We start from the raw sequence: 72089 nt of genomic DNA, 5'->3' as shown, positions 1-72089 counted from the left end.
AATGTTGGCATTTGTTAAGTGCTCACTATGTGCAGAGCACTGTTCTAAGCGCTGGGGTAGATGCAGGGTCATCAGGTTGTCCCACGTGAGGCTCACAGTCTTAATCCCCATTTTACAGATGAGGGAACCGAGGCACAGAGAAGTGAGGTGACTTGCCCAAGGTCACACAGCTGCCAAGTGACAGAGCCGGGATTCGCACTCATGACCGCTGACTCCCAAGCCTGCGCTCTTTCCACTGAGCCACGCTGCTTCCCATAGCCATGCCGCTTCCCATACAATGTGATAGAGTTAGCAGACATGTTCCCTGCCCACGGTGAGCTAACAGTCTAGAGGGGAAAACAGACAATGATTTAAATAAATAATTTACAGCGGATAAAGTGGCCTGATAATATGACATCCGAGATAAATATAATAATGTTGGTATTTGGTATTTGTTAAGCGCTTACTATGTGCAGAGCACTGTTCTAAGCGCTGGGGTAGACACAGGGGAATCAGGTTGTCTCATGTGGGGCTCACAGTCTTCATCCCCATTTTACAGATGAGGTCACTGAGGCACAGAGAAGTGAAGTGACTTGCCCACAGTCACACGGCTGACAAGTGGCAGAGCCGGGATTAGAACCCATAACCTCTGACTCCAAAGCCTGTGCTCGTTCCACTGAGCCACACTATGGCTAATCAAATGAGGGGCATCATTGATTTCTATCTTTGTGGAGAAGCAGCTTGGCTTAGTGGATAAAGCCAGGGCCAGGGAGTCAGAAAGACGTGGGTTCTAATCCCAGCCCCGCCACATGACTGCTGTGTAACCTCGAGCAAATCACTTCTCTGTGCCTCAGTCACTTCATCTGCAAAATGGGGACTGAGACTGTGTGAGCCCCAGGTGGGGCAGGGACTGTGTCCAATAGGATTAACTTGCATCTACCCCAGTGCTTAGAACAGTGCTCGGGACATAGTAAGTGCTTATCAGGTATTATTATTATTATTATTATTATTATATTTTAAGGCAGTGAAAACTGGCTGTTCCTGAGCTGATCTACAAAATCAATAAACGAAGCTCAAACAACCCTGGCTTTGGCAAGAGAGGCAGGGTGGTCTAGCGGAGAGAACCCAGGCCTGGGAGTCAGAAGATCGTGGGTTCTAATTCTGCCTCCACCACTCGTCTGCTGTGTCACCTTGGGCGAGTCACTTCACTTCTCTGGGTCTCAGTTTCCCGCTCTCTAAAATGGGGATTAAGACCGTGAGCCCCACGTAGGAGATGGACTATGTCCAACCTGATTACCCTGTACCTACCCCAGCGCTTAGAACGGCGCCTGGCACAGAGTAAGTGGTTAACGGATACTATAACCAAAAAAAGGAAGAAAGTGTTCGGTGATGGTTCTTTTGAACGGCAATTGGTTCAGGACAAATCTCGACTTCTTACGTCTCATTAAAGAGATGACACCCTAATGGCATGTCGATATACAGTCAAGGTGGGGCTGTTCAGTGAGAACTCCTCCTCTCTCCCTGGAAGGTCGCGACCCCCATTTCATTTATGAAAATCAGTAAGGTCGGAGCCTCCGTCCATTAGTTCTGAATTACATTTACAAACCATTTGGCTGTCACTGTTGGAATCTTTCAGAATCAAATTCTAAATGCTAAAAACCTCCTCTTTTTTTTTTTTTTTTTTTGAGAAATCACTACTGAACTCCCATCTCTATTCTTATCTCTATGGCAAAAATACACCAAAAGTCTATTAAAGTCACCATAAATGTTCACGCCAAGTTTTAAAGCAACTTTTGCTTGCAAATTGAAATGCAAAATAGTTGGACTTAGATGGTAGTAAAAGGAAAATTCTTATTACAGCATCTGTAAATTACAAATGAAAGTCACTTATAACTTATCCTGCAGTGCTTTTGAGAAACTTAGCTTGTTTTCTTCAAAGGAGGAAAATGCTTCATGAAAGGCCTAATAACACATCTAAATTACTGAGGATAATTTGAAAATTTAAGTTTTATGGAATTTAGATGATTACTAGGATCCCAGCAAGTGGCATAATGGACATAATTTTGGTAACAATTGAGAATTACTCTGTGCATGATATTCTTGCATTCATTTGAACTTAGCATTTAAAAACTATACTTACCCCAAACTAGCCAGCCAGAAACCATTTGGGGGGTAAAATAGAATTAGCTTGTTGGGAACTTTAAGTTCTGTACCTTAAAATAGAAAATGCCAATGTTATTTAAATAGTTTAATAGGCTCATTTAACCCAACAGTTAATATACTAATCATTTGCACACTTTTTTTCTTCATGAAAAATACAATCATCCTAATGCAAAAAAACTCATACAGTCATCGATTTAGAAAGAAAATATGCATTAGAACTACAGATCAAGTAATCAATCGACGGTATTTATCGAGCGTTTAATGTGTGCAGAATGCTGTACTAAGCGCTTGGGAGACTACAATATAAAAATCCAATAATTGCCTACTCATCCAGACCGTTTCCATTCATCAACTCAAGGAGATTACCTTCTCTCTGTCCATCATAACTTAGCCCTTATCCCATTGTTAAGGGTGGTAATTCATTCGATTCATTCATTCAATAGTATTTATTGAGCGCTTACTATGTGCAGAGCACTGGACTAAGCGCTTGGAATGGACAAATCGGCAACAGATAGAGACGATCCCTGCCCTTTGACGGGCTTACGGTCTAATCGGGGGAGACGGACGGACGAGAACGATGGCAGGAAACAGAGTCGAGGGGAAGAACGTCTCATTAAAACAATAGCAAACAAATAGAATCGGGGTGATGTACATCTCGTTACACAAAATAAATAGGGTGATGAAGATCTATACAGTCGAGCGGACGAGTACGGTGCCGAGGGGGTGGGACGGGAGAGGGGGAGGAGCAGAGGGAAAGGGGGGGGAAGAGGCTTTAGCTGCGGAGAGACTTGGCTAATATCAAATAATATGTGCCGGTGTAAAGAGTGTGGACCTGGAAGTCAGGAGATCTGGGTTCTAATCCCAGCTCTTCCTCTTGCCTCTTAGTGACCTTGGACATGTCACCTAAATTCTCTCTGCTGCAGTTTCTTCATCTGTAAAATGGGGATAGAATCTGCATTCTCCCTCCCCCTGGAACTGAGCTCCATGTGGGACATAGATTTATCTCATCTGAGAGTAGTCTACTACCCCGATTTTTGGGAAAGGGCCTGGGGCAGAGTAAACATGGTAAGTGAGCAATAACACCCTAACTGTGAGAAGCAGCGTGATGTAGTGGAAAGAGCACAGGCCCGGGGGTCAGAAGGACTTGGTTTCTGATCCTAGCTCCGTCACTTGACTGCTGTGCAACCCTGGGCAAGTCACTTCACTTCTCCGTGCCTCAGTTCTCTCTTCTGTAAAATGGGGATTAAGAACGTGAGCCCCATGTGGGACAGGGACTGTGTTCACTAAATGAATGAATGTCCAACCCAATTTGCTCGTAGCCACCCCGGTGCTTAGTACAGTGTCTGGCATATAATAATAACAATGTTGATATTTGTTAAGCGCTTACTATGTGCAGAGCACTGTTCTAAGCGCTGGGGGAGATACAGGGTCATCAGGTTGTCCCACGTGAGGCTCACAGTCTTCACCCCCCATTTTACAGATGAGGCAGCTGAGGCCCAGAGAAGTGAAGTGACTTGCCCACAGTCACACAGCTGACGAGCGGCATATAGTAAGCACTTAACAAATACTACAATTATTATTATTATTATTAAACCATGATTATAGCCACCCCACATAGGCAATCAATCTGTATTCTTACACCCCTATAATCATTCATTTGTTCATTCATTCATATTTATTAAGCGCTTACTGTGTGCAGAGCACTCTGCTAAGCGCTTGGAAAGTACAATTCAGCAATAGAGAGACAATCCCTACCCTCACCATGCTTACAGTGTAGAAGAGGGGAGAGAGACATCAAAACAAGTAAAGAAGCATCAATATAAATAATAAGAATTCCAGTCAGACCTTCCAAGGAAGCAAATACCTCTTCTCCATCCTTCCACCCAAGTTGAGATTGAGCAGTCAATAACGAATGGGCCCTGGTGGAAGATCTGCCCAGTTTGGGGAAGATTTTTTCAAGACGAGGAATTGACCCTGAGCAGATAACCCCTCCAGATCGTCAAGGAATCCCAACCCAGTGGAATCATGACCTAAGCCTGCAATGGATTTCCTGGTCTAAATTCTTTGAATTATGAAGAGATCATTCCGTCATAATCGTGCTTTACCTTCACTGGGTTTCCAAATGGTGTTTATGTAACTGCTGAGAAGGAGGAATTCTGTCACTCAGTGTAGCCTGCTGGAAAGAGTAGAGGTCTGGGAGTCAGAGGACCTAGGTTCTAATCCCCCTCTACTAATAATAATAATGTTGGTATTTGTTAAGCGCTTACTATGTGCAGAGCACTGTTCTAAACGCCGGGGGATACAAGGTGATCCACGTGGGGCTCACGGTTTTAATCCCCATTTTACAGATGAGGTAACTGAGGCACAGAGAAGTTAAGTGATTTGCCCACGGTCACACAGCTGACCAGTGGAAGAGCCGGGATTTGAACCCACGACCTCTGACTCCCAAGCCCGGGCTCTTTCCACTGAGCCACGCTGCTTACTTCCCGTGTAACCCCGGGCAAGTCACTTCAGTTCTCTGTGCCTCAGTTCCCTCCTCTGCAAAATGGAGATTCTATCAATCAATCAGTGGTATTTATTTAGTGCTTTCTATGTGCTAGACCACTGTACTAAGCCCTTGGGAGAACAGTGCCTGGAACATAGTAAGAACTTACTTAACAAATACCATAATTATTAATATAGGAGAATCAGCAGAAGGTTCCCTGCCTATAACGAGTTTATAGTCTAGAGGGAAAAATAATTTTCCCTGACCGGGAATCGAACTTGGGTGAAAGTACAAAACCTTAATCACTGATTCCCTTGCCTCCTTCCTGCTTAGACCGTGAGCCCCAGGTGAAACCTGATTAGCTTGTATCTACCCCAGTGCTTGGTACAGTGCTCGGCATTGAATCATTCACTCATTCAAGCATATTTATTGAGCGCTTACTGTGTGCAAAGTACTGTACTAAGCGCTTGGGAGAGTACCATATAACAACAGACACATTCTTGCCCACACAAGCTCACAGTCTAGAGGGGGAGACAGATATTAATATGAATAAGTAAGTACAGAACAGATATGCACGAATATATACATATGTGCTGCGGGGATGGGAGGGAGGATGAATGAAGGAGCAAGAACGGCGCAGAAGGGCGTGGGAGAAGAGGAGCGGAGGGCTTAGTCAGGGAAGGCTTCTTAGAGGAGACGTGCCTTCAATAATAATATTCGTATTTGTTAAGCGCTTACTGTGTGCAGAGCACCGTCCTAAGCGCTGGGGGAGATGCAGGGTAATCAGGTCATCCCACGTGAGGCTCCCGGTTAATCCCCATTTGACAGATGAGGTCACTGAGGCCCAGAGAAGTGAAGTGACTCGCCCACAGTCACACAGCCGACGAGTGGCAGAGCCGGCAGTCGAACCCGTGACCTCTGACTCCCAAGCCCAGGCTCTTTCCACTGAGCCACGCTGCTTCAATAAGGTTTTGAAGTGGGGGAGAGCAATTATCTGTCTGATATGAGGAGGGAGGGCGTTCCAGGCCAGAGGCAGGATGTGGGGGAGAGGTCGGCGGCAGACAGGCGAGATCAAGGTACAGTGAGAAGGGTGGCATTAGAGGAATGAAGTGTATGGGCTGGATTGTAGTAGGAGAATAGCGAGGTGAGGTAGGAGGGGGCAAAAGGGCCAGGCGTAAAGTAAGTGCTTCACAAATACCATAACTATCAGTATTAATTGTGTTACACGCTACCCGCCTTTTGTTTCACTCATTTTTTTCCAATTAAATATGATCGTAGTACAATCAAAACAATAAATCTCGGATAGAGGGGGAAAAACGGCCTAGACTTTCTGGATCGCAAGGGGGAGGGCAATCATCTCGGAGTTATATTTGTGAGATTAAAATTCAATCACCACAAAGACTCTCAATTGCACCGTGACATAAGGCATCAAACATATGGCATTTCTCAAATGCTAAAAAGCACTGTCTTAGTGTTAGTCGAGAGCAGCAGATTTATAGTTTTTCCCGCATGAATTTTGTGCGCCTGAAGCAGCAGAGCTCGGATTTCTCCAGTAGGTGACAGTTGAGCTGCCCTGAAAATGTCAATGAGTTTGGTAAGTAATGTTTACGGTCAACGATGGTTTTACAGATCGCCATGGAGACGGCGTAATCCTTTTAATCCTCTTTCACAATACACTTTCTGTGGAGAAATGTAATCATTAAATAATGCAAGTTATACATGCCACAGGATAGAACTCCCCCCGATGATCTGCATGCATACTTTTTTTTACAAGAAGCCATCTCAACTGTCCATCCCAGACCACTGGCCTCAGAGGATTCAGAGTGAACCCAAAAGTGTAGACAGACACCTCAGAATGGATCCTGGAACAGGCAAGAAACTCCTCCAACGATAATAATAACTGAGGTACGGGTAGATGCCAAGTAAGCAAGTCTGACCCTCTCCTTGTCCCACATGGGGCTTACATTATAAGTAGGAAGGAGAACAGGTATTAAATCCCCTTTTTACAGATAAAGAAGCAGGCACAGAGAGGTTAAGCGACTTGCCCAAGGTCCTGCAGCATAAACATGGCAAAAAACCAAACAAAAACTGACTCGTAGGACTGTGCTCTTTCCCCTAAGCCTTGATGCATCGCAATTATTATTATTATTATTATTAATAATGATAGCAGTAAAATTCCGTATCCATAGCGGCTTCTATGGGGACTGAGCAAGATGTCAAACACACACTGATTGTTACAACTTAAAAAGGCACAAACGCAGCACTCCTCCTGACTCTGAAATTCAACAGAGAACCCGCGTAGCCTGATGGGTAGAGTATGGATCTGGGAGTCGGAAGGACCTGAGTTCTAATCCCCTCTCCACCACTTATCTGTCGTGTGACCTTAGGCGAGTCACCACACTTCTCTGTGTCTCAGTTACCTCATCTGTAAAATGGGGATTAAGTCTGAGAGTTCCATGCCGGGCAGAGGCGGAGGTCCAACCCGATTTGCTCGTATCCACCTCAGCGTTCAGTAGATGGACACGTAGTAAGCGCTTAACAAATGCATTTTTAAAAAAACAGATGTCGATCCAACTCCCCCCGAGGGGCTCAGCGATCCTCGATTAGAGCTTGGACGGTTTTAGAGGCCGCTCTCAACAAGCAGAGCTCAACCAGACCTAAAAATCTAACTAACACTAACACCTCTGGATCCAACCATCATTTGCCCTAACACCTCCCAGCCCCGGAGGCCACCCTCAGGAGCAGTGTTTAGTTCCGTGACCACCACACACACACACGAAGTACTACTAGTTGTTGTTTGTCTTACGCTGTCGAGTCGTGTCCGACCTATAGCGACGCCAGGGATGCATCTCTCCCGGAAGGCCCCGCCTCCATCTGCAATTGTTCTGGTAGTGGATCCGAGAGTTTTTGTGGTAAAAATAAGGAAATAGTTGACGACTGCCTCCTTCCACGCAGTAAACCTAAGTCTCCGCCCTCGACTCTCTCCGTGCCGTTATTGTCCAGCACGGATGAGTTTTGACTTGTGGCAGGTGGCCTTCCACGCGCTAGCCAAGCTAGAAATGGACGGGTAGGCCTCTGCTTGGCTCTCCCTCCCACAGTCGAAACGGGTACAGGACTGGAAACTCCAAGTGCAACCCTGAGAGGCCAGTACTAGTAGTCATAGCATTGATTAAGCATTTCCCGTGGTCAGAACACTGTAGTGAGCGCTCCTTCATTAGCTTGCATCTATCCCAGCGATTAGTGCAGAGCCTAGCACATAGTAAGTGCTTAATAAATACCATTAAATAAAATTAGACTGCCCACTCCCCTAACCCAGGCTCCCTGCACAGAAATGGAAGTCAGACCTGTGGGGAACTGACTCATTTTCTCCTCCACCTGAGCATGAGTTTGAATGGAGGGGAGAACCCCAGCAGTTCAGTATAGGTTCTTTTTCCCTCCATAATAATAACAGTAATTACAGTATTTGCTAAGCGCTTACTATGTGCCAGGCACTGTCCTAAGCACTGGAATGAATACAAGCAAATTGGGTTGGACATAGTCCCTGTCCCACAGAGGGCTCTCAGTCTTAATCCCCATTTTCCAGGTGAGGTAACTAAGGCACAGAGAAGTGAAGTAACTTGCCAAAGGCCACACGGCAGACAAGTGGCGGAGCGGGGATTAGAACTCATGATCTATCATTCAATAGTATTTATTGAGCGCTTACTATCTGCAGAGCACTGTACAAAGCGCTTGGAATGTACAAATCGGTAATAGACGGAGACAGTCCCTGCCCTTTGATGGGCTTACGGTCTAATCGGGGGAGTCTAATCAGTCTAATCTTCTGACCCCCAGGCTCGTGCTCTATCCACTAAACCATGCTGCTTCTCTTACACACCAAGGATCCTCTCCATGATTATCCTGCATCTATCCCAGCGATCGGTACACAGGGCCTGGCATATAGAAAGTCTTAACAAATACCATTAAAAAAACCCAACAAACCGCACATCCAAAATAATCACATCTCCTCCAAGAGGCCTGCCCTGACTAAGCCCTTATTACCCTTACTCCCTTAGTCTCACAATTCTTATGTGCCTATCCAAAATTTATTTTAATGTCTGCCTGATCTCCTTTCCTCCTGTCTCTCCCCGCTCCAGTCTATTCTTCATTCCGCTGCCCGGCTCATCTTCCTGCAGAAAGGCTCCGGGCCCGTCACTCTCCTTCTTAAAAACCTCCAGTGGTTGCCTAACGACCTCCGCACGAAACAAAAACTTCTCACTCTGGGCTTCGAGGCTGTCCGTCACCTCTCCCCCTCCTACCTCTCCTCCCTCCTCTCTTTCCACCGGCCACCCGGCACGCTCCGCTCCTCCGCCGCCCACCTCCTCGCCGTCCCCCGTTCTCGCCCATCCCGCCGTCGACCCCCGGGCCACGTCCTCCCCGATCCCGGAACGCCCACCCTCCTCACCTCCGCCAAACTGATTCTCTTCCCCTCTTCAAAACCCTACTTAAAGCTCACCTCCTCCGAGAGGCCTTCCCACACTGATCTTCCCCTTTTTCCTCTGCTCCCTCTGCTGTCCCTCTACCCCCCCCACCTCCCCTCAGCTAAGCCCCCTTTCCCCCCACCTTCCCTCTGCTCCTTCCCCTCCCCTCCGCACTGTGCTCGTCTGCTCCATTGTATATGTTTTTTATTACCCTATTTATTTTGTTAATGAGCTGCACATCACCTTGATTCTATTTATTGCTATTGTTTTAATGAGATGTACATCCCCTTGATTCTATTTATTGCTATTGGTTTTGTCCGTCCGTCTCCCCCAATTAGACTGTAAGCCCGTCAAAGGGCAGGGACTGTCTATCTGTTGCCGATTTGTACACTCCAAGAGCTTAGTACAGTGCTCTGCACATAGTAAGCGCTCAATAAATACTATTGAACGAATGAATGAATGAATAGACTGTAAGTTTATTGTGGGCAGGGAATGCACCTACTATACCATAGTATTGTACTCTCCCAAACTCTGTACATAATATGCCATCAATAAAAACCCACTCGGATCTGTATCCTTTAAACACTTGATAGTCTCCCTTCCCCTAGTACCACCACACTTATGTGCCCATCCAGAATTTATTTTAAAGTCTGTCTAGCCCTCTAGTCTGCGAACCCTCGTGGGAAGGAACGTACCTACCGACTCTGTTGTCTTTTACCTTAATGTGGATACAGCACAGGCCCAGGAGCCAGGAGGACCTGGGTTCTAATCCCAGCTCCACCACGTAGGTCTGCTGTGTGACCCTGGGCAAGTCACTTCATTTCTCTGTGCCTCAGTCCCCCCACTTGTAAAATGGGGATGAAGACTGAGAGCCCCGAAATGCTTGAATCCACCCCAGGGCTTAGTAGAGTGTCTGGCACATAGTAAGCGCTTAACAAACACTAGAGTTATTATTATTACTCTCCCAAGAGCTTATTACAGTACTCCGCACAAAGCAAGCACTCAAATACCACCGATTGATCGACCTCCCCGAATCCCAGAAACCCCTCGTTTTCTACTGTCACTAACAGCTCAGGATGATCTGTGCAAGCTGGGAGTTTTAAGTGTTTGTTTCAGCCCCTCGAAATCACCTCATATCCAGCAATGAGGTGGCCCTCCGCTATCAGTTCTCTTTCTACTGTAATATCGGTCTCACGGTTTTGATCCGTTGAATGGTTGGTAAAATTTGAAACGCTCGGCGTTTATCTCAACAGGACAATCCTGGAGAGAGAGTAACCCAGCTTTTCAAAAAAATTATAAATGTCCCCGGTGATTAATCAGAAAGTCAAGGATAATCATAAAAACACATTAAAATGATTTGAAGATGGTGCATTAAAAAGAACACCGACACAGGGGGGCATTTTTAAACAGATTATAGAGGACTAATCACAAATTAAAAGTTTTGCTTAAAACCCTGACAAAAGGGATAAGAATCACGTCCTTCGTATGTGATGTGCGGTTGTGTTGTGATGGCATTTTAGTGAACCGGTTTCAACGGTGGAAACTGGGTCACCAACCGTATCAAGCAATCAATGGCGTTTATTGAGCGTTTACTACGTGCAAAGTACCGTAATAAGTTCTTGGGAGAGTACAATATAACGGAATTAACAGACGTCCTCTGTCTGTAATGAGTTTACAGTCTAGAGGATGAACAAATACCAACATTATCATTATTATTATTAAGTAAGTCACATTTTCCCAGACTGGAAGAATATTAAATACTCTAAACATCTCTCAAGTATTCACGGGCGGTCTGCAATAATAGGGTGGCTTCAGAAAAGGACTTGACTGTTAACATACCTCTACCTCATGAGAGAGGGACGGTGTCTGATCTAATGATAATAACAACAACTGGGGTATTTTTAAGTGCTTACTATGTGCCAGGCACTGTGCTAAATCCTGGGGCGGATAAAAGCAAATCAGGTTGGACACAGTCTCTGTTTCACATGAGGCGCACAGTCTCAATCTCCATTTAACAGGTGAGGTAACTGAGGCAAAAAGAAGTGAAGCGACTTGCCCCAGGTCGCACAGAGGACAGGTGGTGGAGGTGGAATTAGAACCCATGACCTTCTGAGTCCAGGCCGATGCTCTATCCACTAAGCCACGCTGCTTCTCTAGGCGTAGGATCATCAATTATCATCCATCATCCCTAACGCCTGAAATACTATTCCCCTTCCTTCAAACAACTGTATTTATTGAGCACTTGTTCGGTACAGAATGCTGTACTCTCTATGGCATAACACCATTAAAAAGAAACCTGCCTCACTTTAATCTAATAAATAACTAAGGCATTTATAGGTTGTACCCCTTCAATGGGAACATGCGGAAAAATAGGAATAATGCAAATGTTGGCATTTGTTAAGCGCTTACTATGTGCAGAGCACTGTTCTAAGCACTGGGGGAGATACAGGGTCATCAGGTTGTCCCACTTGAGGCTCACAGTCTTAATCCCCATTTTACAGATAAGGCAACTGAAGCACAGAGAAGTGAAGTGACTTGCCCACAGTCACACAGCTTCAGGTGGGCCACAGTCCCTGTCTCCCTTGGGGCGCACAGTCTCAATCCCCGTTGAACAGGCGAGGTAAGAGGCAAAAAGAAGTGAGGTGACTTGCCCCAGGTCACCCAGCAGACAGGTGGTGGAGGCGGAATTAGAACCCATGACCCTCTGAGTCCAGGCCCATGCTCTATCCACTAAGCCATGCTGCTTCTCTAGGCACAGGATCATCAATTACCATCCCTAACACCTGAAAAAATACTATTCCCTTTCTTCAAACAACTGTATTTATTGAGCACTTGCTCGGTACAGAATGCTGTACTCTCTATGGGCATAACACCATTAAAAAGAAACCTGCCTCACTTTAATCTAATAAATAACTAAGGCATTTATAGGTTGTACCCCTTCAATGGGAACATGCGGAAAAATAGGGAAAAAAACTGGCTAACAAGACAGAGTATAGAAAATGGAATACAGTACATCAACCATTAGACTGTAAGCCCGTCAAAGGGCAGGGACTGTTTCTGTTACCGATCTGTACACGCCAAGCACTTAGTACAGTGCTCTGCACGTAGGAAGCGCTCAATAAATCCTATTGAGTGAATGAATTTATCAGTTGCATTTATTGAGCGCTATGTACAGACACTGTACTAAGTGCTTGGGCGAGTACAGTATAATAATATAACAGAGTTGGTAGACAGATTGTCTGTCGACAATAAGCTTACAGTCTAGAGGGGGCACAAGCACTTCTATAGCTTGGTCACATTTTTGATGAACTACTCATTAAGGAAAATTCTGGGCTAGCCTCAGTCCTCCTCAACCTACACTGTAAATTTAGAAACAACCATCTTCCACTGTCCATTATCAGAAGAATGTTTCCGTATTCATTAAGAGCACCCTAGCCCAACCGTGAGATGAAAGCATGAGGTGTGGAAGAACCGAAGCAGTGTGGCCTAGCGAAATGGGCACGGGACAGGGAGGAAGGAAGCTTGAGTTGTAATCCCATCTCCACCCTTGCCTGTTGTGCATGACCTTGGATGAGTCACTTGACTTCTCTGGACTCATTTTTCCTCATCTGTAAAACAGGGATTGGAAACCTGGTCTCCCTCCCTCTTTGACTGCGAGCATCACAGAGAGAGGAACGTGTCCTATCTAATCATTCATTCAATAGCATTTATTCAATAGTATTGATTGAGCACTTACTATGTGCAGAGCACTGTACTAAGCGCTTGGAACGTACAAATGGGCAACAGATAGAGACGGTCCCTGCCCTTTGACGGGCTTACGGTCTAATCGGGGAGACTGGCAGACAAGAACAGTGGCAATAAATAGGGTCAAGGGGAAGAGCATCTCATTAAAACAACAGCAAATAAATAGAATCAGGGTGATGTACATCTCATTAAACAAAATAAATAGGGTGATGAAGATCTATACAGTCGAGCGGACGAGTACGGTGCCGAGGGGAGGGGACGGGAGAGGGGGAGGAGCAGAGGGAAAGGGGGGGAGAAGAGGGTTTAGCTGCGGAGAGGTGAAGGGGGGTAGAGGGATCAGAGGGAAAAGGGGGGAGCTCAGTCTGGGAAGGCCTCTCGGAGGAGGTGAGCTTTAAGTAGGGATTTGAAGAGGGGAAGAGAATGAGTTTGGCGGAGGTGAGGAGGGAGGGCGTTCCGGGACCGCGGGAGGACGCGGCCCGGGGGTCGACGGCGGGACGGGCGAGAACGGGGGACGGCGAGGAGGTGGGCGGCGGAGGAGCGGAGCGTGCGGGGTGGCCGGTGGAAAGTGAGAAGGGAGGAGAGGTAGGAGGGGGCGAGGGGATGGACAGCCTTGAAGCCTAGAGTGAGAATCATCTCACAACTACCCAAGTGTTTAGCAATGCTTGGCTTGTAGAAAGTGCTTAACAAATACCACAATAGATCAAGGGTATTTACTGAGCTGCGAGTGTGTGCAGAGCGTTGTACTAAGGGCGTGGGAGAGTACAACTGAGTTTGTAGGTATATTCTCTGCCCACAAGGCGCTCACAATTATTATTACTCGATCCTATTCTCCCTTGCTTGTGTACCCCACCTCTGTCTCCCTGGCCTAGCCTCCCTCCATGTCGTTGTGGAGTGACATCCTCACATGGCAACCCTAATCAATCTATCGTTCGTATTTACTGAACGTTACGTGGGGAGCACTGTGCTAAGCATTTGGGAGAGCACAATTTATTGCCATTGTTCTTGTCCGTCTCCCCCGATTAGACCGTAAGCCCGTCCAAGGGCAGGGACTGTCTCTATCTGTTACCGATTTGTCCATTCCAAGCGCTTAGTACAGTGCTCTGCACACAATAAATACTATTGAATGAATGAATGAATGAATGAATGAATTAGCAGACATAGTCCCTGTCCATAACGAATTCACCGTCTACAGACTGTCCACAGCCCTTACACGGACACAGCCACCTCCTCAGAGATAGAAACAGAGTTGTATAGGCAGGAAACGTGTCTACCAACTCTGTTATATTGTAATAATAATAATAATAATAATGTTGGTATTTGTTAAGCGCTTACTATGTGCAGAGCGCTGTTCTAAGCACTGGGGTAGATACAGGGTCATCAGGTTGTCCCACGTGAGGCTCACGGTCCTAATCCCCATTTTACAGATGAGGTAACCGAGGCCCAGAGAAGTGAAGTGACTCGCCCACGGTCACACAACTGACAAGTGGCAGAGCCGGGAGTCGAACCCGTGACCTCTGACTCCGAAGCCCAGGCTCTTTCCACTGAGCCACGCTGCTTCCCCAAGCGCTCAGTACAATGCTTTGCACACAGTAAGCGCTCAGTAAATACCACTGATTACACAGCACTGACCTGAGCACTCGGGAGATATAATACAACAGAGTGGGGAGATACAATCCCTGTGCTTCATTCAATAGTATCTATTGAGCGTCTACTACGTGCAGAGCACTGGACTAAGCGCTTGGAATGAACAAGTCGGCAACAGATAGAGACGGTCCCTGCCGTTTGACGGGTTTTACACTGTGATCTCTAAATTGTAAGCTCCTTTAGGGTGGGGAACATGTCTACCAGCTAGGTTAGGTTGAACTAGCCCAAGCGCTTAGTACAGTGCTCTGCACACAGTAAGCACTCAATACCATTGATTGAGAGGGAGCTTACAGTCTAATGGCCGGCTCACAGTGCACGTTGCTGGTTATGGGGGACTGGGACAGTGTCCAACCATAACCACTATTGGAAAAACAACTCACGAACATGTCACCGGGAAGCAGTGTGGCCTAAAGGATCAAGTACGGGCCTGGGAGCCACAGGGACTGGGTTCTAATCCCACTACATTTGCCCACTATGTGACTTCAGTCAAGTCCCTTCACTTCTCCGTGCCTCAGTTTCCTCCACTGCAAAATGGGGATTCATTCATAGCTGTTCTCTCTCCTACCTAGACTGTGAGCCCCAAGTTTGCCTGATTAAACTGTATCTATCCCAGTGTTTAGAAAGTGCTCAACACAAAGTACTTACCAAATGCCAATAAAAAAACTCCACCTATCAGTAGATTTTCCTCTTCCGTGACATCTAAATGAAGTCCTAGACAAGTAGACGGCTCAGAATGTTAGTTATCTGCCGCTCTGAGCAGCTCTATTTAGGAACACAGTGCTCCGCAAGCAATCGGTGCTCAATAAATACCATTGAAGGACCTGGGTTCTAATCCCGGCTCTGTCACTTGTCTGCTGTGTGATCTTGAGCAAGTCACTTCACTCCCCTGGGCCTCAGTTACCTCATCTGCAAAATGGGGATTGAGACTGTGAGCCCCATGTGGGACATGACTGTGTCCAACGCAATTCTTGACTCTATTTATTGCCATTGTTCTCTTCTGCCTGTCTCCCCCGATTAGACCGTAAACCCATCAGAGGGCAGGGACTGGATCTGTTGCCGATTTTTACATTCCAAGTGCTTAGTACAGTGCTCTGCACACAGTAAGTGCTCAATAAATACTACTGAATGAATTTTCTTAGTATCCACCCCAGCACTTAGTACAGTGCCTGGCACATAGTCAGCGTTTAAGAAAAACCACAATTATATTCATCATTATTATCCCTGATGGATTGATTGAACACACTGCTCACCCTGAATGGGGGAAAATATCCGAGATCCTAGATCATCTTCCCTGACTAATCTGCAGCGTGGCTCAGCGGAAAGAGCCCGGGCTTCGGAGTCAGAGGTCAGGGGTTCAAATCCCGACTGAGCCGTTGGTCAGCTCTGTCACTTGGGGCAAGTCACTTAACTTCTCTGTGCCTCAGTGACCTCATCTGTAAAATGGGGATTAAGACCGTGAGCCCTATGTGGGACAACCTGATCGCCTTGTATCTTCTCCAGCGCTTAGAACAGTGCTTTGCACATAGTAAGCGCTTAACAAATGCCATCATCATCATCATCTCACTTCCTCACCCAGTTCCTTCCTTAATCTGTCACCCCAAAACACTAAGTACTTAGCTGCTCATCCAACCCATCTCCCCACTGTACTCTTACACACATCTTCTCTGCTCCCTCTGCTCCCCTTCTACCCCCGCTTCACCTCCCCTCAGCTAAGCCCGCTTTTCCCCCCTTTCCCTCTGCTCCTCCCCCTCTCCCTTCCCCTCCCCTCGGCACTGTGCTCGACCGCTCAACTGTATATATTTTTATTACCCTATTTATTTTGTTGATGAGATGTACATCACCTTGATTCTATTTATTGCTATTGTTTTAATGAGATGTTCATCCCCTCGATTCTATTTATTGCTATTGTTCTTGTCTGTCCCTCTCCTCCGATTAGACTGTGTGCCCGTCAGTGGGCAGGGACCGTCTCTATCTGTTGCCGATTTGTCCATTCCAAGCGCTTAGTACAGTGCCCTGCCCATAGTAAGCGCTCAATAAGTACTATTGAATGAATGAATCTTCACCCTGGATTGCTTCCCCTCGTCTTGTCTTAAGCTGAAGAGTCGTTTCCGACCCACGTTTCCGACCCACAGCGACTCCATGGACTCATGTCTCCCAGAACGGCCCACCTCCACCTGCAATCGTTCCGGTAGTGTTTTCTTGGTAAAAATCCGGCAGTGGCTCACCACTATCTCCTTCCACGCGGTCAACTTGAGACTCCGCCTTTGGCTCTCTCCCCCGCCGCTGCTGTCCATCACGGAGGAGTTTTGACTTGTAGCCGACGGCCTTCCCCTCGCTAGCCACTGCCCAAGCTGGGAATGGACTGGACGGGCCTCTGCTTGACTCTTCCTCCTGTAGCCGAGACTGGTAGAGAACTGGAAACTCTCCGGGTGTCATCCTGAGAGGGTGGCTTCTCCTTACTTAATAATAATGTTGGTATTTTTAAGCACTTACTACGCGCAGAGCACTGTTCTAAGCGCTGGGGGAGATACGGGGGAATGAGGTGGTCCCACGTGAGGCTCACGGTCTTCACCCCCATTTTACAGATGAGGGAACTGAGGCCCAGAGAAGTGAAGTGACCCGCCCACAGTCACACAGCGGACAAGGGGCAGAGTTGGGATACGAACCCATGACCTCTGACTCCCAAGCCCGGGCTCTTTCCATTGAGCCATGCTGCTTCTCAATTGTAACTGATTGTACTCGTAATTGATTCTAGTGCCTGTCTCCCCTACTAGATTCAGCTCCTTGCCAGCGATCATGTCTACCATTGCTGTACTCTCCCAAATCTTCTGACAGAGGAAATGTTCAATAAATACCATTGATTGATATTCCTCTTGATCAGATACTTTCTTTCAAACTTGCGCATTACCGATAATGACCATTTCTAAAACTTCAATCATTTTTCCTAAGACTTCAAGGTTTGAACTCCCTCAACTTCTATTTCCCTCAGATATAGGGTGGTTAGAATAAAGGGACAACTATTGTTGAAAAATCCTCTCTGACAGTTACATACACTATTATAATTACAAAATGATATTAATAATAATAATGACATTAAGTGCTAGCTGTGTGCTCCGCCCACAGTAAACAATAAATACCACCGATTTATTGCCAAGACCCATGAGAAGCAGCGTGGCTTAGTAGCTGGAGAACGGACCCGGGAGTCAGAAGGTCCTTGGGTTCTAATCCCGGCTCTGCCGCATGTCTACTGTGTGACCTTGAGCAAGGCACCTCACTTCTCTGGGCCTCCGTTACCTCATCTGGAAAATGGGAATTAAACATGTGAGCCCCATGTGGGACAGGGACTGTGTCTAACCTGTCTAACACACTGCGAGAAGCAGTTTGACTCAGTGGAAAGAGCCCGGGCTTCGGAGTCAGAGGTCATGGGTTTGACTCCCGGCTCTGCCACTTGTCAGCTGTGCGACTGTGGGCGAGTCACTTAAACTTCTCTGTGCTCAGTCACCTCATCTATAAAATGGGGATTAACTGTGAGCCTCACGTGGGACAACTTGATTCCCCTGTATCTCCCCCAGCGCTCAGAACAGTGCTCTGCACATAGTAAGCGCTTAACAAATACCAACATCATTATCATTATTATTATAGTTAACCTGACTACCTGGTAGCTACCCCAGCACTTAGAACAGTGCTTGGCACATAATGAGCACCTAACAAATACCATAACTGTTAATATAATACTAAATGGTGAGGAAGATACAAGATAATCAGATCCAACACAGCCCCTGTCCCGCACGGGATTCTCGGTGTAAGAGACAGGTAGAACAGGAACTTTATCCCCATTTTACAGATGAGGAAACTGAGGCAGTGGCAGAATTATAATTAGAACCAAGGTCTCCAGGCTCTTTCTATGCTGCTTCTCACATCCGCTTGGTAATCCCCTGGGCCACGTTCTCCCGCGGTCCTGGAACGCCCTCCCTCCTCACCTCCACCAAACTGATTCTCTTCCCCTCTTCAAAACCCTACGTAAAACTCACCTCCTCCGAGAGGCCTTCCCAGACTGAGCTCCCCTTCTCCCTCTACTCCCTCTACCACCCCCCCTTCACCTCTCCGCAGCTTAACCCTCTTTTCCCCCCATTTCCCTCTGCTCCTCCCCCTCTCCCTTCCCATCCCCTCGGCACCGTACTCGTCCGCTCGACTGTATATATTTTCATCACCCTATTTATTTTGTTAACGAAATGTACATCGCCTCGATTCTATTCAGTCGCCATCGGTTTTTACGAGACGTTCTTCCCCTCGACTCTATTTATCGCCATCGTTCTCGTCTGTCCGTCTCCCCCGATCGGACCGTGAGCCCGTCGAACGGCAGGGACCGTCTCTATCTGTTGCCGACTTGTTCGTTCCAAGCGCTTAGTACAGTGCTCTGCACATAGTAAGCGCTCAATAAATACTACTGAATGAATGAATGAATAATCCATTCGCCATATTGCTGTCTAGAAATTAAATCATTCCTGAAACCACTTCCCGAGTTAGATTCATTCAATAGTATTTACTGAGCGCTTACTATGTGCAGAGCACTGTACTAAGTGCTTAGATAGCACGTCTCTGTTGCCGAATTGTACATTCCAAGTGCTTAGTACAGTGCTCTGCACATAGTAAGCGCTCAAGAAATATTATTGAATGAACGAATTTCCTAGTCAACTTCTTCCGTGCCTTCACGGGCCCGGGGCCTCCGGCAGAAATCGCGATAAAAATATACCGAGAGATGAGAGGATAAAGACACAATTTAATTTTAAAATCCTCCATCCTGTCAACTCTCCCGGATCCTAGATTTCAGCCCTCAGAGCTGCCGTCTAACTCAGAAGCTGATTATAAGGATATGATAATTCAGGAAATTAAGGCCCGCCCAGAGGCCACTGGCCCAGCGGGTGTTTCTGCCAACAGAATAACCGGCTCAGCTTGGGTTCCGAGCCCAGGAACTGGCATACCACCAGATCCCACTTAACAATCACCTCTTAACCTACCTATCAGGCGTTTCACACTTCAGACCGGGCGAAACAGAAATCTTTTTTAGAAATCTGCCTTCGGAGAGATGATTTTTATATTTACTTGAGACTATGACACCGCCTCCCGCTGCTGTGCCAGGGGAGGAATCCTGTGGTAAGAAGTTCGGACTGACGCGGGATCAAATTATGAGAAACATCTGGCCTAGTGGATAGAGCCCGAGCCTGGGAGTCAGAAGGACCTGGGTTCTAATCCCGGCTCTGCCACATGTCTGCTGCGTGACTTTGTCAAGTCACTTCACTTCGACTTACCAGGGGCTTAGGAGAGAGCCTGCCACCTAGTAAGAACTTAACAAATACCATTAAAAAAGGGTGATTACAGTTTAATGTCCGTCTCCCCATCTAGACTATAAACTCGTTATGGGCAGGGAACGTGTCCGCCAATTCTGTTGCATGGTACTCTCCCAGTAGCTTACTACAGTGCTCTGCACAAGATAAGCACTCAAAAATACGATCGATCGGTGATTGTTACAACCTAGGCCTTCACGACGGGATTCCACTGTTGCGGTACCAGGTGAGCATTCATTCCTTCATTTAATCATATTTATTGAACACTTCCTGCGTGCAGAGCACTGTACTAAGCGCTTGGAAAGTCCAATTCAGTAACAAATAGAGACAATCCCTACCCAACAACGGGCTCACGGTCTAGAAGGTTTTGAGCAGAACATTTAATGATAATAAAAATAATAAAAATGGTATTTCATTCATTCATTCAATTGTATTTATTGAGCGCTTGCTGTGTGCAGAGCACTGAACTAAGCGCCTGTGACAAGCATTGTTCTAAGCACTGGGTAAATACAGGTCAATCAGGCCGAAAGCAGCCCCAATCCCAGCTGGGTTCCAATCCCAGCTTTGGCACTTGTCTGTGTGACCTTGGCCAAGTCACTTCACTTCTCTGGCCCTCAGTTACCTCATCTGTAAAATGGGGATGAAGACCGTGAGCCCCATGGGGAACAACCTGATTACCTTGTATCTCCCGCAGCGCTTAGAACAGTGCTTGGCACATAGTAAGCGCTTAACAAATACCAACATTATTATTAAAGATACCAACATTATTATTATTGTTATTAAAGACATGTCGAAAGATGCATTAATATCTGAATCATTCAATCAATGTGCAGACAGCCAATCTGGGTGATTCGATCAAAAAATCCTTCTTCCCCTAAACTAGAGTTGGTATTTTCCCCTGAATGCAGTACAGTGCTCTGCACATAGTAAGCGCTCAATAAATACTATTGAATGAATGAGTGAATGAATTTGATAATGGCCTCCAGTTGTACTCCTTTATCTGTAGACACTAGTAAGAGTGTTTGAAATGTATTCATCGCCCCAGACAGCCAGATAGACTCTTTCAAGGAGCAGTGTGGCCTAAGAGCAACGGGCCTGGAAGTCAGAGTCTTTTGTTTCCAAGGCCCTTGCTCTACCCACTACACCATCCTGCTTCCCATCTCACTTAAAAAGAGGGCAGATGGGTATTAAGCGGCGTGGCCCAGTGTCAGTCTGTCAGTCAATCGTATTTACTGAGCGTTTACTGGGTGAACAGCACTGTACTAAGCGCTTGGGAGAGTACCGTGCAAGAGTCGACAGACACATTCCCTGACCAAAACGAGCTCTTAGTCTAGAGTTGGAGAATACGACAATTATTATTATTGCTAGGATCAAATAGGAAAGGATGAATGTTGTCCCTCCTGCTCCTTTTTGTAAATAAATTCTAGCGGCCTGCCCACCAAACTCCCAGAAAAGCAGCATGGCGTAATGGCTAGAGCATGGCCTGGGAGTCGGAAGGTCGTGGGTTTTATTCCCAGTTCCCCCGTTGTCTGCTATGTGACCTTGGGCAAGTCATTTCACTTCTCTGGGGCTCATTCCCTCGTCTGTAAAATGGGGATTGAGACTGAACGCCCCATATGGGACAGGGGCTGTGTCCCACCTGATTAGCTTGTATCCACCCCAGCGTTTAGTATGGTGCCTGGCACATAGTAAGTGCTTAACAAATGCCATAGTTATTATTATTATTATTATTATTGTTGTTATTATTAGTTGAAGCTCCGGAGGACCGGGACCAGGCCGGAGACCGAGATTGTTTCTTAAAATAAAATGAATGTGCTCTCTCAATTATTTAGTACGATGCCCTGCACCCAATTAGGCCCTTAATAAATGTCATAATTATCATTATTTTTTTAAGCATTTACTATGTTCCGAATATGATTCTAAACATTGGGGTAGATATAGGATAAGCAGATCAGACAGTCTCCTAAGTGTTTAATACAGTGCTCTGTAAGCACTCAATAAATATGATTGAATGAATGACAGGCGCTGCCCCAGGGACCAATCCATTAATCTACAATCAGAAGTCGCTCCCCAGAACTCATTCCAGCAAGCAGGCTCTGACAGCCCCTTCCCAAATAAAACACGATTAACTGACCCATATGAATCATGAAAAAAAATCTCATGGAAAACCAAACTATGAAAGTTGATGTGGGCATAAAGACCGAAATTACCTCTGCCTTTACATAAAATATCTTCCACTTTACAGGAAATAGAGTCAAAACATATAACTGTACTAAAAACATCTTAAATAAAATGAAACATTTTCAGAAAACCATATCTTTATCAAAAATTGTTGCTCCTAATAATGCTTTATTTTACCTTTGCCACTATCTGCCATTTTACTAATTTCCAAACCTGTGTTTGCACTGTACTGGCTAAAAAATTAATGCTGGAAGCGAAATGATGGTTATAAAAATGGAATATTTTTTCTTGAAATAGACCGCAGAGTGGTTTTAAAGTCCCCCGGGGCCGCAGGAATCATCTGGGGGCGAAGTCATAATTTATTATGTTTGTGCATTTGAAAAGACACAATGAGCCTAGCATTCAGGGTGCTGTGCCCCTTTAGTTCCACCTACAATACTGTGGTAATTAGTGTGACTTTTTAGCTCACGTTATTGTTTAGGCACTTAAATGCTGAATGGAATGTCTCAGGAGGGGGATTAAAAAAAACACAAAACGTTATCTGGCTACAGCGAAAACCCCAGTACATAAAGCCAAACTGTTTCGACTGCTTCCAGGGGACTCCATCGCATTGAAGTGGGGGGGGGGGGGGGGGGACTGTGATTTTTCTAAATTCTTCTCTCGTGGCGATGGCCACCAGCTTTGCTCGTCCCACGACAGGTCCCTCGGCAAGCCTACCGCTCTCCGATACCTAGGCGTAAGTCAAGACGACCCTCAAGTCAACCGTGTGAGACTCGCGCACGCAACCGACGTGGCCTATTTCCAGTTGGGATTAATCTTTACTCGGTGAAACTTCATACAGTTAGGAACGTGCCGCGGATGCATGTTCTAATTATGCTAATCGCCGCGCCCTGACTTTCACTCAGAAGTCATTTCATATTCATCGGCAGCGAGAATCGTGTCAGAACAGCTTGCCCCTATTAGGCTACTTCTCTAATAGCATTCAGGCTTCTGTCACAGACTGAGTGTCCTGTTCCCATGAAGACTGGCTAATCTCGCCAGTCTTACAATTATTGTGTCATTGTGATGGCTGAAGGGTAGTCTGCAGAGAGCTGATTTTTTCATATCGGTGGTGTTGTCTGGCAGCGTGTACAATACCAGTGGCAGATAGTCTAATTTTTATGTATATCGTGCCGAATTCCAAGAGGAGAATTGCGGATGAAGCGCAGGCAAAACAGAAAATCCCTATAGGAGACATTTAGACGACAGTATGTAGGTATTACTCCTTCAGCTGTCAACCACAGCATCAGAAATAAAAAGAGGAACAAGTGCAACGGATCGCATTCTTCGAAACGCGGGATGGATGGACTGAATTGGTTCACTTATAAGGTTAAATGTATTTCCAGGTTCAATTCGGCAGTATTATAGGGACCTAATAAACTGGGACTTGGAATATAGCGACCGGGGTAGTGCGGGATCCAAAGCACTTTGCAACGGAAAAAAATCACATGAAAGCGTGTCACATTTTGTGGCAAAATAAGGAAAATTTCCTGGATCTTACCAGTACTCAAAGAAATATTTTGATGACCTCTGACTTTGATTCTAAAACCATACGGTGGTTGTTGTTTTTTTGAGATGAAGATTTATGTATGTATCCGTGGACCAAATCTGGAAGCTTTTGCTTTCAATACGGGAAACTCGGTCATCAAGGTAATAAATAATCAAAATGCATCTGGAAATATGTTAATCCCCTACTTATTTTTCTGAACAAGAGATTTCATTGGAAATTTAATATTGATATTGCTAGAAGCTGAACGGGAGCCAAACTAATTCTGCGGAAGTGCTCAATCCTCATATTAACTATTGTAACTGCCCAGGAATGCAATTCTATTTATTTTACCCCCAAACATCTGAGGTTGAGTAGTAACCTTTTCCCAGATTTCTGAATGTGGTCCCGTGTTGGTATTTTTCCGAAAACTGGTGGGTGATATTTCACTGTCAAATTTCCTGAGCCTCACATGAACATTGCACCAAACCTTATAGAAATGGCTTAATGGGCGTTTGGGGATTTTTTTAACACCAAGAGGTCTTAAAATTGTTAACTTCCAGGTCAGGAGAGTCTGACTGATTCTAAGACTGAGAGAAAGAGAGAGAAAAAGAGAGAGAAAGAGGAAGTGAGAGATGGAGGGGGCTAGAGAGAGAGAGACAGAGAGACAGAAAACTGGTTTCCCCTATACTGATAGTTTCATAATGCCGGCATTTGCTCTCCTGCTGTTGACTGTTGACATTCAATGGAGTTCCCCGAAAAGAGAGGCTTCTCTGAGTTCATAAGGGATGTCTTCTTATAGGAAAAACAACAAAATGCTCTGGACTGTATCTTATTGCTCTTTTAATGTTACTAGCATGTGAGATAAATCTTCTTTTCCAAAGACGGCCCTTATTAAAACTGGAAGGCGGCGACGAGATCACCTTCCTGGTATCCGAGAGTTTTATGACCAAAGGTTTCAAATGAAGCCCCAATTTAAAGCGCTGTTCCGCAATTAAAGAATGACATGACATCCGAGCAAATGCAAACCCAATTTTGAGCGGCTGGTAATAAAAGGCTGGAAAGTCTTATTGTGTGCTGGTAATTAAGTATTCTGGTGGGGAACTGCGGCTGCTTGAAAGAAAAATAATGAAAAATGGCCTCTTCCCCTTTACCCCATTCCTCTGCAAAGTGGGGCTGAGCTTTTGCTGGAATTAATCTCCGTTCACACATCTGCCAAGAGTGGGAATTCTCCCCATGTCCTGAACGGTTGCAGGTCAAAGGGATTCTGCCAGAATCTGCCTCTCTAGGAGGCTCAGTATCTATTTTATTTGACCTCTTTCCAGGGAGTCTCACCTCTAGAATGTGAGCTCCACGTAGGCAGGGAATGTGACTGTTTATTGTTATACTGTACTCTCCCAAGCGCTTAGTACAGTGTTTTGCCCACAGTAAGTGCTCAATAAATATGATGTGATGAAGGAATGAACGTATCAATGGATCAATGATATTTATTGAGTGTTCATTGTGTGTGCAGAGCACTGTACTAAGCAGTTGGGAAATAACAGAGTACAACAGAACAGAGTCATTTAGACTGTGAGCTAGTTGTTGTGCAGGGATTGTCTCTATCTGTTGCCTAATTGTACATTCCAAGCACTTGGTACAGTGCTCTGCACATAGTAAGCGCTCAATAAATATGATTGAATGAATGACGATAATAATGATAATGGTATTTGTTAAGTGTTTACTGTGTCCCAGGCACTGTTCTAAGCGCTGGGGTAGATACAAGATAATCAGGTTGTCCCACATAGGGCTCACAGTCTTAATCCTCATTTTACAGATGAGATAACTGAGGCACAGATAAGTTGAATGACTTGCCCAAAATCACACAGCAGACAATTGACAGAGCTGGGATTAGAACCCACGTCCTCTGACTCCCAAGCCCATGCTCTTTCCACTGAGCTACCCTGCTTCTCTAAGACAACACTAGTGGCAGTGGAAGCAGTAGAAAACACCCCCTGCCCACCGGGAGCTTACAGCCTAGAAGGGGAGGCAGGCATCGATATAAATAATTGGTAATGTATAATTTAAATATTATACACTTCTCACTGTCCCTAGATCTCTTCTATCACGCTGCTGGCCTCTCACCCTCGACCTACCTCTGACCTGGAACACCTCCCTCCTCAGATCTGACAGACATTGATTCTCCCCCCAGGTCAAAGACTTACTGAAGGCCCATCTCCTCCAAGAGGCCTTCCCCGACTAAGCCCTCCTTTCCTCTTCTCTCCCTCCCTTCTGCGAGTCTCCTCCACGGCCCCGACAGGAGGAGGAACCGTAGGAGCAGACCACCGGACGCAAGACAGCTCCAACTCCTAAAATCATGCCCCTTATCCATTCATTCGATAGTATTTATCGAGCGCTTAGTGTGTGCAGTGCACTGTACTAAGTGCTTGGGAGAGTACAACAATATACAGACACTTTTCCCATCCACAATGAGCTTCCAGTCTAGAGGGGGAGGCAGACATTGAATACTACTGAATGAACATTAATATCAATCAATGACAGACACGGACACAAGTGCTGTAGAGTTGGGAGAGGGATGAATCAAGGGAGAAAGTCAGAGCGACGTAGAAGAGAAAGGAGGGCCTGGTCAGGGAAGTCCTCTTGGAGGAGACGTGCCTTCAGTAAGGATTTGATGACGGAGGAAGAGTCAATGTCTGTCGGATATGAGGAGGGAGGGAGTTCCAGGCCAGAGGCAGGACGTGGACGAGAGGTCAGCGGTGAGATAGAAGAGATCGGGGTAGAGTGAGAAGATTGGCTTTAAAGGAGTGAAGTGTGTGGATTGGCTTGTATTAAGAGAGTAGTGAGGTGAGGTAGGAAAAGGCAAGGGGATTGAGTGCTATAAAGCCAATGGTGAGGAGTTTTTGTTTGACGCGGAGGTGGATGGACAACCCCTGGAGTTTCTTGAGACGTAGGGAAACATGGGCTGAATGTTTTCCAGCAGGGCTGCCAGGGAAAGCATCCCCCACCTTCCATCGGCAGCCCGCACCTGCCCTTTCCCCCAGGGGACCACGAATGCCTTGCGGATCACCAGTTCTTGTGGTAGTCCCCTTATAATAATAATGTTGGTATTTGTTAAGTGCTTACTATGTGCAGTACACTGTTCTAAGCGCTGGGGTAGATACAGGGTAATCAGGTTGTCCCACATGAGGCTCACAGTTAAGCCCCGTTTTACAGATGAGGTAACTGAGGCACAGAGAAGTGAAGTGACTTGCCCACAGTCACACAGCTGACAAGGGGCAGAGCTGGGATTCGAACTCATGACCTCTGACTCCCGAGCCCGGGCTCTTTCCACTAGGCCACGCTGCTTCCCTTATCCTGCAGGACCCCCCATTATCCACCACTAGTCCATTGCCGGTTCAATTACTAGCATTTACCGAACGCTTACCCTGTGCTAAGTACTGTCCTAAGCATTTGGGAGCATACAACAGAGTTAGTAACTCTGATTTCTGCCCCCAGAGAGTTTACAGTCTAAGAGATGCACCCACATAAAAAGCTTATACTACAATTGCCAGACTGGTATCATGCCTGGAAGTGACTGACAGTAAGATCTCCGTTTTTGCAAATTTATTAGAGAAGTAGTCTTTCTTAGCTCAGGTTTATATAATAAGAATAGTAATAAATGTGGTATTTGTTCATTCATTCAAACCATGATATTTACTGAGCGATTACTGTGTGCAAAACACTGTAATAAGCACTTGGGAAAGTACACTATAACAATTAACAGGCACATTTCCTGCCCACAATGAGTTCACAGTGCAGAGGGAGCTCACAGCCCTTATGTGCCGAGCCCTGTGCTAAGTACTAGGATTAATCAGGCCAGACACCATCCCTGTCCCACATGGGGCTCACAATCTGAGGAGGAAGGCAAAGCAGGAATTTAATCTTTATTTACAGATGAGGAAACTGACTCCCAGAGTAGTTATACCTTGGGCAGACAGACAACTTGCAGCCCAGGATTATTTATTTGTGTGTGTGTGTGTGTGTGTGGTGTTTGTTAAGCACTTTCTATGTGTACTGTATTAAGCGCTGAGGTAGGGTAAGAGTAATCAGGTTGGACACATTTCGTGTCCCACGTAGGACTCATGATATTAATCTCCACTTTATAGATGAGGTAACTAAGACCCAGAAAACTTAAGTGACTTGACCCAAGGACACACAGAGCACACAGGTGGTGGAGCCAGGATTAGAATCCAGGTCCTTCTGAGTCCCAGACCCATGCTCCATGCACTAGGCAATTCAAACCCAGGACTCCAGATTTCAAGATCCTTACTCTTTCCCCTAGCCCAAGTGGCTTTTGATCACCTTATTGAAGGCACATCTCCTCCAAGAGACCTTCCCTGACTAAACCTTCCTTTCTTTCTCCCTTCCCTTCTGCGTTGCTCAGACTTGCTCCCTTTATTCGTCTCCCCTCCTAACCACAGAGCACTTATATCCATATCAGTCGTTTATTTATTTTTATTAATGTCTGTCTTTGCTTCTATACTGTAAGCTCCTTGTGGGCAGGGAATGTGTCTGTTTTACTGTTATATTGTACTCTCCCAAACACTCAGTACAGTGCTTCACAGCCAGTAAGCACACAGTAAATGCAACTGAATTGAATTGAAAAGTGCAAGTGTCCTGAGATTACATTTTCAATTGTAGACTAAATTTGCCAGAAAGCCAAGAAAGATTGAATTATAAGATTTGTCACAATAGTTTTAAGAAATTCCCTTACTGAATCTAACTTCAGTTTGAAACCTATGGAGAGAAATCATGATTCTGACATTTATCAAAAATTGGTAGACTTTATTGAGCATATATTATGCGCATAGAACTCTATTAAGCCTTTAAGAGAATATAATGGAATTAGGAGAGAAGATTTGCCCTCAGAGTTTCGTGACCTACATAAAGTGAAAAAAGCCCTGCAATTTAACCCAAAAATCAAGCTAAAAAGCGAATGCGCGGGAGACTGTAAGGTCATTGTGGGCAGGGAATGTGTCCGTTTATTGTTATATAATATTCTCCCAAATAGTACAGTGCTCTGCACGCAGCGAGTGCTCAATAAATATCACTGAATGAATGGGATGGAGAAGCTGGAGAGATGTGGAGATTTGCTGAACAACACGGATGACTTTCATCCAGCTCTAACAAAGCTCTCTGATGACCACTCCGATGTTCATCCCCTTGATTCTATTTATTGCTATTGTTTTTGTCCGTCTCCTCCGATTAGACCGTAAGCCCGTCAAAGGGCAGGGACCGTCTCTATCTGTTACCCATTTGTACCTTCCAAGCGCTTAGTACAGTGCTCTGCACATAGTAAGCGCTCAATAAATACTACTGAATGAATGAACTGCAGCACCAACCCAAAGGGAAGATGCAAACCCTCTCACCACGGACCAATAGGGAATCTTGCCCAGTTAGAGAACACAACTTCCACCTTCTGAACTTTCCTTCAGCACCCAGGACGGGAGCCTTAAGAACCCAGAAAGCTAGCCAGAAACACTGGAGGCCTTAGTTCAAATTTGGGAGGCAATCGCTACCATAAGATGTGGGAAAGGACCTCTCATTCCTTCATTCAATTGTATTTATTGAGTGCTTACTATGTGCAGAGCACTCTACTAAGCGCTTGGGAGAGTCCAGTATAACAATAAAAGGGCACATTCCCTTCCCACAATGATCTTAGTCTAGAGGGAATAATAATCATGGTACTTGTTAAGTGTTTACTACGTGCCAGGCACCGTTCTTAGCACGGGTAGATCCAATTTAATCAGGTTGGACATGGTCCCTGTCCCACATGGGGCTCACAGTCTTAATCCCCGTTTTAAAGATGAGGTAACTGAGGCCCACAGAAGTGAAGTAACTTGCCCAAAGTCACACAGCAGACATGTGTGGCATGGTCGGAATTAGAAGCCAGGTCCTTCTGACTCTCGGGCCCGAGTTCTACCCACACTTGGTTCTGAAGGCATTCCTGCGAGCAAAGGTGGAAACCTTGGCTTCCTCATCACTGAAGACACCACCACCAACCTTCCTGTCTCATAAACCCATAAATGTGGCATTTCCCTGACTCCTCTCTCTCATTTAATCCACATATTCAATCTCTCCCTAGTAAGTCAGTCAATAATTATTAAGAAGAAGAAGAATGATGGCATTTGTTAAGTACTTACCTTGTGCCAGGTACTGTACTAAGCACTGGTGTGGATAGAAGCCAATTGGGTTGGGCTCAATCCCTGTCCCACACGGGGCCCACAGTCTCAATCCCCATCGTACAGATGAGGCACAGAGAAGTGAAGTGACGCCCAAAATCACCCAGCAGACAAATGGTGGAGCCAGGATTAGAACTCATGACCTTCTGACTCCCAGGCCAGTGCTCTATCCACTACGCCATGGACTGTAAGCTCCTTGTGGGCAGGGAATGTGTCTGTTCACTGTTGCATTGTACCGTCCTCGCGCTTACTAGAGTGTTCTGCACACAGTAGGCACTCAATAAATATGACTGACTGATTTATTGAGTGCTTACTGTATATGAAGCACTGTTCTAAGCCCTTGGGAGACTACAATATAACACTAAATCCTGTCACTTCAACCTTCACATCGGCAAAATCTGCCCTTTCCTCTCTATCCAAACTGCGACCACATTAATCCAAGCACTTATTCTATCCCACCTTGATGTTGTCCCAGCCTCCTTGCTGACCTCCCTGCCTCTCCTTCTAGAATCCATACTTCATTCCACTGCCTGGATCGTTTTTCTACAGAAATGTTCAGTTCATTATTCCCCACTCCACAGGAACCTTCGATGCTTGCCCATCCACCTCCTCATCAGACACAGACTCCTTCCCTTTAAAGCACTCATTTAAAGCCCTCAATCACCTTGCCCCCTCCTACTTCCCTTGGCCATTAAGAAGCAGCGTGGCTCAGTGGAAAGAGCCCGGTCTTGGGAGTCAGAGGTTCGCATCCCAGCTCTGCCACTTGTCAGCTGGGTGACTGTGGGCAAGTCTCTTCACTTCTCTGGGCCTCAGTTACCTCATCTGTAAAATGGGGATTAACTGTGAGCATCACGTGGGACAACCTGATGACCCCGTACCTCCCCCAGCACTTAGAACAGTGCTCGGCACGTAGTAAATGCTTAACAAATACCAACATTATTATTACTCTTCTGCTACAACCCTGCCCAGACAGTTTGCTCCTCTAATTCTAACCTACTCACTGTACCTTGACCTCATCTATCTCACCGCCGACCTCTCTCCCATGTCCTACTTCTGGCCTGGAATGCCCTCCCTCCTCACATCTGACAGACGACGACTCTCCCCGCCTTCGAAGTCTTTGAATCTTCGAAGATCTCCATCAAGAGGCCTTCCCTGGCTCAGCCCTCATTTCCTTTTCCTCCATTCTCTTGTGCGTCGCCCTGACTTGCCCCCTTTACTCATCCCCCCTTCCAACCCCACAGCAATTATGTGCATATCTGTCATTTCTTTTTTATTAATGCCTGTCTCCCCCTCTAGACTATAAAGCTTGTTGTGATCAGGGTATGTACCTGCTATATTGTTGTATTGTACTCTTCCGAGTGCTTACTGTGCTCTTCACACACTAAGCACTCGATAAATACAACTGATTGATTCATTGATTGGCCTAATGCTAAAATACCTGCATAGACTTTTTTCTCAGTATAAGGAACATTCAACAAACAGCACAGAGAAGCAGCATGAGCACAGGCCTGGAAGCCAGAGGACCTGGGTTCTAATCCCCACTCTGCCACTTGTCTGCTGTGTGACCTTGGGCAAGTCACTTCACTTCTTTGGCCCTCAGCTTCCTCACCTGTAAGGTGAGCTTTGAGACTGTGAGCCCCATGTAATACGGGGACTGTGTCCAAACCGATTGGCTTGTATCCACCCCAGTGCTTAGAATAGTGCCTGAAACACCGTAAGTGCTTAAACAAATACCAGAATTATTATTATTATCATCATTATTATTAGTCCCTGTGCCTCAGTTCCCCTGTTCTCCCTCCTACCTAGACAGTTGGCCCCAAACAGGACAGGGACTGTGTCCAACCTAATTGACTTGTATCCACCCCAGCGCTTAGAACCGTGACTGGCACATAGTAAGTGCTTAACAAATACCATAAAACAAACAAACAAAAACAAATGGCGCAGGACTACTAAAAGGCAAGTACAGAACTGGGCAGAGCTCAGTTCCTTGACCTAGTGAGGGTCTGGCATCCATTACTCCACTTTTGAGCAGTTGGTGATTCCCGCTATAGGAGGAGCCAGGGAGATTTAACTGAGTCAGGGTCTGAACTATAGCTCTGAGGCGGCTTATTTATTTGTCTGTAGTAAAAACAAGAGAAAAGGAGTTCTCGGATGAAAGGTTGTGTAAGTGCAACGTAGACGTTGGAAGCGATCAGGTCTAACAACTTTATTGTACCATATTCTTTGCGGTTTTGCTATCTGTCTCCTCCTTTTAGACTGTGAGCCCATTGTTGGGCAGAATTGTCTCTATCTGTCACTGAATTGTATATTCCAAGCACTTAGTACTCTGCACACAGTAAGTGCTCAATAAATATGATCAAATGGATGAATGAATATGCTCACAGCAAAAGTTCACTAAATACCACTGATTGATGGACTCGGTTGCAGGCCAGGTGATCGGGGACTGGAGATAATAATAATGATGATGGTATTTATTAAGCGCTTACTATGTGCCGAGCACTGTTCTAAGGTTCTTGCGGGATCCCCAAAGGGTTAGTGAGGAGGAGTGGGTCTTTAAAACACAGAAAACCACGTAAGGGCTGGGGACGAGGCATGAGTAAGAACTGTTAATTAATTTAAATAATGGTATCTGTTAAGCACTTATATGTGCCAGGCAGTGTACTAAGCGTTGTTCTTCCCAGGTGAGCGGGGCTGAATCGGGAAATTCCATTCAAGTACCACATTTCTGAACTTTGGAACCCAGCATCACCCTTGGCTTCAATCAATCGTACTTACTGGGAGCGTACTCGTGTGCAGAGTACTGTACTAAGCGCTTGGGAGAGTACAAAATAACGGAGTTGGTAGACATGTTCAAACAATCTGTTAGGGGATCGCTACAGGGAGGAATGAGTTGCCTTTTGGGTTGGTTCTTTTAAGCCACACCGCACGTACTTGGATAAGAACTGGCCATCAAGTTTATCATTTTCAAAAACACATTGGTAACTTTCGTTATTTGTGTGAGTATAAAATAAATGTATAACATTTAACTGTCTCAACCACATTTTCCAGCCATCGCTTCATAATTTTCAAAAATAAATGAAAGTTCTCAATTAGGGGCATAAAAAATAATTGTGTGTGCCCAGCCAGTTGCACTTTTTTTTTCCACGGAACTGTCTCACCCACTTTTTCTTAGGGGTGAAAATTAAGTATGTGATTCTAGAAAGTATGTAATTTTGTGCCCATTGTCAATCTCTTATAGTGTGGACAGGGTTTTTTTCTGTTAAACTTTGAAAAGTACCTGGTAAAGATTTTTCAGGCCCCGGAGACACTATTCAGCAGTATAAGTGTGGATTTTTAACTCAGGGAAATAAAAATGAATTATGATCAGGTGGTTTTGTATTTGTACATACAAAAATTACCTCTTGAAAAATATTTGTGCAAATCTATCTTTGCCCCCAAGCCATGAGCCTAAATTGAATGCATAATTTAGTACTTATTTTCAGAACAAATAGCCTGGAAAAATTGCATGCACAATTGATGATAATTTGAGTGTGCAATTCATGGTTGAAGCTTATTAACATATTCATTCTGTCTAAACTCTGTGTGCAAATTTAAATTGTGCTTTCCAAAAATTGCTCAAGTACGAGACACCAAAACATCAACATCAATCATTCTTAGAACCAATGGTGAATTGCACCACTGCAAGCTAAATCTTGAACAGTTCCTTACAAATAGAAAGGATACTAAAAGGAAATTCACATTTCCAGAAATCTGGCCACAACATAAAGCTCAGTTGCTGCACATTTAAGGCACAAAAAAAAAAGAAAAGAAAATCCTAAAACTATCTTGGAAATCTAAGGAATGATTCACAAGATTAAAAAATAAAACAAAGGTAGTTATAATGCAAAAGGTCAGAGTTGGTGGTTTTTACTGAACATGGTCTTGAAAATGTGCACATTAAATGAGCTTCTGAGAAGACATTTCTACCTGGGAGAAATTCCCTTAATTTTCAATTTTATTACAAAAATATGCATGTTTAAATGTAACAGAGGGAGCCGTGCTACTCAAAATATAAAATATAAGTGAAATGGATATGAATGGAGGGCTTTAAGGACAGATTAAGTACAGATAAAAAGAAAAACCCTAGAAACGACATAAAGGTTTAAGGCTTGCACCTTTAAAGCAATACTTATTTGTCTGTAATAAAAAGAAGAGAAAAGGAATTTTCCTAATGAAAGCTCAACTAGTTTGAATATGTGCAGCATAAACATTTTAAAGCTTGATGGCTATCAAACATTTGGGGGTGCTAATTTGGCTTAGGTGCTTAAACCAAACTGGAAAGGCATCCAGCCACCCTCCGGTGAACTCACCTTCTTTATTAATTTGAGACTATTGCCTTTTTTTCAGTGCTTAGATGAAAGAATATAACTCCATGGAAAAAGAAATGCAATAAGTTCAATAGCTAAATAAAAATGTAATGCCCGCACCTATTTTCATACATTGATCATCAAAATGCATAGCTATGAACTCTCCTAAACAAATTACTGCTAAATCCATGAAACTACTAAAATAATGCAATTCTCTACACCAAGGTTATATATTTAATAGCAAAATTTTGCGGAGCGGGTTTTTCAGCCCCGATACATTACGTAAGAGGATTTGACAAGGTTACAATTCATGCTACTAATGGAAATTCTTTTCAGGAATTAACCTTTAGGCTGTAAAGAAGGACGGATATTCAAATATTCTCAAATGAGTATTTGAATCAAAATTTTCTATTCATTCCTGCCCCACCACAGAACTTCTATTCGGGAAGCACCCTGTCATCCACACAATTGAATTCTGAACAGCTGCTATTCAAGAGAGCCGTGGAAGACCATTTGAAAGTAATATTTTGCTCTGTGTGACATCTCATTTTTTCCCCCTCAGAAATCATCTCTCCCCTCCTCCCCTCTCTCTCTCTCTGTCTCTCTCTCTTTTTTTTTTTTAACACACCTCATAGTCTCCTAACAGGAAACCAACTCTGCCCGCCATTCTGATTGGGGAGGAACCTTATTTTCCAGGTCACTGGCTTGAATCTTGGAGACAAGATATTCATAAGGGACCTGTGTGGGGAATTTACATCTCGGTCCAGAGTTTTCCTCTCCATTTGTCAGCATGCCAGGTCAGTGAGCTGCTCCCTTGTCAGAGAGAGGATAATGGTTGCCGCATTTCCTCCTGCTTATTACACACTCAGTGCATCTGACCTTCTTGGAAGGCCCCGGTGAAGTCTCACTGGGGCCTTTCTGGCGCTCTCCAAGGCCCCGTTTTCTCAAATCGGCTTCCAAAGGGGTCATCTCTTCATTTGGGCCTACTTTTGTACGCTCAGTCTCGGAGCCTTAGGAGCCTCGAGCCAGTCCCCAACTCAGTCCTAGAGATAAGTTCGGGTGAGAGAACAGCTCTTAAACTGCAGAACTGGAGACATACAAAGCTCACCTGGGTTTATTCCAGTCTGTTTGCTTTTCTAAGCGAAACTACCTCACGTCCGTCCACCTTGAATATGGCTCCAGGTGACCTACTGCCGGGCATTTTTATTTTTAAAGCCCGGTTTTCCTTCCCAACAGCTCCTTCCACCACATCTACAGAACTGGAGACATACAAAGCTCACCTGGGCTCATTCCAGTCTGTTTGTTTTTCTAAGAGAAACGACCTCACGTCCACCTTGAATATGGCTCCAGATGGCCTACTGCTGGGCATTTTTATTTTTAAAGCCCGGTTTTCCTTCCCAACAGCTCCTTCCACCACATCCCCCACTAGATGGGAAGCTCTTTCTTCTTCTTATTATTATTATTATTATTGACAGTATTTGCTATGTGTTTACTATATAGGTCGATCACTCGTATAAGCACTAAGAAAGATACAAGCAGTGTGGCCTACTGGATAGAGCACGGGCCTGGAGTGAGAAGGACCTGAGTTCTAATCCTGCATCTGCCATTTGTCGGCTTTGTGTCCTCGGGTAAGCCACTTGGCTTCTCTGGACCTCGGTTTCCTCTTCTGTAAAACGGGGATTGAGACGGTGAGCCCCAAGTAGAACAGGGACTGTGTCTAACCTGATTTGCTTGTATCCGCCTCTGTACTTAGTAAGCACTTAAATACTACTGTTAATATTATTGTTATTGTTACTGAAAGATAAGCAGGTTGGACACGGTCCTTATCCCACATGGGGCTCACAGCCTAAGTAATAGGGAGAACAGGCATTGACTCCCCACTTTATGGATGAGGAAAGGTGACTTGCCCAAGGTCACACAGCAGACAAGTGGCAGAGTCTGGATTAGAACCCAGGTCCTTCTGACTCCCAGGCCTGTGCTCTTTCCACTAGGTCATGCTGCTCCTTGTGGGCAAAGACCCTATCTAACGCCCTGCATGCTCCCAAGCCCTTAGTACAATGTTCTGCACACAGTAAGCGCTCAATTAATGCCGTCGATGGATTGCATGGCTTGAAAACAGCCCCATGTTGAGAGGGACCAAGAATGGCAACACAGAGATGGCACTGTAATTGGGTGGGGGCAGAGGTATTTAACCTTCTTTTACAGCTGCTCAGCCAGCAGAAGTGGAGAGAAATTAAGTGACTTACCCAAAGTCACACAGCAGAAAAGGGGAGGAAGTGGAGCTAGAATCTGTGTCTCTTGCTTCCCAGTCCCGCGCTCTTTCCGTTTGGCCAAACAGCCTCCTCTTGGAGAAACTCTAGGTTTGGAAAAATCCAGGTAGAATTGGGCAGACTCCTGTAAAAATGTTGTCCGTATAACGTCAATCAACCATTGCAGCCTCTTGGTTTCCTTTTTTTTTTTAATTGGTCTCTGTTAGACTCCTCTGTTGGTTTCCCACTAACGCCAGAAGCAGCATGGCCTCGTGAAGAAAGCACAGGCCTGGGAGTCAGAAGGACCTGGGCTCTAATCCAGACTCCACTTGTCTGCTGTGTGACCTTGGGCAAATCACTTCACTGCTCTGAGCCTCAGTTACCTCATCTGTCAAATGGGGATTGAGACTGGGAGCCCACATGGGACAGGGACTGTATTCAACCCGATTTGCTTGCATCCAACCCAGCTCTTAGTACAGTGTCTGGCACAGAGTAAGCGCTTACCACATACCACAATTATTTTCAGTATTATAATTATTATTACTCCAGCCCTTCAGCCCCCACCGATGGATGTTTTAAAATGGTTAACAACCTCCCGAGGTCAGGGTCTTCTCTCACTTTACCCATACAGTTTGACTTCTTTTGTATTTGCTCAGAAGCCAGTGCTTCAGTCATTTCTGTTCTTCACCTCTGGCTTCTTTCAGGGTAGTGTCTAGCTTCCTGCGAAAGGAGGCTCAAAACTGAGTAGTTTTTTCACATATGGCCTTCTATTTCTTCTCTCTGTGTCACAGATTAACCGTCCAGCCTGCCAGCAATGTCAATGTCTTCTCCAAAGGCTAGGGAGTTAAATTTATGGGACTTTTCCCCCATTTTAAATCCAAACTACCTGACCTTGGCAGCCGGAACTTCCCTGTTCAGAGATTTTTTTCACTCCTCTACCATGGGCGTGGCCAAAAGGAAAACATTTTACTACAAAAGAAATAAAAGTTGGCATGCAAATCCCAGCTCCAGGGCTTGTATGTTGTGTGACCTTAGGCAAATCACTTAACTTCTCTGTGCCTCAGTTACCTCATCTGTAAAATGCGAATTAATTCATTCTTGAGGGTTTACTATGTGCAGAGCAGTGTGCTGAGTGCTTGGGAGAGAATACTACCACAGAATTAGTAGACAGTTTCCCTGTCTAGAATGAGCTTACAGTCTAGAGGGGGAGAGAGACATTAATATGAATAAGTCATTTAGTATTTAAATACTTTATAATGGAATATTATGCACATAAACGCCGTGGGGTTGGAGCGAATATCCAACGTTCAAAGGTCACAGATCCAAACGCGTAGATGACGCAGAAGGGAGAGCGAGCCAGGGAAAAGAGGGATTAATCGGGGAAGGCCTTTTGGAGAAGATGTTACCTTGGTAATGCTTTGAAAGTGGAGAGAGTGGTTGTTTGGCATATACGGATTATATGGGATTATCTGGATTATATGGGATTAAGACTGTGAGCCCTGTGTGGTTCAGGGTCTGTGTCCAACCCAATTTGCCTATATCCACTCCAGTGCTTAGTACAGGACCCGGTACTTCATAAACGCTTCACAGATACCACAATTATTCATTAAAATGCAGAAACACAGACAAATAAAGCATCTCAGGAACGGCTTCAGGGTCTCGGCAAAAAGGCAAACAGTAACGACGGGGCTGCAGTTCTCATTTGAGAATGTCACAGCTTTGCTTCCTGTTTACTTGCAATTATTTGAAACTAACCTGGATAACTTTATAATCAAGGTATTTCCTCCTGGTTCCGCGGTATACATCAGACTGCCTGAGGAGACGATTGACATCCTAAGGTGTCCGCAGCCTAATCAGTCTTAAGAGCCGCTAATGTTAAAATCCCATTTAATGTTAATCAAGACACAATTGTACAAAATACAGACTCGGGAATATTGAACACAACAGAAATCCTAATCCTCACTAGATGCGCTGTTCGGACCCCACGATTCCGGCTTGTTCATTAGGGGTAGGGTTAAAGATCTTTGAAAGACAGGGATTTGAGAGGATCGGTTTGGAAACCCATTGGTCAGTAATAATAATAATAATGTTGGTATTTGTTAAGCGCTTACTATGTGCAAAGCACTGTTCTAAGCACTGGGGCAGATACAGGGTGATCAGGTAATCAGGTTGTCCCACGTGAGGCTCGCAGTTAATCCCCATTTTACAGATGAGGTAACCGAGGCACAGAGAAGTGAAGTGACTCGCCCACAGTCACACAGCTGACAAGTGGCCGAGCCGGGAGTCGAACCCATGACCTCTGACTCCGAAGCCCAGGCTCTTTCCACCTGAGCCACGCTGCTTCCCCAATAATAACGATAACTGGGGTATCTGTGAAGGATCGGTGAGATAGCGAGCACTGTACTAGCGCTGGGAATGGATACAGGATAATCGGGTTGGACACAGTTGCTCTCCCACATGGGGCTCAAGGTCTAAGGAAGACGGAGAACAGGTCTTTGATCGGGAATGTGAGCCCCCTGTGGGACAGGGAAGGGGTCCAGCCCAATTACCTTGTATCCTCCCTAACGCTTAGTACAGTGCCTGGCCCACAGGAAGCACTTCACATATACCGTACTTATTATTATTACTGAAAAAACACTGAATTAATACCATGGATTGATTGACTGAATTAACCCACCACATCTCATCTTACATGTGCCTAAAAACACTCCCCTCAGGACAGTTTTTTTAAGGTTTTTATTTAAGCACTCACTATCTGTCAAACAGTGTTCTAAGCGCTGGGGCTCCGCCACTTGTCTGCTTTGTGACCTTGGGCAAGTTCAATAGTATTTATTGAGTGCTTACCATGTGCAGAGCACTGAACTACTGAACTACTGGCGCAGCGTGGCTCAGGGGAAAGAGCCCGGGCTTTGGAGTCAGAGGTCGTGAGTTCGAATCCCAGCTCTGCCACTTGTCGGCTGTGTGACTGTGGGCAAGTCACTTCACTTCTCTGTGCCTCAGTTCCCTCATCTGTAAAATGGGGATTAAGAGTGTGAGCCCCACGTGGGACATCCTGATTCCCCTGTCTCTACCCCAGCGCTTAGAACAGTGCTCGGCACATAGTAAGTGCTTAACAAATACCAACATTATTATTATGTATTATTAACTAAGCACTTGGAATGTACAATTCAGTAACAGATAGAGACAATCCCTGCCCATTGACAGACTCACAGTCTAATCGGGCGAGACGGACAAAATCAAGACGACAGCTTAAGCACGATAAATAGAATCAAGGGGATGTAGGCCTCATTAACAAAATAAATAGGGTAATAAAAATATATACAAATGAGCAGAGTGCTGAGGGGAGGGGAAGGGAGGGAGGAGGAGCAGAGGGAAAGGGGGGAAAGGGGGCTCAGCTGAGGGGAGGTGAAGGGGGGAGGGAGCAGAGGGCGGAGAGGGAGCAGAGGGAAAAGGGGAAGCTCAGTCTGGGAAGGCCTCTTGGAGAAGGTGAGCTCTCAGTAGTCACTGAACTTCTCTGTTCCTCAGCTATCTCATCTGTAAAATGGGGATTGAGACCGTGAGCCTCCCGTGGGGCAACCTGGTTACCTTGGATTTGCCCCAGCACTTAGACCAGTGCTTGGCACATAGTAAGGGCTTACCAAATATCATCATTATTACTATTAAGTGAATGAACTACGTCCAACCTGATTCCCTTGTATCTGCCCCAGGATTTAGTACAGTGCCTGGCACATAATAAAATCTTAACAAATACCATAAAAACAATAGGTTGGACACAGTCCCCGTCCTGCATGGGGCTCACAGTCGATGTAGGAGGGAGAACAGCGGAACACAGAGAAATTAAAAGTGACTGGTCCAAGGTCACACAGCAAGTATTCGCTAGAGCCGGAATTAGAACTCGGGTCCTTTGACTCCAAGGCCCAGGCTCTTTCCACTAGGCCACGCTGCTTCCCACAGAATCCCAACTGCTAAAAGGCTGGCACTGGGTTCCGGCCTTGAGCAAGTTTGAGTTCTGCGGGCACCTTAATCCTGCCAAGGTGGGGAGAAATTTCAGTGGGGGGCAGGGGAGGAGGGAGGAGAGTCTCACACTGAGAAGCAGCATGCCTTAGCGGAGAGAGCACAGGCTTCAGAGTCGGAAGGACCTGGGTTCTAATCCCAGCTCTGCCACGTGTCTGCTGTGGGACCTTGGGCAGGTCACATCACTTCTCAGTGCCTTAGTACCCTCAGCTGTAAAGTGGGGATAAGAGTGTGAGCCCCATGTGGGACGGGGAGTGTGTCCAACCTGATTAACTCGCATCTACCAGAGCGCTCAGAACAGCGCTTGGCACATAGTAAGGGCTTGATGAGTAAGCAGCGTGGCTTAGTGGAAAGAGCCCGGGCTTGGGAGTCAGAGGTCATGAGTTCGAATCCCAGCTCTGCTACTTGTCAGCTGTGTGACTGTGGGCAAGTCGCTTCACTTCTCTGTGCCTCAGTGACCTCATCTGTAAAATGGGGATTAACTGTGAGCCTCACGTGGGACAACCCGATGACCCTGTATCTCCCCCAGCGCTTAGAACAGTGTTGTGCACATAGTAAGCGCTTAACAAATACCAACATTATTATTATTATTACCATAATTATTATAATTATTATTGGTTGGCAGGTTTACCCAATGACATCCAGGCCCCGCCCTCCCAGAATCTTTCCAGGGGTCTGCAGTCCACAGGTCCCTTTCTCCTACTCTCCCAAGGGCTTAATACAGTGCTTTGCACACAGTACATGCTCAATAAATAAGGCTGATTAACTGATTAACAAGTGCGACCAGCTCTGCCACTTGTCAGCTGTGTGACTGTGGGCAAGTCGCTTCACTTCTCTGTGCCTTAGTTCCCTCATCTGTAAAATGGGGATTAACTGTGAGCCTCACGTGGAACAACCCGATGACCCTATATCTCCCCCACCGCTTAGAACAGTGCTCTGCACATAGTAAGCGCTTAACAAATACCGACATTATTATCACGACGGCACCAGACAGCCCGGAGGTACCCGGGAACTTCCATGCTGCAGAGGGCCTGGAAAACACAGGCCCCTCCTGGGCTATTCCTTCATTCATTCAATCATATTTATTGACTTCTGTGTGCAGAGCACTGTACTAAGCGCTTGGAAGAGTACAGTACAATACTAAACAGACACATTCCCCGCCCACGGGTTTGCGGTCGAGAAGGCTAGGACTAGAGCAGGTGAGAGCACGAGAAGCAGTGTTGCCTAGAAGGTAGATCACGGGCCTGGGAGTCAGAAGGACCTGGGTCCTAATCCTGACTCTGCCACTTGTCTGCTGTGTGACCTTGGGCAAGTCTTTTCTCTTCCTCCGGGCCTCAGTGACCTCATCTGTAAAACGGAGATTAAGACTGAGAGCCCCATATGGGACCTGGACTATGTTCAACCCGAATTGTTGGTATCTACTTCAGCGCTTAGTAGGGTGCCTGGCACATGGTAAGCGCTTAACAAATACCACAGTTATTATTATATTGTTGTTGCCCTTCATGGAGGAAAAGGTCATTATGACATCCTGAGATGGCAGTCTGTCAGATAGGAAGGGGGAAGGAGTTCCAAACTGAAGGAAATGTAAGCAAAGATAGATGGAAAAAGACCTATATCGTGTCTGACCGACTCTGCTCTATTACACTCTCCCAAGTGTTTAGTACAGTGCTCCACCCACTGTAAAAAAAAAAAAAGTATTTGTTAAGCGTTTACTATGTGAAGAGCACTGTTCTAAGCACTGGGGTCGACACAGGGGAATCGGGTTGTCCCACGTGGGGCTCACGGTCTTAATCCCCATTTTACAGATGAGGTCACTGAGGCACAGAGAAGTGAAGTGACTTGCCCTAAGTCACACAGCTGACAAGTGGCGGAGCTGGGATTCGAACCCATGATCTCTGACTCCAAAGCCCGTGCTCTTTCCACTGAGCCACGCTGCTTCTCAATAAATACCACTGATTGAGAGCAGAGTAGATAAATTGGGCACAGAGAAGTGAAGTGACTTGCCCAAAGTCACACAGCTGACAAGTGGCGGAGCTGGGATTCAAACCCATGATCTCTGACTCCAAAGCCCGTGCTCTTTCCACTGAGCCACGCTGCTTCTCAATAAATACCACTGCTTGAGAGCAGAGTAGGTAAATTGGTGTATACCAAAGTTCCATGGGTGTTTGTGACTGTCAAAGTCCTGAGGTTATCAGCTCGGGCAAGAAAAATTAATTGTTGAGAAGCAGCATGGTCCAGTGGAAAGAGCATGGGCCTGGGAGTCGGAAGGAACTGGGTTCTCATCCCGGCTATGCCATTCGTCTGCTGTGTGACCTTCGCCAAGTCACTCAGCTTCTCTGTGCCACGGGTATTTAATACCTGTCCTCCCTCCTAGTTAGACTGTGAGCCTCATGTGGGCCAGGTAATAATAATAATAATAATGTTGGTATTTGATAAGCGCTTACTATGTGCCGAGCACCGTTCTAAGCGCTGGGGTACACACAAGGGAATCAGGTTGGCCCACGTGGGGCTCACGGTCTTCATCCCCATTTTACAGATGAGGTAACTGAGGCACCGAGAAGTGAAGTGACTTGCCCAAAGTCACACAGCTGACGAGTGGCCAAGCCGGGATTCGAACCCATGACCTCTGACTCCAAAGCCCGTGCTCTTTCTCCACTGAGCCATGCTGCTTCTCTTTGTGTCCGACCTGATTATCTTATAATAATAACTGTGACATTTGTTAAGCGCTTACTATGCGCCAGGCACTGTACTAAGCTCCGGGGTAGACACGGGTTTGGACGCAGTCCACGTCCCATATGGCGTTCACGTTCTCAATCCCCATTTTACACATGAGGCAACTGTAGGCCCAGAGAAGTGAAGTGACTTCTCCGAGGTCACACAGCAGACATGCGGCAGAGCTAGGATTAGAACCCAGGTCCTTCCGACTCCCAGGCCAATGCTCTATCCACTAAGCCATGTTGCTTCTCCCATCTACCCCCAGCACTTAGTACAGAGTATGCACTCGACAAATACCACAACCGTAACGACTGCTGTTGTTATCAACTGGGGGACGCTTCTTCCGGAAGTCGGATCTCAGAAGGGCTTCGGAGGAGAGGGGAGCTGTGGTTCGGGCAGATTCCAAGAAGGAAGGAGTTCCGGGCAGGATGAAGGGGATGAGGACGGGGCTGGAGGCGGGTGAGTTGAGAAGGAGGCCAGTGATGAGGTGAAATCCCTGTGAAATTGCCCCATCCTTTCTTTGCTCCGCCGGGCTTGAATCACCCATCCCTCGGAATCAAAGATGACGCTTCTCTCCGGTAATCACTATCATCAGAGGGCCAACGTATATTCAACACATATTCAGTCAGAGGATGGTCTTTTCCCTGGATATTCGACAGACGCCATGAGAAGCCGGGGGAAATCTTTCAGGACGGTGGAATAACAGGCCAGAAACAGTGGGGACCTAAGGGAAGGGCTGTTGTGGGAACTTCTAAGCCAATCGGCTAGTTGGGGAAAAGAACAGTAATAATAATCATCTTGGTATCTGTTAAGCGCTTACTAGGTGCAGAGCACTGCTCTAAGCGCTGGGGTAGATACGGGGTCATCAGGTTGGCCCACGTGAGGCTCACAGTTAATCCCCATTTGACAGATGAGGGAACTGAGGCACAGAGAAGTGAAGTGACTTACCCACAGTCACACAGCTGACAGGTGGCAGAGCTGGGATTCGAACCCATGACCTCTGACTCCCAAGCCCGGGCTCTTTCCACTGCGCCACGCAAAATAATAGTAGTAATAACAATAGTACTTGTTAAGCACTTACTATGTGCCAAGCACTGTTCTAAGCACTTGGGTAGATATAAGATAATTGGATTGGACACAGTTCCTGTCCCTCACTCTTAATCCCCATTTTACAGATGAGGTAACTGAGGCCTAGAAAAGTGAAGTGACTTACCTAAGGTCACACAGCAGACATGTGGCAGAGCTAGGACTAGACCCCACGACCTTCTGATTCCCAGGCCCGTGCTCTATCCGCTAAGCCACACTGCTTCTTCAGAGTTAAGTGACTTGCCCAAGGTCACACATAAGGCAGGGGGGTGGAGCCGGGAAGAGAACCCATGCTCTTTCCACTAGACCACGCTGCTACAGAACATCAATCAGTGGTCTTTGAAGAGCACTTATTATGTACAAAGCACTGTACTCAGCCCTTGGGAGAGTGAAATATACCTAAATTAAGAGACATGTTCCCTGCCCATAATGAGCTCACAGTCTAGCCTGCATAGCACAGTGGATAGAGCCCGGGCCCGGAAGTCAGAAGGTCATGGGTTCTAATTCCAGCTCCGCCAAATGTCTGCCGGTGTGACCCTGGGCAAATCACTTCACTTCTCTGGACCTCAGTTGCCTCATCTGTCAAATGGGGATTGAGACAGCGAGTCCCACATGGGACAGGGACAACCTGATTTGCCAATCCACCCAAGCGCTTATTACGGTGCCTGGCACATAATAAGTGCTCAACAAACACCATAAATATCCTCATTATTATTATTATCATCAGAGACCGTCCTCATGAACAACTAGTGGATACAATGAGGAGACGACAGATTGATGGGTAATAATGGAAACGTCTTATGCTGTCGAGTCGTCTCTGACCCATAGCGACACCATGGACATATCCCCCCTAGAACGTCCCACCTCCACCTGCAGTCGTTCCGCTAGTGAACCCATAGTTTCCGTGGTAAAAATCTGGAAGTGCTTTACCATCGACTCTTTCCGTGCAGTGACCTTGTGTCTCCGCCCTCGACTCTCTCCCGCGCCGCCGCCGCCCGGCACGGGGGAGTTTCGACTTTTAGCCGCCGGCCTTCCCCCCGCCGGCCACCGGCCAAGCTGGGAACGGACCGGACGGGCCTCCGCTCGACTCTCCCTCCCGTAGCCGAGACTGGCGGAGGATTGGAAGCTCTCCGGGTGCCACCCTGAGAGGGGAACGGAAATGGGACCTGAGTAATCTGATTCCACTTGCCAGATTCTCCTCCGTCTTTAGGTTTTCCCCCAAATGTCAAGTCTGCGGGTTCTGTTTCGGAAAGTGTGCTGAAGCAGCCTGGCCAAGGGAAGAGTACGGGACTGGGAGACGGGAGATGTGGGTTCTAATCCCGACCCTGACGTTTGCCAGCTGTGTGATCTCGAGCAAGTCATTTAACCTCTCTGTGCCACAGCTTCCTCACTTTAAAAGTATGTAACCATTCTTCCATCTCTTCGACTCGAGCCCCTTTGCGGGACAGGGACTGCATGTTATCTTCTTGTATTTTATCTACCTCAGCAGTCAATCACGTCTGTTCATTCCTTCATTCATATTTATTAAGTGCTTTCTGTGTACAGAGCACTTTACCAAATGCTTGGAAAGTACAATAAAGCAATAAAGAGACAATCCCTGTACACAATGGGCTTACAGTCTGGGGGGCGGGGACAGACATCAAAACAAGTAAACAGGCATCAATATAAGTAGAATTATAATAATAATGTTGGTATTTGTTAAGTGCTTACTATGTGCAGAGCACTGTTCTAAGTGCTGGGGGAGATACAGGGTCATCAGGTTGTCCCATGTGAGGCTCACATTTAATCCCCATTTTACAGATGAGGTCACTGAGGCGCAGAGAAGTGAAGTGACTCGCCCAGAGTCACACAGCTGACAAGTGGCAGAGCCGGGATTCGAACCCATGACCTCCGACTCCCAGGCCCAGGCTCTTGCCACCGAACCACACTGCTTCTCTACATATATACATATATACATAAGTGCTGTGGGGCGGGGAGAGGGGGAAAGAGCAAAGGGAGCTATTGGAGGAGACGCAGAGGGAGGGGGAACTGAGGAAAAGGGGACTCGGTCTGGGAGGGCCTCTTGGAGGAGGTGCGCCTTCTCTAGGGCTTTGAAGGGGGGAAGATTTATCAGATTTGAGGAGGGAGGGCGTTTCTGGCCTGAGGTAGATCGTGGGCCAGGAGTCAGCAGCGAGACAGGTGAAACGAAGGCACAGTGAGAAAGTTAGCCCCAGAAGAGCTGAGTTGGCAGGCTGGGATGTAGAAAGAGAGAAGGGAGTTGAGGTAAGAAGGGGCAGGTTGATGGAGAGCTTTGAAGCCAATAGTGAGGAGGTTTTGTTTAATATGGAGGTTGATGGGCAACCCCTGGAAATTTTTGAGGAGGGGGTGACGTGCCCTGAACGTTTCTGTTGAAAGATAACGTGGCTCAGTGGGAAGAACCTGGGCTTCGGAGTCCGAGGTCATAATGTCGGTATTTTGTTGAGCGCTTACTAGGTGCAGAGCGCCGTTCTAAGCGCTGGGGTAGATACAGGGTAATCAGGTTGCCCCACGTGAGGCTCACAGTTCATCCCCATTTTACAGATGAGGTCACTGAGGCACAGAGAAGTGAAGTGACTCACCCCAAGTCACACAGCTGACAAGTGATGGGTTCGACTCCCGGCTCTGCCACTTGTCAGCTGTGTGACTGTGCGCGAGTCACTTCACTTCTCTGTGCCTCAGTGACCTCATCTGTAAAATGGGGATGAACTGTGAGCCTCACGTGGGACAACCTGATTACCCTGTGTCTACCCCAGCGCTTAGAACAGTGCTCTGCACATAGTAAGCTTTTAACAAATACCAACATTAGTATTATTATTATTATAATCCAGACAGCAGAGTGAAGTATGCAGAGCACTGTACTAAACACTTAGGAGAGTATAATACAACAATAAACAGACACATTCCCTGTCCACAGCGAGCTTATAGTTTAGAGTGCTTGGCACCAAGTGAACACTGAATACCACAGTTTTTCATTATCATTGTTGATACATATTTCTTCTCCGTGAGCTACACTCCGGGCTGCATCGTCATTATGGGCAGGGAACTCTGTGTATTATACTCTCTCAACACTTAGCAGAGTGCTCTGCACACGGTAAGTGCTCAATAAATACCACGGATTGACGGGTGTTCTGCAGCCTTGTCGGAATTAATGAGATCCCGTCAATAGAGTGTTTTGAGCTGCTCGGAGAAGAGCAGAAAACCAAAGCAAGATATGCTTGCCCATAATTACTACTCCTGTGGTTTAGAAAATGCAGTTACCCTATTTATATTTAGCGTTGGGATTAATCAGAAATATGTATTATTCAGAAATCCACCACCGATGTCTTCTCAAGTCTGACGCTCTCTCTTAAAGCACTATTACTACAGGCTTTAGGACTTGGGATTCCGGAGATAGTTTTAAAGATGTGCGTATTTCTCCTTGCCTGTTGACTCCCCCTGGTTTTTGGGAGTGCAGCCGAGAAGTGCAAAATAGCTCTTGCAGATGCCCCTGACTAATCTTTTTCCCTCGTGCCTAAGTCACAGCGAGAAGACAAGAGCTCCCCCCTCCTTATACTATTCTCAAGTGGTTTTAAAAGCTCTTTAAACAACTCAGCATATTAATGATTTGCTATTTATAAATTACCCTCATTGAAAGACCAAAATGATAAATAAATAGAATGCCGAAACGGGCCCCTTGCAGAAGCTCGCCTCTTCGGAACAAAAGACCCGTTTCTTTCCCTTTGTGGATGAGGTAGGCAGAGATTTCGTTCTAACCTCTGCCAACCTTTACTTGTTGAGATCATTCGTGGTGGTTAATAATAATAACTGTGGTATTTGCAGAGCACTTGCTGAGCGCCAAGCACTCGACTAAGCGTTGGGGTAGTTAGATGACAGATAAGCAGATAATAATAAAATAAGGAGAACCGCAGTACTTCTTAAGCGCTTACTATGTGCCCAGCATGGTTCTAAGCATAGATACAAGGCAATCGGGTTGGACACAGTCTCTCCCCGACATGGGGCTCACGGTCTTGATCCCCACTTTACCGATGAGGTAAATGGGTTGCAGAGAAGGTAAATGACGCGACCAAGGTCACACGGCAGGCACGTGGCAGAGCCGGGATTAGATCCCACGTCCTCTGACTCGTGGGGCCAGGTTCTTTCCACTAAGCCACTCTGCTTCCGACACGGTCCATGTCCAAAGTCTAAGCGGCAGGCAGAATAGTTCGTTTAATCCCCATTTAATAGATGAAGACCCCTCTCACGGTCGCACCTGGAGAGTTTCCAGTCCTCTACCAGTCTCAATTACGGAGGGAGAGTCAAGCAGAGGCCGTTCCTTTCTTGGCTTGGGCAGTGGCTAGCGAGTGGAAGGCCATCGGCTACAAGTCAAAACTCCCCCGTGCCGGGCAGCAGCGGCACGGAAGAGAGCCGAGGGCGGAGACTCAGGTTTGCTGCACGGAAGGAAGCTATAGGTCAACCACTTCTGGATTTTGACCAAGAAAACTCCGTGGATCCACTACCGGAACAATGGCAGATGGAGGCGGGGCCTTCTGGGGGAGATGCGCCCATGGCATCGCTACGGGTCGGAGACGACTCGACGGTGTAAGACAAGACGATAGACGAAGAAGCTGAGACCCGAAAGATTAAGACAGTAATAATAATGTTGGTATTTGTTAAGTGCTTACTATGTGCCAAGCGCTATTCTAAGCACTGGGGTAGATACAAGGAAATCAGGTTGTCCCTCGTGGGGCTCACAGTCTTCATCCCCATTTTACAGGTGAGGGAATTGAGGCACAGAGAGGTGAAGCGACTTGCCCAAGGTCACACAGCTGACGAGTGGCGGAGCTGGGATCAGAACCCACGATCTCTGACTCCCAAGCCCGGGCTCTATCCACTAAGACAGCTCTATCCACTAAACCACACTGCTTCTCGATCACTTACTCGAGCTCACAGAGCAGAAAAGAGGTGGAACGGGGATTAGAATTAAGGCCTCATCGCTTTCCACCGGGCCACACTGCTGCAGATCGTCTGAAAAGACAATCTGATTATCAGTATTTTTATTATTGAGGCATTTCATAAGCGCTCTCTACGTATGAGCCCTGATCTAAGCACTGAGGTAGCTACAAGTGAATCGGGTTGGACATCGTTCTGGTCCCGGTCTAAGGAGGGGGGGAGAATAGGTATTGAATCCCCATTTGACAACCCAGCTCACAGTCAGGGGACAACTGAATTCAAATATAAATGGAAAAGAGAAGAACCATTGGGAATCTGTCCCCTGCCTTCTCAAGACCTTTCCTTTTGAACTATTCTTCGGATTGGATAAAGGTACTACGTGTAAACTCACTGGGGACACTGAATGTGTCTACCAACTCATTCGTTCATTCAATCGTATTTGAGTGTTTATGATGTGCAGAGCACTGTAGTAAGCACTTGGGAGAATACAATAGAACAATAAACAGACACATTCCCTGCCCACAGTGAGCTTACATCTAGAGGGGGGAGAATTTCCTCCTTTGCGTTGTACTCTCCCAAGCGCTTAGTATGATGCTTTGCACAGAGTAAGCCCAATCAATCAGTGGTATTTACTGAGTGCTTACTATGTGCAGACTGAGCTCCTCTTCTCCCTCTACTCCCTCTGCCACCCCCCCTTTACCTCTCCGCAGCTAAACCCCCTTTTTCCCCTTTTCCCTCTGCTCCTCCACCTCTCCCTTCCCATCCCCACAGCACGGTACTCGTCCGCTCAACTGTATATATTTCTATTACCCTATATATTTTGTTAATGAAATGTACATCGCCTCGATTCTATTTAGTCGCCATCGGTTTTTACGAGATGTTCTTCCCCTCGACTCTATTTATCGCCATCGTTCTCGCCTGTCCGTCTCCCCCGATCAGACCGTAAGCCCGTCAAACGGCAGGGACCGTCTCTATCTGTTGCCGACTTGTTCATCCCAAGCGCTTGGTACAGTGCTCTGCACATAGTAAGTGCTCAATAAATACTATTGAATGAATGAATGAATGAATGCAGAGTACTGTACTGACCGCTTGAGAAAGTATAACACAACAATACAACAGACACATTCCCTGCCCACAGTGAGCTTACATCTGGGGGTGGATAAATTACTCCTTAACAATAATAATAATAATAATAATGTTGGTATTTGTTAAGCGCTTACTATGTGCAGGGCACTGTTCTAAGCGCTGGGGTAGACATAGGGGAATCAGGTTGTCTCACGTGGGGCTCACAGTCTTCATCCCCATTTTACAGATGAGGGAACTGAGGCCCAGACAAGTGAAGTGACTTGCCCACAGTCACACAGCCGACAGTGGCAGAGCTGGGATTCGAACTCATGAGCCCTGACTCCAAAGCCCGTGCTCTTTCCACTGAGCCACGCTGCTTCTCGTGGATAAATTACTCCTTTGTGTTGTACTCTCCCAAGCGCTTAGTACGGTGCTTTGCACAGAGTAAGCACTCAATCAGTGGTATTTATTGAGTGCTTACTATGTGCAGAGTACTGTACCGAGAGCTTGAGAGAGTACAACACAACAACAGACACATTCCCTGCCCACAGTGAGTTTACAGTCCAGAGGACTGCGAATACAACACAATAAATACAACTGATTGATTGATAACAACAGTGTTTACTTCACACCCACTGTGGTGCACTGTTCTAATAATAATAACGTTGGGATTTGTTAAGTGCTTACTATGTGCAGAGCACTGTTCTAAGCGCTGGGGTAAATACAGAGTAATCAGGTTGTCCCACGTGAGGCTCACAGTCTTAATCCCCATTTTACAGATGAGGGAACTGAGGCACAGAAAAGTTAAGTGACTTGCCCAAGGTCACACAGCAGACAAGTGGCAGAGCCGGGATTCAAACCCATGACCTCTGACTCCCAAGCCCATGCTCTTTCCACTGAGCCACGCTGCTTCTCGTTCTAGACACTAGTGTTCTAGATACTTGGGAAGTCCTGGATAAAGAAAAGATACATTCTTTCGCCCCAAGGAGCTCCCATTCTAATGCGTGAGACAAACCAAAAATTTCAACAGCTTCAGTAGTCAGAATGAATAATGGGGTTCACATAGTCATCAGAGATTAGTTAAAATTATCGTTTGGATTTCGCCCATACTCCAAAAACACAGTAAGAGCTCAATAAATACAATTGAATAATAGGTCACCTGTACTTACCGTATGCAGATTACTGTACTAAGCGCTTTGGAGAGCATTATTTGGACATGGGATAGTTTGACAGAGGTATTAAATGTCAATTTATTCAAGTGACATTACGAGGTGCTTCTCTCTTCCATTTTTTTTATGATATTTGTTAAAGCGCTTTCTGTATGCCAGGCACCGTTCTGAGCGCTGGAGTTGAAACAGGCTAATCGGGCCGGACACCGTCTCTGTCCCATAAAGGATTCACAGGCTCAATCCCCCTTTTGCAGATGAGGTAACTGAGGCATACAGAAGTTAAGTGACTTGCCCAAGGTCGCAGGGCAGATAAGGGACAGAGTCAGAATTAGAACCTAGGTCCTTCTGACTCCCAGGCCCATGTTCTCTTCACTAGGCCACACAGTTTCAGTTGCAAAGTCCTCAAGGACTTCATTCCTTCAATCATATTCACTGAGCACTTACCATGTGCAGAGCACTGTGCTTCGAGAATAGGAGCGGTAAAGATCCACGCCAGCAAAAATTGAGAATGCCAATAACATTTTGAAAATATGAGCCGTTTTCCTCCGGGAAAACGTGTGCGTAGCTCTCACCGGGCTCTCCGAAGCACCTGGGCCAGTATCTAATCTTCGGCAGAGTAAAACCCAATCAATCCCATTGACTGGCTGATTGACAATCTGAGATACGACTCGGTCGGAAGTCAATCAGTCGCGGGAGCCATCGCTTGAGACTGGTCTGAAATTTTCAGGAAGCGTTTCCGTTCTAACAGTGTTACGAAATGAATACCTGTTTAGTCTTCCCACCATCCACTATAATAATTGGATTCCGCAGTTCCATTTAATTAAACTCAATGAATGCCGAATCCAATGTAATTACATAAGATCGCCTCGAAGCAAACGTAGTTTGGCAGGTCTGTTTGACTGGAGATTTATCTCCGTGGGCTTGGCTGTGGGATATTTTTGAAAGGGAACCGACAGGAATGAAAAGAAAGTCATTATCAGCCCTGCACATTACGATCAGTTCCGTTTGAAAGGATCAAGGCCACCAGTCAGGAGAGGGGAAGAAACTAGGTAACTCTGGCGGATTGAAACACCCACTCCCCCGTTCTTCCCTCACCCATCTCCAACTCCCAACTGGCACTTTGATTTGCCTCCTTTATTCCCCCCTCCCTCAGCCCCGCAGCACTTATGTCCGTATCCGTCATGTATTTATTTCTATTGATATCTGTCTCCCCTCTAGACTCTAAACTCACTGTGGTCGGGGAACGCATCTAACCAACTCTGTTGTATTGTACTCTCCTAAACATTTAGTACGGTGCTCTGCACACACTAAGAGTTCAATAAATGCGGTCGACTGGCTGGTTGATCGCAGCCCAGACCGCACGCTTCACTCCTCTAATAATAATTATATCTGTTAAGCGCTTACTACGAGCCAGGCACTGTTCTAAGCGCGGGGGTGGATACAAGCAAATCGGGTCGGACACAGTCCCCGTCCCACGTGAGGCTCACAGTCTCAATCCCCATTTTACAGAGGAGGCAACTGAGGCCCAGAGCAATGAAGGGACTTGCTCAAGGTCACACAGTACAGGAGTAGCAGAGCCGGGATTAGAACCCATGACCTCCTGGCTCCCAGGCCTGCGCTCTATCCACTAGGCCACGCCGCTTCTCTAACGCCGGCTCTGCTCACTATGCCTTGAGGTCGTCCATCTTTCCCCCGACCCCTTTTCATGCCCTCTCTCTCCCCTTCCACATTTGCCGGACCACTACCGTTCATCCCACCTTCCAAGCCTTAGTGAGGTCACGTCTCCTCCGTGAGGCCTTCCTAGACTAAACCCTCTTTTCCTTCTCTCCTACGTCACCTACGGCCTTTGGATATGCACACAGGAGGCAGCGTGGCTTAGTGGAAAGAGCACAGGCTTGGGAATGTACAGAGGTCATGGGTTCTAATCCTGACTTCGCCGCTTGTCAGCTGTGTGACTTTGGGCAAGTCACTTCACTTCTCTGTGCCTGTTACCTCATCTGGAAAATGGGGATTAAGACGGTGAGCCCTACATGGGACAACCTGGTAACCTTGTATCTCCCCCAGCGCTTAGAACAGTGCTCGGCCCATAGTAAGCGCTTAACAAATACCAACATCATTATTGTTATTATATGACCTTTGAGGAGAACTTCCACAGCACAAGTCATTAAAGCAAGAGGAACGGTCAAGCAGTGTAAGCTTCTTGTGGTCAGAGATCATTCCTGAGCAGCAGCATGGCCTCGTGGGTAAAGCACAGACCCGGGAGTCAGAAGGATGTGGGTTCTAATTCTGGCTCAGCCACATGTCTGCTGTGTGACGTGGAGCAAATCACTTAACTTCTCCGTGCCTCGGCTACCTCATCTGTAAAATGGGGGTGACCCGTGAGCTCTGTCTGGGATAAGACAGAAGCAGCGTGGCTCAGTGGAAAGAGCACGGGCTTTGGAGTTAGAGGCCATGGGTTCAAATCCTGGCTCTGCTACTTGTCAGCTGTGTGACCGTGGGCAAGTCACTTAACTTCTCTGTGCCTCAGTTCCCTCATCTGTAAAATGGGGATTAAGACTACGAGCCCCACGTGGGACAACCTGATTCCCCTGCGTCTACCCTAGCGCTTAAAACCGTGCTCTGCACATAGTAAGCGCTTAACAAATGCCAACATTATTATTATAAGGACTCTGTCCAACCTGATTAACTTGTATCTCTCCCAGCGCCTAGAACAATGCTTGGCATGCAGTAAGCATCTAGCAAATACCATTTTTTAAAACTCTATTATATTCTTTGAAGCTCTTATTACAGTGAGCCGTCAAATACCATTGATTTGTCGCTTAATGGTTTGGGAATGGAGGAGAAGAAATAGAAAAATGCAGAAAAGTAAATATGATTGCAATTTTAAAATCAATAAACATTGACATTCTTAAGGTCTCCAAACTCAGTTGGCTCTGGGTATTCTAGAAAATATGAAAATACAATTCCTTATGCCCATATTAGCAAAAAGGTTCATATTAGAACGTGCCTCAATGGTGGCCAGGTGTTGGGTATTAAAATGACTGTTAAAAAAAAAAAGATTTTACGCAGGGCATGTTCCTTTCATGATTAAATAAAGATAGGAAGAAGAAATGGAGGGCTCGCCTCCATGTATAACCATGCAAGAGAACAGCCCTAAATGCAAAACATTAGGGAGAGCAAAATCATATTAGGCAACACCATCCCCAGAAAAATGAAGGGCAGAATCTGAATCCATTTCAGATTTAACTGTCATAGGAAAACATCACTTATATTGACAAAACACACTTTGAAATGTGCATATCCGTCAGTAAAAAAATACACCATTACAGGACCTCACTCTAAACACGTGATTTAGTTTTCTGTATCTTGGTTTCAAGGTAAAATTAAAATAGTTGTTGTTGCTAATCTTGGAGCAGTGTTCTGATATCTGTTCGGTACTGTCCTATGCGCCAGGTACTGTACTAAACGTCGGAGTAGATTCAATTTAATCAGGTCGGGCGCAGCAGTTCACATTTTAAGTAGGAAGGAGGATGGCTATTTAATCCCCATTTTGTAGATGAGGGAACTGAGGCCCAGAGAAGTTAAGTGACTTGCCCACAGTCCCCCAGCAGGTATGAGGCGGATGCAAGACTAGAACTCAGGACCTCTGACTCCCAAACCCATGCTCTTTCCACTTGGCTGCTTCCCTAACCTACAGACTGCACTGTCTTTGCGTAGTCTCCAAAATAATCATGTTGTTCTTCTTTATCCAATTGGCCTTGATTAGTGGCTATTGAGAACAGATCACGGTTTGGCTTCCGTATTTAAAGTCTTTGATGACTGCATTAAGGAATCATGATCAAGAAATATATACCAAAAACAGTAAGTGGCTAAATTACACACATGCACACGTACAAAAGATGAAGTGGGAGCACTGCAAACCTGTGGGCGGGGAGCATGCCTACCAACTCTATACAACTGTGTACTCTCCCAGGTAGTTACTACAGTGCTCCGAATACTAGAAAACAATAAATTCAGTTGATCGACTGATCTATCCTGCCTATAGAAGAGATAGTGTCACATGTACACTGAATGTGCCCACATATCTAGACTCCAGAGGTGCTTAGCACAGCGTTCTGTACACAGTAAGTGCTCAATAAATACCACTGAGTCATAGCTGCAGAGTAGAAAAGAAATGGATATGGCTGCCTTTTGTCTACTAGCCCCCGATAACTTTGTAATAAAACTGAAACCATTAAGAAAACCACATCAAAGCTTCCCCCTCAGCTCAATCAAATCAGTCGGTCGTATTTATCGAGGGCTTACTATGTGCTGAGCATTTCCGGCCCCACAGCACTTATGGACATAACTGTCACATTTATTTATATTAATGTCTATCTCCACCAACCCCTCTCTAGACTGTAATCTCGCTGTGGGCAGGGAATGTGTCCGTTTATTGTTTGATTGTACACTCCTAAGTGCTTAGTACAGTGCTCTGCACTGTACTAACTCCCTCCTACTTAGACTGTGAGGTCCTTGTGGAACAGGATTATCTTGTTTCTGCCCCAGTGTAAAGTGCTTAGAGAAGCAGTCTGGCTCAGTGGAAAGAGCCTGGGCTTGGGAGTCAGAGGTCATGGGTTCGACTCCCGGCTCTGCCACTTGTCAGCTGGGCGACTGTGGGCGAGTCACTTTACTTCTCTGTGCCTCAGTTACCTCATCTGTAAAACGGGGATTAACTGGGAGCCTCACGTGGGACAACCTGATTACCCTGCATCTACCCCAGCGCTTAGAACGGTGCTCTGCACATAGTAAGCGCTTAACAAATACCAACATTACTATTATTATTATTAAAGTGCCTGGCACATAGTCAGTGCTTAACAAATATTTTAAAAAGTCTGAAGAAAAGAGAACGTACCAGCCTTCACGTAAAAAATCCTCTAGACATAACACGAGGTTTCCATCTACTTGTCTCACACGTAAATACGGCTTGTATAACCTTGGCGATAGCGTATACCTTTCAAGGCATTAATGCTTTAGTTTCTCCAACAGAAAAATGGGGCCCGCTTTATGGGAAAGCATGTGACACACAATTGTAAAAATCCAATTTAAGTCAAGCGCATTATGTAGTGATAGATGGAAGAGGATAAAATTATGGTAGAGTAAATTGAATTCTGTTTGGAAAACAAGAGGACTGGTATTGGAATATGAAACCTTTTGTTTATGAATTATTAGTGCGGCAGACGAAAGACAGTGTCATTAGCCGGTGATTCACAGCATATATTAGCTCATTAGTTAAGGAAGCATTTATCAGATGAAACCTCTCTTAATTATACTAAGAGCAAGTTCTTATTTACCTGAACCGGAAAATGGTGTAGAAAACAGGGAATATCCACTGTGGCTTGGAGACCCAGAGCCTACACACAGACAGGCAGGTGAAAAGGGGAAATGAGGAACAGACAGTGTCGACCGGACAGAAGATCCCTCTTTGGATCCCCCGAATATAAAGAGGGAGGCCTTTCCTCTGCGCTCGTTCCATGAGAATCTACATGGAGGCGTGGGTGACAGAGGGAGTTAAGCGGTGGGTTGGACGAGATGGGAACAAGAAGAACGCAAACAGCGCCTTAACTAGTCAGACTTAAATTTGCTTTTACAGCTCTAAGCAAAACTGGATTGACAGACGAAAATCACCTCAGAGAGAAAGTTGTGGGTCCTTTCAGAGAAGCCTTCATTTGCAGGGAATCTGAGTCTTGTGGAGCGGTGTGGCCTAGAGGAAAGAGCCTGGGAGTCGGAGGATCTGGGTTCTGATCCCGGCTCTGCCACGCATCTGCTGTGTGACCTTGGGCAAGTCGCTCGACTTCTCTGTGCCTCAGCTCCCTCTTGTGAAGTGGGGATTAAGACCGTGAGAACCATGTGGGACGCGGACTGCGCCCAACCTACCTCATATCTACCCCAGTGCTTAGTACAGTGCCGTGCACGTAGTAAGCACTCAATGGATATCACTGAATGATCGCTTGATTCATGAACCCCCGGGTGACTCGAAGCCAGTAGCATCTTCATTTAATCAATCCATCAGTGGGATTTATTGAGAGTTTACTGTGTGCAGAGCACTTTCTAAGTACTTGGGAGAGTACAAGAGAACAGAGTTGTTAGACGTGTTCCTTCCCTACAGTGAGCTTACAGTCCGTTCATTCTTTCAATCATATTTATTGAGCACTTATTTTGTGCAAAGCACTGTACTATGGGTTTGGAATAACAACAAATAGACACATACCTGCCTACAACAAGCTCACAGTCTAGAGGGCGAGATAGACATTAATATAAATAAATAGATGAGTAAATAAATTACAAATATATAGTCTGAAGGGAATGAGTGCAGACCACAACTATAAAAAAAAACCAGCAAGGTTCTGAGTAACCCTACAGGGATGCATTGAGATATTAACGGAAGAACAACGTAGAGGTTGATGTGATAATAATAATAATCGTGGTATTTGTTAAGCGCTTGCAAAGTGCCAGGCACTGTACTAACCGTAAGGGTGGATATGAGCAAATTGGGTTGGACACAATCCCTGTCACACATGGGGCTCACAATCTTCCTCCCCGTTTTACAGATGTGGTAACCGAGGCACAGAAAAGTCAAGAGACCTGCCCAAGTCATCTGGCGGGCAAGCGGTGGAGCTGGGATTAGAACCCAAGTCCTCCCGACTCCCAGGCCCGTGCTCTATCCACTGGGCCACACGATATTATGGCCCCCAGCCCATTTCCACAAATCAAAGCTCACTGATGCACCCCGACATTTACTCAAGATCAAAGACAGAATTCCAAGACTTTTCTGGGAGAATCGGAAGCCTCCCTTAAGGTGAGGGCATGAGGAGAAGATACAATTGGACAGACGCTAGACCGTAAGCTCACTGTGGGCAGGGAATGTGTCTGTTATAGTGTACTCTCCCAAGCGCTTGCACACACAGGAAGCGCTCAATAAATACGATTGATACAATCATCCCTCGAGGAGCTTTACCCCTTCCTCAAGAGGTTGGATCCATCTCATCCCTTTAAATAAGATTACCTGGTCTGCTTAATGTTTTCCGTGTAAATGCATTTTGGTCCTGGGTCAGTCGTGATTGCTCGTTTCGCTGTGGCGTGCCCTAAGTGAAATATCAGGTTTTGGGGGTGGGGGGGAGGGAACCAATCCCAAAACAGATGAAAAGGTTTTGAAAGGTGTTCCCGGGGAAATAAAGGGTGAGCAAAGCACGGCCAAGTGCTTTGCAGGCATTTAAAATCCCCATGGGGCGTGTGCGTACATAATGGGCGAAACGCCACTTGAGGCTCTAGAATGTTTGAGTTTTGACTAAGAGCCGACTGGGACTCATCCATCAGTCTGATGCCACTGGCACCCCCTGCCACTTCAGACAACTGGAAGGGTGAATGTGTGACTACTGAGGGACACCACTCAGGGACACACCCCATTTTCCGAAAAGCAAAGGGACAGGCCCCCTTGGCGAACCGGGGCATATTTCCATCTGGAGAGAACACACAAAATCAATCACGACGAGACCGGATTCACCGACTTCAACCCTCAGGAACTGATTTATCGCCCTTCTTCTCTGTCCGAATCCTCCCTGACTTCTCAGCCACTTTATACCACACCTTTCTCCTGGAAACACTCACTTCTCTCCTGGTTCAACCCCTACCTCTCTGGCTGCTCCTCTTCACGGTCTTTTTCGCCTCTCATCAACGAGCAGAGGACTTTCTCGTGGCTTAATTCCATTCCCCTTCTCTCTAGACTGTAAACACATTACGGGCAGGGAACATGAACCAATTCTGTTCTCTGAACGTTCTCAAGCTCTTACTACAGTCTTCTGCACTATAAGTACTAAATAAACAACATCGATGGATAGACTTGATACGCATGAGAGAACCCCATTTGCTCTCTTATTACCACTATGGAAGCTGACTTTGATATCTAGTCTTTGTGACTCAATTCTTTGCAATTTTACATTTCTGGTTGCCATCAGGATCTCACTAGATGGCTAACCCGCCCGCACCTGGATTTCCATGTGTCTAAAACCGAACTCGACCTCCCTCTCAAACCCACTCTTCCACCCACGTTCTGCCACTGGCCCGGAACACCCTCCCTCCTCATATCTGACAGACAATTACTCTCCCCGGCTTCAAAACCTTATTGAAGGCCCATCTCCTCCAACAGGCCTTCCTAGCCTAAGCCCTCTTTTCCTCTTCTCCCACTCCCTTCTTTGTCACCCTGATTTGTTCCCTTTATTCATCCCCATCCCAGCACCACGGCATTTACGTACATGCCTGTCATTTATTTATATTACTATCCGTCTCTTCCTCTAGGACTGTAAACTTGTTGTGGGCAGGGAACGTGTCATATTATTATATCGGACTCTCTCAAGCACTCGGTGTGGACAGGGAATGGGTCTGTTATATTGTACTCTCCCCAGCGCTTAGTACATTGATCTGCACAGAGTAAGTGCTTTATAAATACTGAATTTTTCTATTCCAATCTTCCCTGTCTCAGAAGCCCCTAAATTTGATGTTATCTTCACTCCCTCACTCTCAACTCTCATGTTGTCTGTCCCTAAAGCAGGTTTACCCACCACCACATTTTTCCGATCTATCCCTTCCTCCCCATCCAAACAGCCAACAGTCAATTGTATTTATTGAGCGCTTACTGTGTGCAGGAGCACTTTACTAAGCCCTTGGAAGAGTACAAAATGGTTGGAAGACACGTGCCCTGCCCACAGTAAGCCAACGGTCTTGTGAGGCTCTCGTCATATCCCACCTAATAATTGTCGCGAGCCCCCGATTCGTACCAACCGGGCCCTTCCTGGACTGGAGGAGCCTCGGTGACACGTAGTAGATGTCAAACCACCCCTCTGAGCACCAAGGTTACTGTGGAAAGTTTTTTACTTAGTTTTACCAACATGTAAGCGAGTGACTCATTCACACTCTCACTGACTCCACTCCACCAAGGGTCCAATACCAGTCTGCGGTCAAAGGAGCCCGTTCTGCCGACGCTTCTTCTTTCTGCCTCCAAGTGCTCTCCTTCTGCTCTTCTGAAGGTGCTTCCCCTCGGCATGCCCTTTGCACGCCTCCTCGCGATGCAAAACGACCGCCTTTTATCTGCCTTAGGCATCGAAGCCGTGGCTCTAAATGCTCGGTCCAGGCCCGTTACAGGGTAAATCCGGGGGAGAAAGTCCGGCCTTCCTCCCTGCTCCCCCACCACAGGCCAGCAATCACCTGCCCTCAGGTAGAGCCCATCAGTGCCTTCCCCAGTCTCTTCCTTCTTGTTGTTCACGGGATCAAAAACAGTCACCGGTAAGGCAGCTTGTTGTGGGCTCACCACATCAATAATAATAATGATGCCATTTCTTAAGCTCTTACTGTGTGTCAAGCACCGGGGTAGATATAAGCTAATCAGGTTGGACACAGTTCCTGTCCCACATGGGGCTCACCGCCTTCACCCACTTTCTACTACATGAGGTAACTGAGGTCCAGAGAAGTGAAGTGACTCGCCCAAAGTCTTACAGCAGCCAGGTGCCGGAGCCGGGATTAGAACCCAGGTCCTTCTGACTCCCAGGCCTTTGCTGAATCCCCTAGGCCATATTGGATCAGTCTTTTCACGGGTCTCTCTGTCTCCACCCTTTCCCCAGACCATTCTGGGGAAGCAGCGTGCCTTAGTGGAAAGAGCATGGGCTTGGGAGTCCGAGGTCATGGGTTCTAATCCCGGCTCCGCCACTTGTCAGCTGTGCGACCTTAGGCAAGCCACGTCTCTGAGCCTCCTTTACCTCATCTGTAAAACGAGGATTAAGACTGTGAGCCCCATGTGGGACAACCTGATTACCTTGTATCTCCCCTAGCGCCTAGAACAGTGCTTGGCACATAGTAAGCACTTAATCAATACTATCGTTATTATTCTTCACTCTGCTGCCTGGATAATTTTCCTAATATGCTATTCTGTGCCATTCTGTCATCCCCATTAGGCTACATCAAAGGACAGCATCCATGACTCTCACTCCGTTGTACTCAGTGTTTAGTACAGCGCTCTGCAGTAATCGTTCAATAAATAGTACCGATTGATTGATGGAGGATCAGAGAGAAAAGTCCTCACATTTAAGTGCGGATTCCTTTATTCAAGTTTGGGCTATGATTTATGTCCTGGGGTTCTTGAAAATGTTTTTTATGCCCTTACATGACTCTTCCTCCACTCTCACCTACACATTTAGGCACTGAACCTTATTTGACTCGTTACTTTCCTAGGGCCAGCAAGTGGTAGATTCCAGAAGGATATTTTCCAGGTAGTAGAGAAACTACTCAACGGAAGGTTTCTGAGTTCCAGAGACATCTCGAAAATAGCCTTTTGAAAGCCGAGACACACACAAAACAGAACCTAGAGCTACTTAAAGTGGTTCCAGAAGAGAATGTCAGTTTTCCGCTTCACACTTTGCTTTATCTGCTTTAAGTCACGAGCTTGACGCTACGTGAACACGGTTTTCAGTGGTTTAATTACTATTATTATTATTATAGATACAGTAGCAATTATCTCTTCCAACTGTCTCATTATGTTTTGATCGATTCACGTAAAAGTTTACTGTAAATATAAGGTTAGGTAACATTAAAGAAAACATGTAATTATGGGATATATATAACCATATTCAATCTAAACAGCTGAATATTTTTCCAAAATTCTCCCAATTAAATGTGTAGAAAGTAAAGAATTAGTGGCTTTTAATGATATGGGTGCAGTTTGGAGGCAAAGTAAGAGGCTTTATTTGTTGACCTAAAATTACTTTACTTCTGTTATATTAATAACATCTAGGTTTCTCAAAAACCTCCTGGCAAAAAAAAAAAATCTTTTCAGCTTTATTAATGATTCATATGGCAGTTTCTGAAGAGACAAGTCCCACAGAGAAGGAGCACTTGATTAATGACCTGGAAACACTTTTCCTTTTCAGCTGATTAAATAAAATTGACTGGATTTTTACATTTTTATAATAAAATGACCCGCAGGGCTGAGATGACACAGTGAAAGCAGCATGTTCACTCTTCAGCAGATTTTTATTTTGTCACTTGTAAAAATGAAAGAGTTCACCACCCAAGCAGAAAAATGCACTTTATCACCGTCCACTGCTGCCCTGCTGACAACTGCTGAATACAAATACGAAAACATGGAGGACACGGCCTGCTGTTTATACCAAGTCTGATTTTGGCTAATGATGATAAAAGCTTGAAGACTTCCGGGGATAGAAGAGATACTCGACCGAATCATTAAGGGAAAAACATCAGGATGAGAAAGCCCCTGATACCGCCTAAATCGAATCTTCGCGTAGTAACAGAACCATTACGACAGTGTGGCAGTGTGGTCTAGTGGGTAGAGCATGGGCTTGGCAGTCAGAAGGGCCTGTGTTCTAGTCCTTGCTCTGCCACTTTTTTTTAATGGTATTTGATAAGCGCTTACTATGTGCCAGGCACCATTCTAAGCTCTGGAGTAGATACAAAGTATTCAGGTTGGATACAATTCCTTTCCCACACGGGGCTCACAGTCTTAATCCTCATTTTGCAGAAGAGGGACCTGACTTCCAAAGAAGTGAAGTGACTTGCCCAAAGTCACCCAACAGGCAAGCGGCAGAACCGGGATGAGAACCCAGATCCCTCTGACTCCCAGACCCTGGCTCTATCCACTAGGCTGCACTGTTTCTCTAGGCCACTCGCCTGCTGTGTGACCATGAGGAGGTCACTCCACTTCTCTGGGCCTCAGGTTCCTCATCTGTAAAATGGGTATGAAGGCTGGGAACCCCGTGTGGGCACGGACTGTCTCCAACATCGTTACCTTCTATCTACCCCAGCGCTTAGAACAGAGGCTGGCGCATAGTAAGCATTTAAATACCATTTTTTAAAAAATCCTATTCAATTTATGGTATTTGGTCATTGATGAAACCTTCAGTGCTTCCAAGTTAAAGGAGCGTTCTGAGAAAACAAAGACTTCTATTCTTACTTTTAGCATGGTGGGCTCAATTCACCTCCTTCTGGGCAAGGAATTTCATCTGACTCCTTTTCATACTCTGGGATAACTCCTCTGCCCAACCCAGCTGAGCTACTGAAACCCTACTGATCTGCAGAGCTGACTACTTTCACAGGATAAAGAAAGCTCAATGCTCTATTTAGCTCCTCATTTGCCAAAAGCTACCTGTAAAAGAGGTGGAGAGAAAGCAAAATTAACACATAGAGTCTGTGATCCTCTGAGCTAACACCATTTATTTAATAGTACTTCCAAAGGATTTACTACGTGCCAAGTACTGTACTAAGTGTTAGAGTAGATATAGAAGATAATTCTCTAATGAATTGGTCACTTTGGATGTCATATCATTAATTTACTCAGAGATGACTGTAAAATGCCCCTCGGCATAGTGCGGCCGTGATGGGAGCATGATTTCCATAATCAATGGGATTTATTAAGTTCTTACTATAATGATAATAATAATAACGGTACTTCTTAAGACCTTACTATGTAATAATAATAATAATGTTGGTATTTGTTAAGCGCTTACTATGTGCCGAGCACTGTTCTAAGCTATGTGCCAATCACTGCTCTAAGCACTGGGGTAGATACAAGTTAGGTTGGACACAGTCCCTGTCCCACCTAGGGCTCACACTCTCAATCCCCATTTTACAGATAACTGAAGCCAAGAGGAAGTGCTGTGACTTGCCCAAGGTCACACAACAGACATAAGGCGGAGCTGGGATAAGAACCCATTACCTTCTGACTCCAGGACCTGTGCTCTATCCACTTAGCCATGCTGCTTCTCCAATGACCACAGCATTGTAGTAAGCGCCTGGGAGAGAACGGTACAGCAGAATTAGCAAATATGTTCTCTGTGCCTAACGAATTTACCGCTCGGTTGGATTAAGAATGGGGTTCTCGTCTTGGCTTATGTCGTCGACTTGCTTCCGACCCACAGCGACGCCGCGGACATATCTCTCCCAGAACGCCCCACTCTCCATCTGCAATCGATCTGGTAGTGGATCCACAGAGTTTTCTGGGTAAAAATCCACAAGTGGTTGACCACTGTCGCCTTCCGCACGGTAAACTTGAGTCTCCACCCTCGACTTTCTTCCACGCCACCGCTGCCCAGCACGGGTGCGTTTTGACTTGTAGCCGATGGCCTGCCACTCGCTAGCCACTGGCCAAGCTAGTATTGGAACGGACAGGCCTGCACTTGACCTCTCCCTCCCATAGCCGAGACTGGTAGAGGACGGGAAACTCTTCAGGCGCCACCCTGAGAGGGGAAGAATGGTTTGGGGCATCTAGTAATCTCTAGTAGAAGGGATTAAACTGTGACCTAATATAGAAGGTGGGCAGGAGGAGGAGGGCAGAACTCCGTCACATTAGAGTGTAAGCTTCTTATGGACAGGGCATTTATCATTTTTTTGTTCTGTACCTCCAAAGCACCTAATTCAGTGCCACGCACCAGGTGAGAACTCAATAAATGGCAAATAATAATGCCATTTGTTAAGCACTGGGCTAAGGACTGGGGTGGCTACAAAGCTATGAAGATTGGACACAGTTCCTCTCCCATAGGAAAATCGCAGTCTAAAAGAGGGGGAGAAAAGTACTCACTCCCCCATTTTATAGATGAGAAAACTGAGGCCCAGAATCAGTCAGTCAGTCAATAGTAATAATAATAGTAATGATGGTATTTGTTAAGCGCTTACTATGTGCCAGGCCCTGTTCTAAGCGTGGGGGAAGATATAGGGTAATCAGGTTGTCCCACGTGAGGCTCACAGCCTTCATCCCCATTTTACAGATGAGGGAACTGAGGCCCAGAAAAGTGAAGTGACTTGCTCAAGGTCACACAGCTGACAAGTGGCAGAGACGGGATTAGAACCCACAACCTCTGACTCCCACGCCCCTGCTCTTTCCACTAAACCACGGTGCTCTTCAGTTGTATTTACTGAGCACTTAAAGTGTGCAGAGTAGTGTACTAAGCAGCTGGATGAGTATAACAGACCCATTCCCTGAAGTGACTTGTCCAAGGTCACACAACAGACAATCCAGATCTCCTGACTCCCAAGCTTCCATTCTCTCCACCAAGTCACGCTGCAATTAATTCTAGTACTCCTATTATTACTAATTACCACTGATACTGTCTCCCTAGTCTTCCGGGAAGGCAAGATAGAGCAGGAACTCACCAAGTCACACTTCACACCTCGCCCACAGCAATAAAAAATAAACATCGCTTCCCCTTGGAGAAGGATGAAGCAGGTGTGACATTTCTCACTATCCTCTCCTGCAGTAAGTCGGGGCCATTTCGAAATGTATTGACTCTTCCCAACCTGAATAATAATGTTGGTATTTGTTAAGCGCTTACTACGTGCAGAGCATTGTTCTAAGCGCTGGGAGTGTTCAGTATCCAGTGTCAGAATTCCCTATGATTCTCTGGTGACCCCGAGGCATGGCATGGAAGATGGAATCCAGCTCCAAACTTCCTCGGCCTCCACTTCTGAGTTATGACCAAGAGAATTCAGCCGAAAAGAAACCTCCCCGGGACAGGTTTAACTGTTCTCTGTCTTTAAATGACTTATATTCCCTAAGTCATTAGATATTTGCACAAAGTGATCCTGTCCAACTAGAAAAGGCTCACCCACGCCGAGCGGAAGAGACAAAGCTAGGTCGGAAGATCAGACAATGGGGTAGCAGAAATTGTATGAACTCTGCCTCTCTTTTCTCGTCTCTTTTCCTCAGGCTTGCATGGAAATGCATTCTCTGGGAAAACCTGGATAAACCTGGATCTACTTGGAAACAGACACTTGGGTTTGTTTTTTTTTAAAAAAAAAAAATCAAATTAGGTGCCCGCTGTGAAAAGGATGCGGGTGAATAAAGGGTTTGGAAGGAAATTGAAGCAAGATAGAATTGTGTGAACTGAGACCTTTCCTTTGGGATGTAAATACTGCAATTCTATGCACAAGACTACACAAAAACATGCACTAAATGCAATCATATCTACAATCACCAGGGATAATTGGGTTTGGTCTGGATGATTTTCAATACTCATATACTGTCCACTGAACTCAGGGATGTTGCAAACATATACATATATACATATACATATATACATATACACACACACATAGATATACACATATACATACATATATATATACACACACATATACATATATACATACACACACATATATATATACAAGTTTATATATGTATATATACACACATATATACATGTGTATATATATGTACATATATATGTGTGTGTATGTATGTGTGCATATATACATATATATACAAGTTTATATATGTATATATACACATATATATACATGTGTATATATATGTATATATGTGTGTGTGTATATATATGTGCATATATATGTATATGTGTGTGTATACACGTGTGTGTGTGTGTGTGTATGTGTGTGTGTACACGTGGCTTCCATAAATTTGTTTGGTTCCAAATCTTCCCAGGACAATTGATGCCTGGTCTATTTCTATTCCAGCCAGTCCAGTTTCCACTCTTGAGTTATGTTTTCTTTTTTTAAAACTTTGAAGCTAAAGGTCAACCTGAGGGCAAGGAGCACTTTGCTGTGAAGCTGGAAATATAAAGAAGTGTGAATAAGACTATTCATAGGTCCCTGCTTTCTGTTTGTCATGGCTGAAGAAAGAATTTGAAGGATGTCAAATACACACTCACTTAAACAGGCCATTATTATGTACCCTAGGACTATTCAGGATCATAAAATAAGATCGGTGACAGAGGACACATGGTGTTATGACTGTAACCAGCCCAAAACCATAATAGCATAAATTTATGGAGATTAACTCTGAAGAGTTCGATCGATGGTGACTGAGGGCTTACTGTGTGCAGAGCACTGAACTAAGCATTTGAGTACGTGCAATACAATAGAGTTGGTAGATATGTTACTCCTGCCCTCAAGGAACTTCAAATCTAGAGGGACTATCACTGAAGAGCTCAATTCATTCTACTCAGTCAGTCGTATTTATTGAGTGATTACTGTGTGCAGAACACTATACACTCAATAAATACACACCGTACAAGTGTATTCATTCATTCATTCAATAGCATTTATTGAGTGCTTACTATGTGCAGAGCACTGTAAGAATGGAATGTACAAATCAGCAACAGATAGAGACAGTCCCTGCCCACTGACGGGTTTACAATCTAATCGGGGGAGACAGACAGACAAAAACAATAGCTATAGAGTCAAGGGGATGTACATCTCATTAAAACAATAGCAATAAATAGAATCAAGGTGATGTACATCTCATTAACAAATAGGGTAATAAAAATATATACAAATGAGTGAAGGAGCACAGTGCTGAGGGGAGGAGAAGGGAGAGGGGGAGGAGCAGAAGGAAAGGGGGGAAAGGGGGCTTAGTTGAGGGGAGGTGAAGTGTGGGGAAGAGAGGCAGTGGAGAGAGCAGAGGGAAAAGGGGAAGCTCAGTGTGGGAAGGCCTCATGGAGGAGGTGAGCTCTCAGTAGGGTTTTGAAGAGGGGAAGAGAGTTAGTTTGGCGGAGGTGAGGAGGGCGGGCATTCCGGGACCGTGGGAGGACGTAGGCCAGGAGTCGACGGCGGGCTAGGCGAGAACGGGGGACGGCGAGGAGGTGGGCGGCGGAGGAGCGGAGCGTGCGGGGTGGCCGGTGGAAAGAGAGAAGGGAGGAGAGGTAGGAGGGGGAGAGGTGATGCACAGCCTTGTAGCCTAGAGTGAGAAGTTTTTGTTTCGTGCGGAGGTCAATAGGCAACCACTGGAAGTTTTTAAGAAGGGGAGTGACGGGCCCAGAGCCTTTCTGCAGGAAGATGAGCCGGCAGTGGAGTGAAGAATAGACCGGAGCGGGGAGAGACGGAAGGAAGGGAGATCAGAGAGCAGGCTGACACAATAATCCAGCCGGGATATTACGAGAGCCTGTAGCAGTAAGGTAGCCGTTTGGGTGGAGAGGAAAGGGCGGATCTCGGCGATATTAGACAGGTGAGACCGGCAGGTCTCGGTAACGGATCGGATGTGTGGGGTGAACGAGAGAGCCGAGTCAAAGATGACACCGAGGTCGCGGGCCCGAGAGACGGGAAGGATGGTCGTGCCATCCACGGTGATAGGGAAGTCGGGAAGAAGACAGGGCTTGGGAGGGAAGATGAGGAGCTCAGTTTTGGCCACGTTGAGTTTTAGGTGGCGGGCAGACATCCAGGTAGAGGCGTCCCGGAGGCGGGAGGAGATACGAGCCTGAAGGGAGGGGGAGAGGACAGGGGCAGAGATGTAGATGTAGATTCGCTTGGGAGAATACACTATAACAATAAACAGACACATTCTCCGCCTACAATGAGCTTTCGGTCTATGGGTGGGACAGGCGTTAATAGAAATAAATTACAGATATGTACATAAGTGCTGTGTGGTTGAGAGGGAGGATAAATAAAGGGGAGAGTCAGGGTGACGCAGAAGGAAGTGGGAGAAGAGGAAAGGAGGGCTTAGTCAGAGAAGGCTTCTCGGAGGAGATGCGTCTTCAAGAGGGCTTTGAAGGCTGAGGGAAAGTAATTGGCAGATCTGAGGAAGGAGGGCGTTCCAGGCCAGAGCCAGGACGCAGGTGAGAGGTCAGCGGCGAGATAGACGAGGTGGAGGTACAGTGAGAAGGTCAGTCTTAAAGGAGTAAAGTGTGTGGGTTGGGTTGTAGTAGGAGAGTAGTCTGGTGATTTAGGAGAGGGCAAGAGTGACTGAGTGCCTTAAAGCCAATGGTGATGAGTTTCTGTTAGACGCGGAGATGGATGGGAAACTCCAGGACCTCTGAATTGGAGTGAGGGAATGGATTATTTTCCATGCTTCACAGAGGAAAATCAAGTCAAAGAGAGGTTAAAAAACCCCCAAAACATCCAGAAAAGCTAGTAATAGGATGAAAATCTTGAATCCTCACTAGATTATAAAATCCTTGAGTTCAGTGATCGTAACTACCGACTCCACTGTACTCTTCCCAGGATTTAATGGAGTAAGCACTCAATAAATACCATTGATCAATTGACTTATTTTCTGAAATGTGAAGTCCAGAACACCCAACCGCAGGAACCAAATGGAGCGGGGAATGCTTCAGTTGCTCAATTTGTAATTCCCAAGTATTTATTAGAGTGAATGCTCAAAAAAATAAAATATAGCATTACGCTACTCTCCCTACCTCTCAAGCATTTCTGGACTACATAGCAGATGCTAGAAAAAGGACACCATTTGTGTGGAAATTGAAAAGGCACAACCGATCAAACTCTGGTATTTCCTGAGGGCTCACTATGTGCAGAACACTGTACTAGGCACCTGGGAGAGTACAATGCCACAGAATTAGCAGACCCGTTCTCTGCTCATAACAAACTTACAGTCTAGAGATGACAACAGCCAAGTTGCTGAATGCTTTATGAGGAAAGATTTAGGATTTTTAAAATCACCCAGTTTGGACAGCCAGCAAACAGATGGGATCATGTCTCCAAATATGTACCTTTTGAAGGGTGCAGTCAAAGGCAGAGAATGGGTTGAAACTAGCTACGTACAAACACGGACCGACTTCTCAAATTTTGGCCTGGAGAACTGTGCCTTTCAGACTCTGGAAGAAAAAAAGAATCTCCAAGAGAAAGGAAGAGACCCCTTGCCTGAGATTTAATCCCAGGCACAATAAAATGTTTCAGGGAAGGATCCCCAAATAACAAGAGCACTAATAAGGCTTTCAGACATTTGGATTGCCTGGATCATTTCAAGAACTGAACTTACTATTTATATTATTCTTATTGCACTATTGTATTATTATTACTATACGAGAAGCATCGTGGCTTAGTGGGAAGAGCATGGGCTTGGTTGTCGGACATCGTGGCTTCGAATCCCGGCTCCGCCACTGGCAGCTGTGTGACTTTGGGCAAGTCCCTTAACTCCTCTGTGTCTCAGTTACCTTTAAAATGGGGATTAAGACTGAGAGCCCCACGTGGGACAACCTGATAAATTTGTATCTACCCCAGCGCTTAGAACAGTGCTTGGCACATAGTAAATGCTTAACAAATACCATAATTATTATTACTTAAGTATTTACTATGTGCCAAGCACTATTCTAAGCGCTGGGGTAGATACCGGTTAGGTTGGGCACAGTCCCTGTCCCACACAGGGCTCATATTCTTAATCCCCATTTTACAGATTAGGTAACTGAGGCCCAGAGAAGTAAAGTGACTTACTCGAGGTCACACGACTGATAACGTGGCAGAGCCAGGATTAGGGCCCACGACCTTCTGACTCCCAGGCTGGTGCTCTATCCACTAAGCCATGTTGCTTCTCAAGTATTTAATGTACTTCCTTTTTGAAAGATTTCAATTTCGATATTCATCCGTTCTTTCCCCCAGTCCTAGAGAGGGTCTCTGAGTAAACTGATCTGAAATCAGCTCCCTCCTGCCTATTGACATATACAGCTCATGCCAGCCAGGAAATATATATGAGATCATTCATCTGAAACTAATGAATTTGGCAGTCGCTAGTTGCATGTATTCTACAGAGCTAATAAAAGCTAAGATCTTGTTATTCTGAAGCTAAATAATATCCGCCTGGGCCAACACACTGATTGCTAGGGCTGGGGATCAGGGCATTTTGAAAGCAGGTCTATGTCTCTCAGCATCAAGATCACTGGATCGGGAAAATCGGCAAGGTCTAAATGATGCCTGTAATTTTACCGTTACATCTCTAATTATCCAACCCGTGTGGTTTGCTGTACCACGGAGCGCAAAGTATTCTGCCCCATCCAATAAAGAGCGGAAAATGATTCTGATTTCGTCTGTTCTCTGCCATTTTATGACTTCCCCAGGACCTCGTGTAAGGTCGTGGGAAGCGGTATGGCCCTGGGAGTCAGAGGACATGGGTTCTAATCCCAGCTCCTCCGCTTGTCTGCTGTGTGACTCTGGACAAGTCGATTCGCTTCTCTGGGCCTCAGTTACCTCATCTGTAAAATCGGGATTAATACTAGGAGCCCCATGTGGGATAGGGACTGTGACCCACCTAATTAGGGTGTAACTACCCCAGGACTTAGTACAGTGCCCGGCACATAGTAAGTGCTTAACAACTACCATTTGAGAAGAAAAGTCACTCGAGAAATCACCTGCAAAAAATGAGGAATGAGAAAGAAATGGATGAGTCAGTTCTCAGAAATTTGTATTCAAACATGGATCTCCCTTCATAGCCAATACAAGTGCCATGTTGAGATTCCCTCTGCAAAAATAGCAATAATTGTGTTTCTTAAGCACTTACTATGTGCCAAGCACTGTGCTAAGCCCCGAGATAGATACAATCCAATCCCATCCCTGTCCCACATGGGGCTCACAGTGTAAAGGGAAGGAAGAACAGGTATTTTATCCCTATTTTATAGGTGGGGAATACAATACCTGTGCCCTGTATAGATTCCCTCTGCAAAAATAGCAATAATTGTGTTTCTTAAGCACTTACTATGTTCCAAGCACTGTGCTAAGCCCCTAGATAGATGCGATCCAATCCAATCCCTGTCCCACATGGGGCTCACAGTGTAAGAAGAAGGAAGAACAGGTATTTTATCCCTATTTTACAGGTGGGGAATCTGAAGTACAGAGAAGTCAAGTGGCAGAGCCAGGATCGAAATTCCGGTTGCCGGATTGTCATTCCCGGGTTCTTTTCACTGAATCATACAGCTTCTCGATGGGAAGAAGACAGCAGACAACCAGGCCTTCAGCCAAGGAATCTGTCCACAA

Source organism: Ornithorhynchus anatinus, chromosome 1, assembly GCF_004115215.2.
Source record: "Ornithorhynchus anatinus isolate Pmale09 chromosome 1, mOrnAna1.pri.v4, whole genome shotgun sequence".
Lineage (NCBI taxonomy): Eukaryota > Metazoa > Chordata > Mammalia > Monotremata > Ornithorhynchidae > Ornithorhynchus > Ornithorhynchus anatinus.
Note: the sequence above shows the minus strand (reverse complement) of the source record.